We start from the raw sequence: 60,948 nt of genomic DNA on the forward strand, positions 1-60,948 counted from the left end.
ACCTTTTGCTCTTGGATGATCCTATAAGGCAGTGGCTCTCAACCTATTTCATTGTGGGCCACATATGCAGCTCTCTCCCTGTTATGTGGGCCGCATCTACACAATATATATACTACCTGTATGGCCCGGAGGAAGTCAATGGGTAGCCATGTGCTGTTTGGGCCACGGGTTGAGAACCACTGCTGTAAGGTGTCGAGGATCTCTTACCTGCAATGGGAGTTTTAGGATCGTTAGGATCTCACAGGAGGGCCTGGTGCTTGGAACGACAGTGTCTCTATTTGGATCCTGTCTTATTCCCAGCGAAGCGATGGGAATCGGCAACTGCTCTTGTTTATCCATCTGCCCTCTAGGGTGCACAGCACCAGTAGCTCTTATAGCACCCCTAGCCATGTCTGAATAAAACCGCTTCTAGTTGTAGTTGTCTTTTACTCCCCTGTCTCAGTCTAGCCGGAGCATTCTCCTCCGTCATAGTCACAGCTTCAGCTTCATAGTAGTCAAATGGTGCCTTCCTTCTTTCTGTTGATTCAACGGGTAACAGGCATCGAAGCGCTGATACGAATAAGCATGGAGAGGTTTTTTGGGGTTTTTTTTTAAATAGAAAATACTTAAGGTGGGATTTCGCCAAAGCACCTGCCCCTGACCTCGCTTGCACCTCGTTGAAGTCCTTGGGAGCAGAGTTAGGCCGGGGTTGGATGCCTCTGACGGTCCTACTTATGCTTCTTGAGCTTTGATGCCTCAAGTGAAAGACCACGACTGTATCTTTAGTTGACGTATATCAGGAGGAGTGTTCCCGTAATGCAGAGAGACCCTAAGCGAGGTCAAGGCCCCGTTGTACAGGCACCTTCTTGGGACCCAGCGCCAAAGAGTTTACAAACTATGTAGACAAGACAGGCAAAGGGTGGGAGGAAAAACCGGCATAGAGAGGGGAAGTAACTTGTCTCAAATCACACAGTAGGCGCAGTGATGAACACGTCTCTTCCGTTACGGGTGAACAAAGTTGCAAGAAATGGTTAGTGTCTATTTGAGTGTTAACTCAGAGTGGAGAAGAAACAAACAAGTGACACTTTCTGTGGGTAATAAAGTGTGGGGAAGTCTAGTTGAAACACAAGCTACCGTCTAATCACAGTAATACCAACTCCAGTCACTAACGACTGGGAAAGTGCAGGGTCTATGGCGGGTTGATTGCCTGTGTGACAAGAATTGCTGTGCGTCTAGTCCCCAGGGGACAACTGTCCCTGTCACCAAATCCCCACCTCCCTCATCTGAAAAACTGCACCCCTTGTTGACACTTAATTGGCCCCCTTGCAGGCAGAGTGGCCAAGGATAGACTAGGCCATGGAGATGGCAATCCACTCTCTGCTCTGGGATAGGGCTGAGATGCATTCATAGTGGGAGGAGGTTGGCACTGCCCATATCACTCCCCTAAGAAATGCCAGACTGGGTCAGTCCCGAGGCCTCTTTTGTCCACTCTCTCCCTCCCCCCACATGAAGGTCTCGCTCATCCTGATCTCTAAAATTTAGATTGGTTTAAGCTCTGAAGCCTGAGTTTCAATATCCCTTCCAAAAAATTCTTGTCATCAGCGATAACTCTGGGTGTTCTTACTCTCTGTATAAATGCCCCACCCCTCTTTGAATCTTGTTCAGTTCTTGGCCGCGTCGACGGCCGCTGGCAGTGAATTCGGCAGTCTCATGACAATTAGAAAAATATTTATTTTTATCAGCTTTGAATTTCCCATTTTTAAATTCCATTGGACATCCCCTTGCTCTTGTGTTGAGAGGCAGGGGAAACAGTCGACCTCCTCTGGACCATTCAGTATTTATATACTTTTATCGTGTCCCTTCTTCCAAGGTTACAGTCCCAGTCTTTCAAGTCTCTTCAAAGGAGAGCTTTTTGCATAGTCTTGGCTCATTTTCATCACTCTTCTCTGAATCCTCTCTAGTTCTGCAATATCCTCGTGCGATGGGGTGACCAGTACTGCACGCAGGATCTGGCCAGTGATTTATAGAAAACATAATAGCTCTGTATTATTCACCCCATTTCTTATACATCCTACCATCTTGTTAGCTTTTTGGACCGCAGACATACATTGAACAGAGGGTCTTTGTTGAACTATCTACAGTAGCACCCAGGCAAACTGTATTGATCACCCAGTGGTCAATACAACTACTAGAATTTCAGTCTCTAATACTGTCAAGGTCCGTTCTTTTCCAAATATTAGGACCCAGATCCTCAAAGGTTCTTAAGCACCTAAATCCCTTGGAAATCTATGGACGTTAGGAGCCTAAATACTTTTGAGGATCTGGGCCTGAATTAACTTTTTTTAAATTGCATGGTATCAAACAGGTGACTCAAAGACTGCAAACCAACCCAAGCAAAGATAACGAATTCCCCTCTTGTTGTGTGTTGTATAGTGTCTAGCATCATGGGGTCTGAGGAGCTACTGCAGTGAAATACTAAATAATAAAATCAGTTGCAGAATGTGTGTTCAAACTTAAGGCCAGATTCCCTCTCCAGAGTAATGGAGTCACTCCGCTCATTTCTCGGGAGTGGCTGGATTTGCCCCAATGTAACAGATTGCTGAATCAGGGCCAAAGTTCTGCAGAGAAGACCCTAAGCTAGGTCAAAGCCACTTGAGCATCTGCCTTGAAATCAATGGGACGTGCGTGCATACTTAAATGTTTTGCTCAATCAGGGTTTTAGCCCGTAATTCTAACTACACTTTTTATGACAGAAATATACTGTGCTCGGCAGGAGAGAAGGTAACAGGTCCGTAGAATAAGGAATTAAAAAAAAAAAATCTTAAAATGATCTGTCTGGAGTAAAAAGTGACTTTTTAAGGTCCTAAATCTCCAAGCACAGGATGTGTTGAACATAAAGGACAGTGGGAGCTGTGGGGTGCCAAAGATGATTGAGCAAAGAGTTGGGGCGCAGGGGCTGGAAGAGTCAGTTTTGCATTATTGTATTTTTAAAATGTATCCAGGAGTTCTGGGAGCAAAAAGTAGCTGTTCCTCTTTCTGAAGGCAGGTATAAATCTGTTTGAATGAATAAAGCTGGGGTCTTGTCGAGGCTCTTGGCCTTTTGGGCTTGTCTTGGTCCCGCAAACACTTTTAAGCGTGCGTGTAACTTGGCTTGTATGAGTAGTCCCATAAATGTGTGTAGGCTCAGTTCCATAGGCCCCAGCCCTGCAACTGCGTCATCCATGCGGAACTCTGCACCTGGACAGAGCCCTGTTGACTCCAAAGTGTGTCCACATGAGCACGGGGATTCGCTTTAGTGCATCTGATTGTTGCAGGCGTGGGGCCTAAATGTGACAGAGGAGAGAAGCAGCACAGGAGTGTTTTAAAGTCCTGTACGTCAAATACAACTTCACTTCTCCATCCTTCTATCCAATACCCCTTTATCACAGGTAGGGTCAGGTCATCCGACATTTGGTGAATGCATCCAAGATCTTGTTATCCAAATGAATTCAGTGTTCTCCATGGTGCTAGGATAACCCAGGTTGTGCTTTAGTGCAGTGGTTCTCAACCAGGGGTACACGTACCCCTGGGATACGCAGAGGACTTCCCGGGGGTACAGCAGCTCATCTAGATATTTGCCTAATTTTACCACAAGCTACATAAAAAGCACTAGCAAAGTCAGCACAAATGAAAATTTCATACGGACAATGACTTGTTTATACTGCTCTATATACTGTGCACTGAAATGTAAGTACAATTATTTATGTTCTGATTGATTTATTTTATAATTGTATGTTAAAAATGAGAAAGTCAGCAAATTTTCAGTAATAGTGCGCTGTGACACTTGTATTTTGATGTCTGATTTTATAAGCAAATAGTTTTTAAGTGAGATGAAACTTGGGGGGTCCGTAAGACCAGTCAGATTCCAGAAAAGGATACGGTTGTCTGGAAAAGTTGAGAGCCACTGCTTTGTGTTACTATGGCTGCATGGAGAATTTGTGTTGTCCGCTTAAAAGTGTGATCGCCCTCTTTTGGAAGTCCATACACAGAAGAAAACGTTGGGTGTTTTGGGTTGTGTTCTTTCAGCTTCTCGCTTGTAAAAGTTGGCTAACGGTTTCTGTTTTTCTGTAGACTGGTTTGTGCTTTTGTATGAAATCTTTACTGCTCGTTTCATCACCTGCCTAAACCAGAGAGTCTGAACGAGGGAGCTTTCAAAAGATCTCGTTAATGGTTGAGAGAGAAATTATGGTCCAATGGTTAGGGCACCGGCCTAGGACTTGGAACGCCAGGAGTCAATCCGTGGGCCACCACAGACTTCCTGTGTGACCCTGGGCAAGTCACTCTAGGTATGTCTAGTCTGCAAAACAACATGTGTTCTTAACTTGTGTTAGCCAGCTTGGGTTAAAATAGTACTAAAGACACAGCAATTTGCATTCTACCCCACCTGTTCTCTAGGCTTTACCTTGGGTGGCTAACCTGAGTTAAAAGCAGAGTTGCCGTATCTTCACTGCTACTTTAACCAGCGTTCAGAACTCATCTTTTTTTTTCTGCTGTGTAGACTTACCCTTAAGTCTCTCTGGCCAAAACCACAAAGGTATTTAGGCTTCTGGAAATTAGGAGCCTAAATACCCTTGCAGATCTGGGCCTCAGTTCCCCATCTGTACAATGAGGTAATAGCATTTCCCAGGCGTGTTGTAAGGATAAATACAGTAAAGATTGTGAAGTGCTCAGATGCTACGGTGCTGGAGGCCAGATAAGGACCATTATAACTGCTGAATAGTTTATAAAAGGTTAATCAATTACTGTTATTTTAATAAATAGTTTGTTACTGAGTCCAGCAGGTCAGTAACTTGGTTAGAGCCTGTTTTTGTATTTTATGGCAGGGGCAGTTGGAACCTGGATTAGATTTGCACAAAAGTAAAAAGAGGCTTTAAATTATGCATAACAAAACTGTAGGCCCTGATCCTGCCGTGGGTTCAGCATGGGTGGACCTACATGTTGCTCATGGCAGGATCAGGCTAGGAGAGGTGATCTAGTGTTAATTCATTGAAGATCTTATTTATTCTTGGAGCCTCCCTCTGCTGCTACCCAAACCCCCCCTTGCTTTTATTGGCTACAGGATTTTCTTCAAGCTGACATCCTTTCTATTAATGATGCCTTTGAACTGTTGGGAAAATGGTAAGTATTTTCCACAAACATTCTTTGAAAGAAACAAACAAACAAAAATTGTGTGTGTGGGTGTTTGGGGGATTTTTTTTTTGGTGGTGACATATTTTATGGGTAGAACTTTTTTTAACAATACACCAAAACATTGTCATTTTTTTCAAAACCAAGAAGTGTTTTGACTCCTAGTTTTGCCCTGGATGGAACACCAGAGAACTTTGAACCCAACGAAAACGTCACACACAAAAAGGCCATTTTTTGCTGCTAAAAGTTTCAATGGGAAATTGCCAGTCAGCGCTAATATGCCACAGAGAAATGTAGAACCGCGGTTAGTTTTTAATGTCACTTGATATGTATGCAATCTTATATAAGAAATCTGGACAAAACTGAAGGATTTGGGTGCACAGTGGGATGAATCCTTTTGGCGGCATTGAGAATGTCAGCCTTGACGCTTGAAGGGTTGCTGTGAGTTTGTAATCTAACCAATCTAAAAGTAATAGTTAGGAGTAATTTCCGGTACACAGTGATGCCAACTGAAAATTGTTACCATTTTTTGTGATATTTGGTGTCCTTTCTTAATGCCTCAGCTCCTGGATTCACGTGATTGTGTCAGAATCTCAGCTTTGGTTTGAAAAAGAAGAAAAGTGTCCAACCTGCATGTTCATGGAGAAAGGCTTGAAAACATGGCTCCTACAGATTCAAAAACCAGAAGGTGAATTAAAAGAACCTCCAAATGTGTTGTTTGAAAATCCCATGACTTCTATAAGCCAATATTGTGGTGTTTGGGGAAGGGGGAAACGGAATCACAGTTTTTTAATTCTTAGGGTGGACTGTGCTGGTAGGGAACCTCCCACCCTATTTTCCCTGCCAGTTTTTGTGATTTAATAACCACAATCCCTCCCCCCTTTTCTCTCTTTCTCTCTCTGACATTGCTGTGGAAGATCCACAAACCGAGGAAATGGCCTAGACAAATGCTGTCATGTCTTCTCAAGAGAGCTGCTGAAGACGCAAGAACTGCAGGGAAGGGGAGATTCTTTAAAACATTGGGGGAGATGGTTTATTTCTGTATCTGGTTATTCAGGATGATATGGGGCTGTGCTATCTTCCTGTGCTTGGTTGTATTTTTCAGTGTGTGTCAGAATAGAGCACAGCAGAATAGATTTCAGACTGTTCCAAAACAGAGGCTTCTGATTCCTGATTTACACATCTAAAGAATAAATGCAGAAAGGAAACTCGGCTGGGTGAGGGATTTTCCCCCTCCCTCTAATCTTTCCACTTTATGGCATTAATCTTTATGGTTCCAACAGCGGCAGGTAAATATATTTTCCAAAATGATTTTTTTGTTAAAGTTGATCGTGTCCTTTGACCGGTTTGTTTTTGTTTTTTTGCAGAGAGCAGAGAGGGATTGATGGTTTGTTCAGTGTTTCTGAAGTCCCAGGGCAGCGATGAACCTTCGCCCGTGAAGCCACCCGCTGGGGCTGGCCGAGTATGTTGCATGAATGGGAGCAGCCGGGTTGTTTTCAATTTTGTAAAGCTACTTCCCTCCCCCCAGCCACAATCTTGGCTGCCCCCTGGGCCAATGCAGGTTATGCTGGGGGGGGGGAGGAAATGCTATGCAAGTGACTCGGGGGAGGGGGTTTGGAGCCTTTCCCCTCTGCACGGCCGCTGGGAAGCGCCAGGCGGGGGGAGCGGCCGGGAGCTGGGGTCTCGGCGCTGCAGGACGGATGCATCTTGCAGCAGGGGGTCCTTGGCACGGCCCAGACACTGGAGCAGCCGGGCCGGGCCATGCCCGCCCTGGGAACGGCCCTTGGCAGCGCTTGTGTTGCAGGAGGGACAACTCGGCAAGCTCCGGTGCGAAGTTATTGGCCGCCCGGGAGCAGCCAATCGCCCGCCCGGCCCAGTCTGCACGAGAGGCGGGATTTCCTCGCCAGCCGGCCGGGAAGTTGCAGGCCGCCGGGGGTTTGCAGGATGCACGGCCGGGGGGGGGCGATGAGGCTGCTCGCGGCCGGGGGCAGGATCCTGGCTGGGAAGGGCCCCCCCGCCCGGAGCCGCAGCTTGCACGAGGTCTGTCCGGCTTTGCATTTCGCCCGCCCCCGCTGCGCCCTGAGCCGGGGGGGGGAGCAGCGCCCGCAGGGGAACCGGCTCGGGCTTCAAAGTCCAGCTGTGGGGCAGCCGGGGAACCCCCCGCCGCAGGGAGGTCCCGGGGCTGGGCCGGGCGGGCTGGGTTCTCTTGCTGCGGTGACCCCCTGCGGGGGGTGCCGGGAACTGGGGCTGCTCTGTAGGATCAGGGATAGTGGGTGTGACGGGGGCACCAAGAGGTTGGGGTGGCCCTCTTGGTGCTTGGAGCTGTACAGCTGGGAAAGGGACCCAGCCGTCCTGACTCCGCCCCTTCCAGCGCTACTCACTGGATCTGGTTTCCCTGCCAGGGCCGGGAAGAGAACCCAGGAGTCCTGATTCCCACGCCCCGTCCTCCACTCACTAGACTGCGCTTCCCCTCACCAACGTCCTCCATTCCCTTTGCGGTTCTTTTCCAGGCCGGAGCCCTCTTACCCGCCCTGTCGGAGCGGCTGTGTCTGTACCAGAAGCTGAAGGCTGCCCACGACGAGCGATGCGCGGACCAGGCGCGGAAGGCGAGCAGGCCGATCCGGATCTCCCTGCCCGATGGGCAGCAGGTGGAAGGAGAGCCCCTAAGAACCACCCCGTACCATGTGGCCTCACAAATCGGGTACTGGGCCCCGCTGCGTGTTTCCTCCTTCTGAACAATCGTCTGCTTCCAAAACCCTTTCAACCCCTGGGTTCGCGCTGGGGGCAGGGAACTGAGAACTCGAGCCCCGTAGGTCTGCGGATTTGCAGTTGCTGGGGATGCAGGGAGGGGGCGGGAAGCTGGGGATGAGCTACTGAGTCGATTGCCGCTAGGGATCTGGTTTGGCTGCGCTCAGCCAGACTCTGTTTAATGGGATCTGACTCCCTATTTGAAATATCCCCCTTCCCCCCCCCCCCCCCCCCCCCAGATTGTTACTGTAACCCACAGCTGCTCGCTGTGGCTGTCTGTCCCTGTCTGGTGATGGCTGGGGAGCCTGCAACGCCTTGGCTAACAGAGGTCCCAGATTCAGTCCCCTGCTGCCCGTGACCTGCCTGGAGCACAGCACAAGTGGTGGCTCATGGGGGGCCTTCCCCCAGCTGGGGCAATGGGGCAGCCTCTGCCTGCATCCCAGCAGCCCCCACTCTGTGTGGGCAGAGCTGCTGTGCTGAGGGCTGGTGGCAGGGCGAGAAACGATTATCCCGCTGTAGCTAGCCGGTCTCCAGGTTGCAGAGCTGGTGCTCACCGGCTCCTGGCTGGCAGCCTCTGCAGAGAGGGTCCAGGTGCGAATGGGTCTTGGAGACAGGATCTCTCTAGCGTAGGGGGAGAGCTCCTCATGCAGTTAGGGAGACCTGACTCCTGGGCCCCTTCCCGCTGCACTAAATGCCCCGTCTTGACTGGCCGGTCGCTCACGTGCCCTGTCCTGACGTGTGTTCCGTCACATCTCTCCCTCCCAGCCGGGGCCTGGCCGAGGGCGCGGTGGCCGCCAGGGTGAACGGGGCTCTGTACGACCTGGACCGCCCTCTGGAGAGCAACGCTGCCTTGGAATTCTTGGGCTTTGATTCTCCAGAGGGGCAGGTGGTGAGTATATCTGGTGTTGCGCTGATCAGCTGTGGGGAAGGAGACCCCGGCCGGTAAGGGGGAAGGGAGTGTGGACAGGGGCTAATCTGGGCCATTTCTGTGGCATCCTCAGTCCCCATTCCAATGCTCTGTTCACTAGACCACATTGCTCCCCGGGCACCCCCGAAAGACGGGCTCCCTCTATGAACAAGCAGGCGCCCCACGTGCGAGAGGCTGCAAGGTGTCTGTGTTAATCGGAGTCATCGTTGGAGCTGGGATCCCAACAGGCCGGAGCCGTGTGGGGCATGGAGGGCCGTCCGCATGACCCCAGTCCTCTTCCCTCCTCAGGTTTTCTGGCACTCCAGCGCCCACATCCTGGGAGCGGCCTTGGAGCGATTCTACGGAGGCCTGCTATGTCACGGGCCCAGCACGGAGAACGGCTTCTTTCACGACATGTACCTGGCGGGCCGGTAAGAGGGGCCGGGGTTGCCTAGCTGGGCACCCCAGTGGAAGGTCTGATGGGATCACGGCAAGCGATGCCCAGCCAAGGGGAGCCCCCAAACAGCAGCTGCTTAGTAGCAATGGTTCTTTCTCAGCAGAACCAGGCTGGAGATGGCATCTTGGGGACTGAGGTGCGTGTAAAAACGCCACTGCTTCATGGCAGTGGGGCCGGGGTGGCAGGGCAGATTGTGCAGGTGTAGGGACCTAGGACTGGGGGGTCCGGAGCACCCTGGATCCTTGTTGCTTGACTTCAGTGGAAGCTGAGGGCGCTCAGCACCAGGCTTACGGTGCAAAGCAGCACGGGTGTGTCTGCACACCTCGGTCGGGAGGCTCAGCAAACCGTCTTCAGAATCTCGCAGCACACCGTAAACGTCCCAGGAGCAACCGAATCCTCTTTCTAGCTGCCTGGCTGGTGGGTCTTGCTCACGTGCTCAGGGTCGCACTGATTGTCGGATTTGGGGTCGGGAAGGAATTTCCTGCTCAGGTCAGATTGGCAGGGACAGCGGGGATTTTTTGCCTGCTGAGATCATCTGGGTATATCTCACCTCATCCATCCATCCATCCAGCCTTTGGCACTGGTGCATCTCAGCCCCTTCTGTTCTCTTCCTCGGGCCCACGGTAGAGTCTCCTGCTGACGGAAATGCTTTAGCTGGGCTCAGGACAGGGGCATGTGAGTGAATTCTCTGGCTTTGTGCTGTGCAGGAGATCAGAGTAGGCGCTCTGAGTCTCCCCGTCTGGCTTTAAACTCAATGAAACTGAGTTGCAGTTGTCAGGTGGGCTTGGTCCACTAGGTGGCAGCCTGGGTTAAACTAGCATGAGCTAAACTGAAGCGGGACACACCAATTAGTTGCTTCACGGCAGCATCATCCCTGCCTCTGCTTGCCTGGAGCCTCCTGGCCGCGTGGGGAATGGTTGCAGACATGGGGCTGACGACACGTTGCTAAGATCCCTCGCTCAGCCTGGCCAGCTGCTGGGATCTGCAGTCCCTGCTCAATTCTTCTGGAACCAGGGGGGGGCTTTAAAAATGTCTCGCTCTTTCCGCAGAACCATCCAGGGCAGCGAGCTCCCCGCCTTGGAGGAGGCGTGCCAGGCCATCGTCCGAGAGAAGCATCCCTTCGAGAGGCTGGAAGTGTCCCGAGAGGACCTGGTGGAGCTATTTAAGGTGAGCCCTGGCATGCGGACAGATGTTCGTAGATTTCATTGCTGTCGGCAACCACCCTCCCTCCCAGGCCTCTGGATCCGCTCCAGGGCAGAAATCACAGTGACACAGACACACGTGGCCAAGAACTACTGCACAAATGGCATCACTTACTAGGTCCTGCAGTAGTCCCAGCCCCCCCCCGTGAGACGTGATGGGACTGGACAAACCCCTGGTGGGCGCATCGTCCAACATGAGCCTTCCTTAGTCCCTTGGTGTCTGTCCACTCCGTAGGCCAGATTCAGAGCTGGGCTACACACAGGGTGGCTTGGTTGGTTCCCAGAACTGCCATCTGAGCCGGCCAGCAGCTAATAACTCTTCCTACTGCCTGCCCTCCCTCGGCTCAGGGCAGGTCTATCACCCTCCCCGGATGTTCTCAGTCCATCCCTCCCAGCCCACTTGTAAGCGCTGGGGTTACCTGTACGTCTAGCCTGTCTGGGCCCCCTGACTGTGGGGGGTGACCACTTCACTGGCTTCACTATGCTTGTCCTCACCCCCGGGAGGCAGGGCAGCTCTATCCCCATTTTACTGGCGGGGAAACAGGCATGGAGACGAAGCTATTTTTACGGGTGTTTGGGCACCTGACTCCTATTGATTTCAGTGGCAGATAGGAGCCCAAATACCTTTCAAATCTGGCTCTCCGTGACTTGCCTGAGGTCACCCAGGGAATCTGGCACAGCAGAAGATTGAACCCAGCGTGCCGGGGTTCTAGGCTGGTGCCCTAACCACTGGGCCATCCTGCCTCTGTCACTCTTGTGTCTAGCCCGCGGGGGGTGCATGGCACTCTGCAGAGCAAGTGACGAGACGGTCTCTGTCCTGAAGCGCTTGCTGGTTGCCCTGATGGGCCAGGCAGGATGCTGGGGGGAGACGGCGGGAGGGATCTGCCTGCTAGAATTGTGGGCTCCTGTAAGAAGCATTTAGATTGGAAGCTCTTCGGCAGAGGGGCTGTCTGGTACTCTTTGTACAGCACCTGGCGTGAGAGGGCCCTGTTTGTCTTTGGCCCTGGGGCACTGTCATAGCAAAGGAGTAACAATAGTGCAGAGCAGATCTGCTGGGCTGTATCGTTATCTCTGGCCCTACGGTCTCCTGTTTCCATTTCCCCAGTACAACAGGTTTAAGCTGCAAGTGATCGAGGAGAAGGTGAAAGCACCGACTGCTGCAGTGTACAGGTGAGCAGGGTGTCTGCAGTCTGTGTGACCGCCCGGGGGCACCCAGCCGTGCCGGGCGGGGTGAGCTCTGTGACCCAGGTTCCTCCAGCCTCGTGGCCCTGGGGTGAAAGTGCCTTGTGGAGGGTAGTGCGTGAAACTGTTTTTACCTCGTTACTGTTGTTTTTGAATGAGGCGAGTTCTGCGCCGCAACTTCCACCGAGGCGATCCCCAGGGTGGGTTGCTTTTTTTAAGGTTCACGTACTGCCCTTTGCCATCAATTGAGGGGGCGTTTAAAGGATGCCCCGCGGCCGCCCAACTCCACTGAGCCTTTTCTTTTTAGCCCCCTCTGCTCTCTTATGCCAGCCTGGCCTGTGATTCGCCTGTCATTTGCTCCTGGCTCCCATGTCTGTGCTCTGAACCCCTGTTTCCTTTCCTTTACCCAGGTGTGGGGCGTTAATTGACCTTTGCCGAGGTCCCCATGTCAGGCACACGGGGAAGATTCGAGCGCTGAAGATCCTGAAGGTCAGTGTTAATCTCAGCCAAGCTCAGCTGCTGGCTCTGTTCCTGGCTCTGCCACAGGGCAAGCAGCATGAATTTAGGGGAGTCAGTGCCTCAGTTTCCCCCAGCTGTAAAAATCCCAGCAGGGGGTGAAGCGCTTTGATGTCAAATGCCCAAAATGGTCATGTTTTGCACTGAACACAGGCTGTGTTTTTTGTCAGAGGATCTTCAAGTGCTTTTTAAGGCATGAGTACCATCCCTGTTTTACCAGTGGGGAAACTGAGGCACAGAGCAGGCGTGTGGCTGCCCAAGGTTTCAGGTTCTGTTCCTGACTCTGGCTCCTGGTGTTTTATACCCAGCCCATCAACACAGCACCTAACCCAGGAGTCCTGACTCCCAGCCCTCACCACTAGACCATGCTGCTCTCAGAGCAGCGTATGCTTTTGCCTTTCTGGAGCAATTGGAAGGGTAGGCAGCAGAGCTGCCTGCTGATCCCAGATTACTCTGTCCCAGCCAGCGGCCTGCGACGTGCTCCGGCGCGCTCAGCGCCTTTTCTTCTTTCAGCACTTTCCTGTGGCGTTAACTCTCTTTCCCACTCTTCGACAGAGCTCCTCTGCCTTCTGGAAAGGGGACCCCGCCCTGGAGTCCCTGCAGCGGGTGCACGGGATCTCCTTCCCCAGCGCCAGACAGCTGGAGGAGTGGGAGCAGCTCCAGGAGGAGGCAGCTAGCCGGGACCACCGGAGGATTGGCAAGGTAGGAGCCGGCGTGATTGCCCTGGGGCAGGCCCCTGTCGGGTCGTTGCAGCAACACCTGTGTCTGTCCAGCCCCACCCGCCGGCAGAACTCTCCCTGATTCTGAACGGGGAAGGGCCAAAGGGCATGTCAGTGTTGGAGCTGAAGGCTTGAGCCATCAGCACTTGTCCTGCCTGCATGTGCCCTGCAAGACCCAGCTCCCTTCGGAGCTCGAGTCCGACCAAGCCAATGTCCTTCCGGTGCCGAGCCGGGTCCCTCCTGCCTCAACGAAGCCCAGGTCTCTGTCTGCATCTAGTGGCTGGTTCCCGCTGCAGGTTGGTGAGTCCTTAGGCTCCTGCTTTTAGATCTGGGGAGGGCCCTGGGTTCAATCCCTTGTGGACCCCTAGTATCCTGCCCCCCGAAGAACGGCACCCATAGGACTGTCTCTTTTTCCCTCCCCAGGAGCAGGAATTGTTTTTCTTCCATGAGCTGAGTCCCGGGAGCTGCTTTTTCCTGCCCAGAGGGGCTCACGTCTACAACACCCTGATAGACTTCATCAAGGTACGGGCGGCCATCCTGTCGGGCTTCGCTTGGTCCTGCCTCAGTGCCGGGGGCTGGACTCGATGGCTTCTCGGGGTCCCTTCCAGCTGTACTTAGCTAGCTGGGTGTGGTTGGTCCCCAATTCACAGTCACACTTTATTTTAGAGGCGTCTGTCTCTGTGTCCCAGGTACACAGGGGGTTCCATTCCCTGCTCCCATCTTACAGCTGGAAAATAACATCAGGGCCTATCTATCGTAGGTCCTTATCTAGCCCCACCGTGGCAGTATCTGAACCCTGTAGATTGGTTAATGTATTTATCCTCGCCCTTCCCTGTGAGGCAGGGCAGTGCTATTATCCCATTGTACAGGTGGGGAAACTGAGGTGCAGAGCGGCTAAGTGCCTTGCCTAAGGTCACACAGGGAGTCGGTGGCAGAGCAGGAATTGAAATCAGGTCTTCCATGTCCTAGGCTGGTGCCGTAACCTCTGGGCCACCCTCCCTCTGCTCCCCTATGTAGTCACAAAGAAAAAGGGTGGGGGTACATGACTCCCCTGAAAGCTATAAGCAGACCCTGCTCCTGGTGGAGAACCTGTGGGATAGAAATAGGTGCATAGACGTCTCCCTGCAAGGCTGTCCGCAAGAGGCAGCGCAACGTAGCCCCTGGCCCGGGGCTGTAAGCAAAAGCGAAGAACTCTTGGGTGACTGTGAGTGCTCGTCCGTGTAGGACCCACCTCCGCACGCACCTGCCCCGGGGGATTCAGGTCTGGCTCCTTTTGGCTGGGAGAATCTGTTGGGGGCCGGGTCTGCGCCCGAGTGTCCTTGCGTCTCCAACCCAAGCATAAAGTGTCGAGGGGGCCAACACCCCTCACTGCCCGTTCCTGAGAGCGGGCCCTCAATTCGTCCGTCTTCAGCATCGTCTCTTCAGTGCTGACTTCCTGCTATTGGCCGTAGGGAAGATGCCTCCCCTGGGAGCAGGGCTGTCGGGTACCAGTCAGAGTGCAGCCTCGGGGCACACGCCAGCTGGCATGGCTTCTCTCCGGGCAACTGTTCCTACTCCTCCGGCTCGGGGGCAGTAGGGAGGTGTCCCTGGTTCGTTCCCTGGCGCCCATGGGTTCAGGCTGCATCCGACCTGAGAGGGAGTCGAGGACTGAGTTTTATTACCCCGGATCTAGACGCATGGGGCAGGAGGGTGCTGCTGCCAGGGGAACGGACTGGGGTGACTCTCCAGCGGAATCGAGCAGAGGGCTGTCCCTTCCCATCCTCTTCCTCCCCCAGTGGGACTGTGGTACTGGTACCCTCTACCTTGACCCCAGATCAGTGCCGGAGCCAGGTTCCTCAGCCGGGGGGGCAGGCAATGGGTCATTGGTGGGGGGCTGGAGAGCAAGGTTGCCACGCACTCACCCTGCACCAGTGGCTCTTGTCCCATGGGGCTGCCCACTCTGGGCATTGCAGATGGGGTGGCAGTGCCATCCGGGTTTGCCCCCGCCGCCCCTCCGTCATGGGCCTGCGAGGAGGGAGCCCAGCCCTGCGGGACAAGCGTCGCCGCTGCCAGGGTGGGTTTGCCCTCCAGCCCTGTGTGAATGTTTGTCAGACGCCTTCTTTTGTCCATGGCACGACAGGCTTGAAAAGAAGCCGCATGTACACCTAAAGGCCACTGGGGGGGGCTGTTGGCCCCCTTGCCCTGCTATTAGCCCCGCCACTGCCCCAGGTGACTGTGAGATGCTCCAGGACTTGTTGTGCAGAAGAGGTGACAGGCTGGAGATCCTAGGGAAAAGCACACAAGCTCCTGCACGTCCTGCATGTCTCAGGCCTAGGATGTTTCACGATATCGATCAACGAGGGACAGCCAGAGCCAGCTAAATCGCTCTGGCAGACATCTGCCTTCCTGGCACCACATCAAAGAGAGCAGATTGTCGCTACCACCTGCCTTACCAGGGTTTCGGGCTGGTTTCATGCCCTCCCTAGGCTGGGGTGGCTGGCAGTCTGTGCCGTGGATGAGCGGTGGAGACAAAGCCCACAGAAAGCAACAGCGAAAGACGAGGGACCCAATAAATTGGATTTATTTGGAGGGGGAGGAATTATTCTACATCAGGTCTCCAAAGGGGAATCGGCAACTGCCCAGTGAGAGGTGACTCTGAAAATTGGGAATCCGGATCTAAGTCTGCAGACAAGCTCCGCCAAGATAACAGGGAGGAGACAAAGTCGCCGATCGCCAAAGGTCGGTTTGCACGTCAGGCCGTTCGATGAACACGTCTATACGCAGTTCCCGGCTTCGGGTTTCTCGCTGTGCTGGAGAATTGTTTGTTTGGGCCGAGGGCCAAGTTCTCAGAGGAGTCCGGACTCCCTCTCCTATGTGTGGACTCTCCTCTGAATCACCCAGTCTTTCTCTCTCCTCTGCAGTGGGTTTCCTGTTTCTTGGAAGATAGGTGGGCTTGACCACGCCTCCGCCGAGGCAGTCCAGGGGGAAGCAAATTCATAAGATCAACCAAAATTCCTAAGTTGCAAAGAGACAGATTCCCCAAATCATCACCCCCCGTAGATCCCTCTGTTTGGGAATTGGAGCACGGGCACGAGGGACCGCTGGGTCCTGGAAATCATAGAAGGGGCCGTTCAATTCAGTTCCAGATTCTCCTTCCTTTCGCCTCTCGCGGGAGGCTGCTTCTATTGGGTGTGGCCTCCTGTGTAGCTCCATGGGCCAGACTTCCTCTTCATTGCGTGCCAGGGTGGTTGAAATCTGTGTCGACCAGGCAGGCGTCCCTCCCCAGCAAGAAGTCCTATCGTTAAGCTGGTGGAGAAACCCTCTGACAGTCCCGGGGAGCACCCAACCCCACTCTGTGTGTGACAGCCCCCCCGCCCCCCGTGGGTTGGGAGCCCATCTGGCCGCCCTTCAAACACGAGGCGTGCGGACGACTTCACCCAAAAGTCCCGGAGCGACGAGCCGGGCGTGCTCAGCGTTTCTCCGGCTCCTGGAAGGGCTGGTCCGTCAAACCATGATGCGTAACTCGACAGCGCTGACTTTACATCAATGAACAAGGGGGGGGGGGCAAAATCCACCCCTGCGAGGGAGCAGGATCGCCCGGCGCACAGTCAGATCAGCTCAGCGGACCCTGAGGGGTCAGCAAAGGCGCCGTAATCCAAAACCCATTTCTCAGGTGGGGTCATCGAGCCACAGGCCTCTTTGCCACCAGCGGAAACTGGAAGTGTCTGAAGTTCTGCTCCAGAGGGGGGCAGAGTCGGGGGTCCCATCTGAGGCGTTCCTGACACCACGGTCCCTGGGTCTGATGTACGCTTACTGTCCCATTGCGCCAATCCGCAGGGATCTCGGGATACTCGTGGTGGCTCCAACATGGCCGAGACAGTTCAGGTTCTCAGATCCTAAGGAATCTCTCTCTCCAGTACGGTTGCCTCTCCAGCCATGTATGCAGTCTCAAAGACACAGCTCTTCGCTTTGGATCCACGTTCCCTGCACTGCGCGGCCTGGGTACTGGCGGCTCCAATGCAGAGAACTTCCTCACCTGAAGGAAAAAATGCCCTAACTCACAGGAGAAGAGGACTCTCTGCGGTACACTTCCTGTGCCAAGCAGAAGAGATTCGCTGTCTGGGCTCTAGACCGCCAGTTACGTCCATCTCCGGCTCAGCCCAGCACGTCTGGTGTCTATCTTCTATCACTAAAGAGCAGACCGGGGGCATGGCTACGCTGCAGTGGCAAGATGTGGTTCCCAGGACAGGTGGACAACTCGAGCTGAGCTAGTGCCAGTCCGTCTACCTGCCCTGGGAATCACAGCTGCAGTGCAGACCTATCCCGAGGGTTCACCGAACAGCTATCTCTGTCCCCGTCCTTCGGATCTAAACACTGCCTGGGCAGAGTTCCTGGGCTCCCCTTCCAAGCCGTTAGCTCCATGTTCCCTGTTTCATCATTCCATCTAAACCACCTTTTGGTAGCAATAACCTTGGCCCAGAAGGGCAGGAGAGATTCAAGCATGGATGGCGGGGTCCCTGCATACGATTTATCATAGACAGGGTGTCCTTGAAATCTTTTACTGACGGCAATAGCTGACTTTCCTTTAAAGCAGGTAATCCGGCTATTGGGCGGCTTTTTCCCAAAACCACATTGAAGCTAAGCCCAGGCTAAGCTCCCACAGCCGAGTTGTTCTCAGGGCGCTCGAGCACTAAGTCATTTAGGCGACCCTCTAGACCAGTGGCTCTGAACCATTCCAGACCACTGGGCTCCTTTCAGGAGTCTGATTTGTCTTGCAGACCCCCAGTTTCACCTCCCTTAAAAACTACTTGCTTATAAAGTCAGGCATAAAAATACAGAAGTGTCCCAGCGCACTGGTACTGAAGAAATGCTGCCGGTCTCATTTTTACCATACAATTATAAAATAAACCAGTTGGAATACAAATATTGTACTTCCAGTGCAGTGTGTGGTAGATAAAGCAGTGTACACAAGTCACTGTATGAAATTGTTGTTTGTACTGTTTGTAGCTTATGGGGACAGGGTGGAAGGTCAGGCCATTTCCACACGGAGACTTTCTAACCGGATCTTCGCTTGTATTGACCTGTGCTACGCGTTATCCGACACAGACCCTCCCGTGAGAGTGACGGCTCACTCGACGGGAGTACAAAAAACTTCTGGTGCTGCTTTGGGAAATATTCCTATCCTGGATAGAAGCTGAGCAGCCATCTGGACTTCAGTGCTTATGCTGACGTGGCGTCACTCTGGAGGGGAAGCATCAAGATGTGATGCTAACTTTGCTTGGGATGTCTTCTCGCCACTGAGTGGGTGGGTGTGAGTGTGTGGGTTCCTGGGATCTAGGATGCTGGCTGTGAGTCAGCAACGAGAGAGAGAGAGAGAGAGTGTGTGTGTGTGTGTGTGTGTGGCTGCAACAATTGTTGTGTGTGTGTGTGTGGCTGCAACAATTCATACCTTCTGGTAACTCTGTAGAGATGTGTTGTTCACGATCCTTCCCCATTCCTATGGAGTCTGGTGCCAGCTGGATTCCGTATTAGCCACGGAACTAAGGGGTAGTTGGGATCACCCTCTATATCCTTACTTGGAAGCATGAGGACATTTATGGTACGGGCACAGCCCCCAGCCGACGCTGCTGGCCGAAAGAATCTGAACTGGAGTATGCTGGATGTAGTGCACCAGGAGTGGAATGTGTGCCCCTATATATATATCTAGACCACACGTCTGGAAGAATCACAGTTGCTGTAAAGTGAGTAATCAAGTCATCTAATCCCACTACTGCCACCATCATTCTCTGTGGCCCTTAGGCAACTCATTTCTACCTCTCTGCCTTAGTTTCTCCCATGAAAGGAGGATGGGGCTGTGGGCGAGGGCCATGCTCTGAAGGTGTAAAGCCCTGTGTTGTTACTAAGAAGCATTCTCGCTGGAAAGGGCCCAGCGTCTCTCAGGTCCATGCTTCTGTGAGGAGGCCGCATCTGGGTTTTCTGCCCCCACAGAGCGAGTATCGGAAACGTGGGTTCTCGGAGGTGGTCACCCCTAATATCTACAACGCCAGGCTGTGGGAGCTCTCCGGCCACTGGCAACACTACAGTGAGAACATGTTCTGCTTCCCTGTCGAGAACGAGACCTTTGCCCTCAAGCCAATGAATTGCCCCGGTCACTGGTGAGCGAGGGATCCCGGGCTGCTGCAGGTTGACTGTTTGACTAGGGGATCTGGGATAGAGGCTGGAGGGAGTGGGGTCTAGTGGGTAGAGCGGGGGGAGGGCAGAGGCTGAGGGTCCCGAGGTCCCGGGTCTTCTGCCAGAGGAGCCGCAGCAGGGGCTGGAACGAAGGTAGCCCATCAGCTCCCTTCCCCCCTGGGGACCCTTCCTGGCAGCGGGATCCTGAGTGTGTCTCGCAGAGGGCGGGGCAATGTGGACTGGCTGCTGCAGGGCTGATTCCCCATCCCTCTCCATTCTGCCCCATCAGCCTGATGTTCGCTCACCGGCCCCGCTCCTGGCGGGAGCTGCCCCTCCGCCTGGCTGACTTTGGGGTGCTGCACCGGAACGAGTCCTCCAGGACCCTGACCGGCCTGACACGCGTGCGGCGGTTCCAGCAGGACGACGCTCACATCTTCTGCACCCTGGCTCAGGTGAGCGCGTGGAGCCGGGTGCCCCGAGGGGGTGGGGGTAACTAACTACCAAGCTGTCTCTCCCTAAACGCCCCCACGGGGCATCCTGGGATCACCCTCTCCTTGGGGACGGGCGCTGTCCTCCATCCCGTCCCCCAAGGCTCCTTCTGCGTTGTGTTCCTTTCCCAGCTGGAAGGCGAGATCGGCGGCTGCCTGGATTTCCTGCAAGCCGTGTACTCTGTGTTTGGCTTCTCCTTCCGCTTCTACCTCTCCACCCGCCCGGAAGGGTTCCTCGGGGATGCTCGTTTGTGGGAGCAGGCTGAGCAGGTGGGGAGCGCGCCCCCTTTCCCGCGAATGCTGCGTTGGTGCTGCACGGCCCCCAGCGCCTCCCGCCCCCTGAGACGTGGGTGTCCCACACTGCGTGGGGTCAATCACTGTCAGCCCCTTGGATGGGGGCGCTCCCCGGGGAGAATCCGGAGTGATGGTGCTGATTCAGGGGGCTGTGCTGCGTGTGCGGTGCCTCTTTCTGCTGGTATTTGGCACACGGGGCCTGGCCGCTTGTGATCCTTGAAGACCCTGGGTCTGCTTTTTCAGAACTTGGGGGTTTTAGAACCCACGGGTCCTGGTGACATTTCAGCCTGCGTTCTGGCGCTCTGAGCTGAAGGCTGAGCAGAAGGGCGGTCTTGGGGTTGAGGCCCCGGACTGGGGTTCGGGAGATCTGGGTTCAGTTCCCAGCACTGCCACTGACCTTCCCTTGTGCCCTTGGGCAAGTCACTTCATCTCTCTGAGCCTCAGTTCCCCCCCGGTGACTGTAAAATGGGGATAACAGCACTTCCTTTGTCTGCCTTGGCTGTTTACGTTTTAAATAGAGACTGTCTCTCGCTCTGGGGTTGGCGCCGTGCCTGGTGCGGTGAGGGCCGTGAGCTTGGCCTGGGCCTGTACAGCGCCCGGCACGGCGTGAGCCCTGATTTCAGCTGTGCTCTCCAGACACTGCTGTAATACATCCCTCTGCCCATTCATTTGGCCATGGTGTTTGCCTCCCTTCCCCGTGTTGCTGGTGCGCAGGGGTTGTTGCATGGCTTGCTTGCCCTGACGGGTGGCGAGAGGCTGAGCTGGTTGGGTAGGAGTGATTTGACGGCTCCGTGGCACAGAGCAGTTACTTGGACAGGGTGGAGGTGTTGCCTGGATTTCAGATTCTGCAGCCCCTTGTGATTCCATCACATGCCACGCCTCTGGGTGCAGCGGCATCGAATGGACCCGTTTCTATAGCATCATCTGCTGAGACATGGTCCATTTACTCTGTGCCGCATGAGGAACGTCTTTGCTCATGGCTGGGTAAATGCTGGCGGCCTCTTGTCTCCTGCAGTGACTTTTTAAATATTGACTCTCCGCTACATCTTGAATCAGCCCTGTGACGAGCTGGGCTGTGATCCTGGAGCGACCCAGGGCAGAGGCAGCCACTCACCTAACCCCTTTGTCTTCCAGCAACTGGAGAAAAGCCTCAATGATTTTGGGCAGCCTTGGGAACTCAGTCCAGGCGACGGGGCCTTCTATGGGCCAAAGGTGAGTGAGGGTCGATCTACTGCCGGTGGCTGGAGCCGGGACTCCTGGGTTCCGAGCCTGCCACCGACTTGCTTTGCCTTCTTGGGCGAGTCATGTCCCTGATTTCTGCCTCAGTTTCCCCATTTATAGCATGAGCGTAATGATTCGCAGATGTGAAGGCCGGAAGGGACCATTTTGATTCTCCAGTCTGACTTCCTGCCTAGCACAAGCCAGGGAACTCACCCAGCGATTCCTGCATCCAACTCAACGCCATGGGTGTTTGCGCTAGAACATGTCTGGAGTCAGTATCATTGAGGGAAGCCTTACCCTGCTTCGTGAGCACAGAGATCTTGGGATGGGAAAGCACTGGGACTAGCTCGGCACAATTGTTTTAAGCGGTGACGCAAGCGTCTTAAAACAGATGGGCTGTGGTTTTGATTCGTTTACAAAACAGCTCAATCAGCAGTGGCTAATGCAGGGCCCGGAACTGAACTCTGTCTAGGTTATGCCCCTTCCTCCACACGTTCTAAAGGATCAGCAAACTGAGATTTAATCAAGGGTGACTAAGGGCTCGATCCTGCAAACGCTTACACACAGGAGTAGCTTTACTCATGAGATTGATGTGATTAACTTGACCATTCATGTGAGCTGTCCAGGTAACTCGTCTGTGCAGGAATCTGCAGGATCGGGCCCTCAGGCTGGGTCTTCTACACCTATGGAATATGCACGGAGCTGCAGGATTAGGCCCCTGGGGTGACTTCTGCCCCAGCCGTGATTTCCAAGATGCAAACACAGTGGCTTTTGGACTCTCCCCTCTCCATTAAATAGACCCTGGTCTCTGTCCCCTTGGGCTCAGCTCATTGCTATACAAGACTCCTCCATGACTCTTTACAAACGTGGCTCTCTCATGTCCAGTGTAGCTGTGTCCAGCTGTTTAAATGGCTTGAGGCTGGGATTGCGGAACTACCAAAAAGCACAGCTGGGGGGGCGGGGGATCCTTTTTGGAAACTGCAGCCTGTGCAGCAATGCCGAGGGACATATTAGAAGGTGTTTAACGGGTTATTAGAACTGTAAACTCATGGCTGTTTGTTGGGAACGTGTCTCTCTTTCCGGGAACATTCATGTGAAAATGATGACTCTTGGCAAAGCCAGGCCTGCGTCTTTGTTTGCTAGAACAATCAGCCGTGTGCTACATGGGATTTACTGACCAGCTGGGCTCAGATTGTAGCCTACAGTTGTCCAGACTCATCCCAGCTGGGCAAGAAACACTCACCCCAGACCTTGCTGCTGCTGGTAGAGTCATAAAGAGCATGGAGGGGATAAAGTTCAATGACCTTTTCCCCCTATTGATAAGCTGAGTTGTATTGCATGGAGACGGGGTTCGGTTATGGTGCCGCCTCCACCATTCAAGGTGCCACAATGAACCAAACCTCCGGGTCTGTCGGGAAACGGGTGACTCCCATGTGTCCACGCTCTATTTCAGATCGACATTCAGATCCGGGACGCCCTGGGCCGATGCCACCAATGTGCAACCATCCAGCTGGACTTCCAGATGCCCATTAGGTTCAACCTGACATACATCAGGTATGGCGAGATCCGTGTGATGTTTTACGGGGGACTCTGGGCTTGGCTATCCAAACAGTTCGCAGCAAGCTGGGGTGTAAACCTGCCCTGGGCTAGCCTGCCGCTCGCTAGCCGTCTGTGTGGACGGTGCTGCTGCACACTAGAAAGTTTCCTGGTGCGCTTGGACATACCCTTCTTTGAAATGGGGTAGTAGCCAAAGCACACTCGGCAGGGACTGAAACCCAACATCCTGACCGCTCCTGGCCAGTAAGGGAGGCGCAGGGAGTAGCTTTTGAAAGAGTTGGGGTCTTGATGTAGCCTAGTGTGTTACAGCTCTCCCTTGGTGACCGATCCCCAGAGGATACGAGTCTGTTACAGCCCTCGCCGGGGCACCCAAGAACATAAGAATGGCCACCCTGGGTCAGACCAATGGTCCGTCTAGCCCAGTGTCCTGTCTTCCAACAGTGGCCAGTGCCAGGTGCTTCAGAGGGAGTGAACAGAACAGGGCAGTCGGCGAGTGATCCGTCCCGTGGCCCAGTCCCAGCTTCTGGCAGTCGGAGGTTTATGGACACCCAGATCATGGGGTTGCGTCTCTGACCATTTTGGCTGACAGCCGTTGCTGGACCTGTCCTCCAGGAGCTTATCTCACTCTTCTTTCAACCCAGTTATACTTTTGGCCATCACAGCATCCCCTGGCAATGATTCCCCAGGTTGACTGTGCGTTGTGTGAAGAAGTAGTTCCTTCTGTTTGTTTTAAACCTATTCATTTCATTAGGTGACCCCTGGCTCTTGTGTTATGTGAAGGAGTAAATAACACTTCCTTATTTCCTTTCTCCACACCAGTCATGATTTTATAGATCTCTATCACAGCTCCCCTTAGTCACCTCTTTTCTAAAATGAATAGTCCCAGTCTTGTTAATCTCTTCTTGTATGGAAACTGTTCCATACCCATAACCATTTTAGTTGCCCTTCTCTGTCCTTTTTTAAATTCTAATATATTTTTCTTGAGATGGGGTGACCAGAACGACATGCGGCATTCAAGGTGTGGGCGTCTCATGGATTTATACAGTGGCATTATGATATTTTCTATCTTATTATCTGTCCATTTCCTAATGGTTCCTAACATTCTGTTCACTTTCTTGACTGCCGCTGCACGCTGAGCAGATGTTTGCAAAGAATTATTCGCAGTGACTCCCAAGATCTCTTTCTGGGGCGGTCACAGCTACTTTAGACTCCATCATTTTGTGTGGATAGTTGGGATTATGTTGTCTAATGTGCGTTATTTTGCATTTATCAACACTGAATTTCATCTGCCATTTTGTCACCCAGTTTAGTGAGATCCCTTTGTAACTCTGCAGTCAGCTTTGGACCTAACTATCTTAAGTAATTTTGTATCATCTGCAAACTTTGCTGCCTCACTGTTTACACTTTGCTCCAAATCATTTATGAATATGTTGAACAGCGCTGGTCCCAGTACAGATCCTTGGGGGACCCGGCTATTTACCCATTTCCACTGTGAAAACTGACCGTTTATTTCTACCCTTTGTTTCGTGTCTTTTAACCAGTTACTGAGCCAGGAGAGGCCCTTCCCTTTTCTCCCATGACAGCTTACTTTGCTTAAGAGCCTTTGGTGAGGGACCTTGTCAAAGGCTTTTTGAACATTTGGCGGTCCCAGTTCAATCCCTGGTGTGTCAGCTAAGATGGGGGCCATCATGTTAGCAAAACCCTCCGTGAACTCTGCATTTCCCAGGAGCCCAAGTAAACAGGGAAGATGATAGGTGTTAGGTACCCAGGCTCCCTGAGTCCCCTTCAAAGAGTCCAGCCCGAGAGTTTTAATAACCAGTAGTGGGCCCTAGTCCTGGCCAAATCTTGCCAATAGAAGATACGTTCTGAGTCCCCCCTGCATTTTCATCTGGTTACGTTGTTCTTAGAAGCAGAGGCCTGGAAGGCACCTCCTGGGTCATTGAGTCCAGTCCTCTGCTGTTGCAGGCAACCCCCTCCTATCAGCCCATTCATGAGCAGATCAAGCTCTGGTTTCCATCTAGTTTAGCCTTTTGCCCCCTCCAGTCCCCGCTTCTTCTGGGAGGCTGGTCCAGTCCCTCCCTTCTCTGAAGGTATAAAACCTTCCATTTGTTTCCAGCCTCAGTTTATTCATGGCAGTTTTGTCCCCCATCATTCTACACTTCCCCGTCCTAGCACTCGGTTGCCATGTGCAGTTCAACAGCTGTCGTGTTCCGCCCCAGAGATGGCCGCATTTCAGTGGTGAATGAAGTGATCTTTGTATATAACACCCTAGGTATGTCAAGCCAAGTGGATACGGTGCTGTGGTATCCTTGGGGTGAAAAAAACCCTATAAATATCGGTTATTTCTCTTCCTGCAAATCCAGGCCCCTCCAAGTGGAAGAGGGGAACGTATCAGGGGGAGTTAGCCGCAGAGATGGGAAAGCAGGGTATGGCATTTTTGTAAACACACACCTTGCTCCTATCAACTTCCCCAGGAGCAAAGCTCAGCCAGCCCTGGGAAGTTAGGATATTCCCACTGCAGAAATCTTGAGCCCTTAATTAAAGATCTCCGGGTACATTTTGCAAGAGCTGAAGTGTTACTCCTGGGCTTTTGGCCACGTAGCAGAAAAGCTGACGCATTAGACCTACTCCAGGACCCTGCTTGTCACTTTAGCTGGAAGTTAATTCACTTCCTCTTTCCGAATATGAGCAAAACGATACTTGGCAAATTGTGGTGTAACTGTTTGCTGTAGAGGTGGCTGCATTTCCCTTGTGGGCAAGCGGGTGATCTCCCTTGAGGTAAGAAGCTGACATTTCCATGCCCTTTGGAGTGTTTAGAGCAGGGGTGTCACACATCCGGCCCACGGGCCGGATACAGCCACCAACCTTTTTTGGTCCAGCCTCTGGTGGCAGCGCGTGCTGCTGCGAGATTTCGGGGCGTCATCCTCTCTGGCGGCAGCGCATGTGGCCGCAAGGTATCGTGGTGGCGCGCGCTGCTGCCAGGGAGTACGACGCCATGAGATCTCGCTGCGTCGCGCGCTGCCACGAGGTCTGTGCGCTCTGGCGTGGAGCGCTGTGTGGCCGAGACGCGGCGCGTGGAGCGCTGTGTGGCCGAGACGCGGCGCGTGGAGCGCTGTGTGGCCTGCGGCGCTCCAAAAGTGCCCTAGTGTTTCGATTTATGGTATGTACGGCCCACTTGAAGTACATCTAATTCAGATCTGGCCTGCCATAGCAAATGAGTTTGACACGCCTGGTTTAGAGGCACAGCTCCTGCTAACGTCAAAGGGAAGTACGCCTCTAAAAGCCCCAGGAGCGGTGTCAGGGGGAAAAATAACTTTATCCGGCATCTGCCAAGGCCTTTGGCGTCTATAGCAGAAGAGCCACTCTGCAGGCTGTTGCTATAGCAACTTTGAGTGTCTCGGTCAAATGTAAACGCACTTGCGGGCAGAGGAGTCAGTCCTAGAACTCCCTCCCTTCCCCCCCCCCTTTTTCTGTGTCACATCGGGCCCTGGGCAGGAGCGTGGGGAGGGGGGCCCTCTCATCGCTGGCTTCCTTCAGTGCCCGTTGACCCCTTCCCATGATCCTTTTCACCCACAGCAAAGATGGCAGCACGTCCGAGAGGCCGGTGATGATCCACCGGGCGGTGCTGGGCTCCGTGGAGAGGATGCTGGCCGTCCTGGCGGAGAACTACTGCCGGAAATGGTGAGGGCAGTCGGGCTGGCTCCTAACCCTGCGCTGGGATTCTCTTGCCCTGCGGTTCCTTTCCAGGTGCTTGCTGCCACTGTCCGGGACAGATCTGCCGGGCGGTGGGGGCGTTTACCGTTAAAAGATTGCAGCGAGGAGTCAGGAATATCCAGGTGCCCGGTGCTCACCCTCTGGGATGCAGCGTGGTCTTGTGCACAAAGCGAGGGGCTGGGGGTCAGGGGTCCGAGGCTCGTGGTTTTAGATGCACTGGTGCCGGCGCATGGGGGCCCGTCCTGGAAGATGGACAAAGCTCCGTGTGAGCAGAAATGCCGGGGGAGGAGGAGGAGGAGAGGGATTTTGTGTAACGAAGCGAAGGGACCTCAGCCCCTCATTCCCTTTGCAGGCCCCTGTGGCTGTCCCCTTTCCAAGTCATGGTGATCCCGGTCGGACCCGACACGGAGGCCTATGCCCATGAGGTGAGTGGCGGGAGACGGGGACCCCACCTGGGCGGTCCATGCCTGGGATCTCTGACGCGGGCCTCTTTGTGCCCCAGGTCCGCGAGACGTTCCACCGGGCGGGGTTCATGGCGGACGTCGATGCCGACTGGGGGACCACGCTGAACCGGAAAATCCGGAAGGCTCAACTGGCTCAGTACAACTTCCAGCTGGGTAAGAGCGAGTGTGAGCGAGGGCTTCCCTGAAATAGCCACGTCCCACCCTTCCCTGGGGAGATGCCCGGCCACAGCCCGCCAGCCATGATTGCGCTTCCCCTGAATGCCCGCTCCCCGAGGCAACAGGTGCCTGTCACAGGAGGGGACGTCTGTCCCTCACCCGTCTAGGTGCACGGCCCTGCCCTTGTAGGGAGCTGTGGGGAAGGGGCAGGCTGTGCTCTGCTCTGCTCCCTTCTGTGACTCCTGAGGGTCGGAGAGCCCTTTCCTGGCGTCCTTTCCTAACCCTCCCAACGTCACTTGGGGGTGAGGGGCCAGAGGCAAAGGCGACTGAGCCAACTTGCCCCTAGTTCAACAGAGGCAACAACTAGTGCAGGTGACATAATAGGATCTACCAGAGACCTTGGACCAGGTATATTACGGTAATACCTAGTAGTCGCGACCCCGAGGCTGCTCTAACTCATGCGCTGCTCCCCGTGACCCTCAGGAAGGAGGACCTAGTTGTAGTCTAGCGCACTCCGGCCACGTTCCCGATCTGCCCCCTATGTCATGGGCTCTGAGCAGGACGGGTGCAGATCCCTTACACCAGCCCCGCACCAAGGTGGATTCTCGGGGGGCTATTTCCACCCTCATTAAGTCCCCCGCACTTGGCTCTGGCCACAGGACGAAGCATTGGGCTCTACGACTGTCCTCTGTGTTTCCATCTGAGGGCCTCAAATCGTTCCACATCGATGAGCGGGACCGGTGCAGCACGGCCCCATCCTATAGGGAGAGGATCGGACTTGCCCAGGGCCACAGCAGGGATGATGGGAGAGTCAGGGTTATGAGGCATCAGCGTCTGGCTCCCTGCCCTGGGCTCTGGCCATTGGCTTGCATGAGTGTGGGGTCCTGAGGGAGGGGAGAGGAGATGACACCCCAAACCCACAGCGACCTCAGTGGGGAGCGACAGTAAAGTGCATCCGGTCCTGTTCCCTCACTCAGACATGAGTGGACAGTGGTCGGAGCCCCAGCGACCTCATCCAGTTCCCTGCAGGCACGCAAAGCTGTCTCCAAAGCGTGTGTAGAAGTGCTTGTGGCAAGGTGTGGGATGCTGGCATGCTTTGCTTGGCACAGCTGGGAGAGTCAGGAGCTGGCCAGACCACCGGCAGGAAACCCATTTCCTACTCTCCGCAGCCTGCCTTTTTTTTCCTTGTATAGCTCCTGTCGTGAGTCAGTGGCAGGCAGGAGAATAGAACCCAGGAATCCTGACTCCCCTATCCTGGACTGTAACGCTGAACAGGAGGGGAATTCACATGGTGAGGGGCTGGAGGGACGGACGTCTTAAGAGACAGTGTCAGGGTGATGATAATCCGTGGCCATCGTCAGCTGGAGTGTGCACAAAGTGCTTTACAAAGGAGGTCGGTTTCATTAGCCCATTTCACAGATGAGGAAACTGAGGCACGGGAGGGGAAGTGACTTGCCCGAGTTCACCCAACAAGCCAGTGGCAAGGCCGGGCTGGAACCCAGCTCTCCTGTGGTCTGTGCTACGCTACAGATGTCTATTGGTATAACTATGTCGCTCAGGGGGGGTGAAAAATCCCCACCCCTGAACAACGTTGTTATCCGACCTATCCCCTGTGTAGAGAGCGCTAGGTCAGTGGGAGACCTGCTGCTGCTGCCATAGCTACCACCTCTCGGGGAGGCGGATTAACAACGCCGATGGAAGAGCTCTGTCCCATCGGCGTCTTTAATGCGCAACAGTGGCGGAGCTGCAGCGATACAGCTGCCCTGAGGCAGCGTTTTAAAACCCTGAGTCCCAGTCCTGTGCTCTGTCCCCTAGGCCTTATCCACTCTATCCGATCCCAAGGATACTTAAGTTTTCATTGTCTGGGCTGTCTAAGGGGTTTGAACACCCAGCCAATGGGAGCTGAGCGTCCAAAGCTCTCCGGTGGCTTTTCAGATCTTCCTCTCCAGCTGGTTCACTCCTGTTGCCCTTCGCTCAGCTGAGACAAGGCAGGCTGACAGGTCAGTTTCGCTGTGGTTTCCGGTCAGTTTCGCTCTGTGACTTGGGCTGCAGAGGCTTGGGGGCAGAGAGAGAGAGGGGGAGTGTTTAAGACCCAGCCCTTTGTTCTGAATTGATCCAGACGCACAGTCCCGGCCACAAAGAACCAAGAAAAATGGGGAACCTTTTGCTTAGTCAGAGCTGGTTGTGCTGCTTGTGACTTGCCGTTCTCGCTGTCCCATTAAAAATAGACTGCTCCGCCTCCGCCTTCCCCACGGTAGTCACTTAGCTAACTCCGTGACGCTCCAAAGGTAGAAACTCCTGAGGCCCGGCTGTCTGATGGGGGCGGCTTGGCCACAGCAGAGCGGGGGGGGGGGGGGAAGGGATTAACGACATGCCACGTTGTCCTTGCCATAGGCATTGTGGCAAGAAGGGAGGGGGCACGGCCAGGATGCACCTAGACCGTGTGGATCTCTGGCTGGGGTCTCGCCCCCTGGGGTGTTAGCAGCTGGAAGGAGGTCGAGCAACCCTGCAGCCGGCCCCAGGGTCAGAGGAGCTCAAAAGTGAGCTTAATTCTGCCTCGGGACTGTGTATGGCTCTGCTAGGACCAGGGATCTGCCAGGAAGGTCAGTGAGGTGGAAAATGGCTGGAAGCTCCCCAGGGCCAGAGCCGTGTCTCTGGTTAGCAAAGGGTCTAGCAGGCTCTTGGGTGCTAACGCTCACCAGTGGAACATTGTTTCTGTCCCTGCCCTCAGGACAATGTGGCCTGGGGCCATGTTACGAAAGCCCTGGCACGTGCTCTGTGGGGAAGGGTCCTGCGCTGGTGGGATCGGCCATCTCTTCCTGTCTCAGAAGCCCGTGATTCAGTCCGTATGTTAGCCTGATGTTTTGGGGAAGTTAGACTGAGGCATGAAGTCAGTGTCTGGGCTCAGTTGAGATTTCAGAGCCCTTTCTGCAATTTGGGGAGCGTGGGAGGAGATCGGGGGTGACTTTTCCCAGCCCTGGATTTGCGGGGGGGGTGACTTGCGTGTACAGTCTGTGGCAGCTGTTCTTTCCTCCTCGTGACTCGGCGCCCAGCTCACGGTCTAAACAAACCCAAACCGCTCCATGTCCCACCTGCTCCAGCCGGGGCCTGGGCTCAGGTTGCATCCAGTCCAGGAACTCCGGCTTCTCCTGGAAACACTGAGCTGGCCTTCCAAACTCGGCAGCTGCGGCCCACCGCAGAGCCTGGCGGGAGGAGATAAGGCCAATTATTGCTCCCTTGTCGCTTCGGCTGCTCTGGGTCCGGAGATGAGCTCCAGGTAGCGCCGGCTCAGCTTGCGGCTTCCTCCGTCTGCCATGTGCTGATTAGGGGCGGTCAAACCAACAAGGATCTTGCATGGCCTCCCGTGAGAAGTGGCCCATCCTAACGCTCCGTGTGCGTCTGCCTGGCTGGAGCTCTGCGGCAAGTGGGACGCCTCCCATTGACCTGCCTGGGGCCTGCAGCTGCTTCCCCCGGGGCTGGATTGGCTCCTGTCTCCTGGAAGCGATACCTTGAATAGACCTGGTGCCTGGGATTCTCCGCCCACCAACGGGGCGCAGCAGGGATCGCAGTGTGGTGATAGCCGTTCCCCCCTCCATACACACACACTGACCTGTCCACGTGCCTCAGCCCTGCCCTGGGGACTCCCCAGGGCGATGGGGGGGGGTCAGTCTCGGCCTCTCTGCTGGGGCTACTGACCCCGGGTGGGGGTGACAGGTGACATAATTGATGGCCATTGAATGCACCTGCCCCCCTTCCTCATACTCATGGGCAGGCTGTAGCACGGCTCTCCATGGGCGCCGTTCCGCACAGCCAGGCACCGGAACAGAGTCAGAGCGGACCGGGTTGCCCATCCCCTAGCAAATGGGGGGGGGGATTTGATAGCGGCCTTTAACTACCTGAAAGGGGGTTCCAGGGAGGATGGGGCTAGGCTGTTCTCGGTGGTGGCAGATGACAGAACAAGGAGCAACGGTCTCAAGTTACGGGGGGAGGTCTAGGTTGGACATTAGGAAAAAGTTTTTCACTAGGAGGGTGGTGAAGCACTGGAATGGGTTACCTAGGGAGGTGGTGGAATCTCCATCCTTAGAGGTTTTTAAGCTGAGGCTTGACAAAGCCCTGCCTGGGATGATATAGCTGAGGTTAGTCCTGCTTTGAGCAGGGGGTTGGACTAGATGACCTCCTGAGGTCCCTTCCAACTCTAATATTCTATGAAATGGCCCCAACCGCTGGCCCCATTTCTCCTCCTTTGTTTGCCGTCTGCCTTGGCTCAGCCTCTCCCCGTCTCTCTCTTGCAGTGGTGGGCAGGAAGGAGCTGTCCAGCCGCACGGTGAATGTCCGCACCCGCGACTCCAGGCAGCATGGCGAGCGTGGCCTGCAGGAGGCGCTGCTTCGGCTGCAGGAGCTGCGGGATGCCCGGCTCAGGAATGCTGAGGAGCTGTTCTGAGCCCAGCCCTGCTGGGCATGTCGTAGGCTCGCCTCGCCAGGGGAGCAGGCGGCGATGAGTGGCCGTGTGTCCAAGTTAACACCTGGCCTGCCTGCTCTGTCACCACCAGCCTGGTCTGTCGGATTGTGCTGGGCTTGACAATGGGCGTCCGGCCTCTGGGGAAGATCCCTGGCCCGTGCCTCTGGTTCGGTGTCACTCCTGGCACAGGGAGGCTGAGCCAGCTGCTGTCCAGATGTTCGCCACCCTACGGCATTCCCAAACATCTGCATGCAGCGGTCTCCTCATCGGACGTTCTGCTTCCCAGCAGAGTCTGTGCCCTGCTTGACACAGACCCTGTGTGCCCCAGTGTGCACCGAAATCTACCGGAGCTCTGCCCACATCCAAGACCCGGGCCAGGAGCCGCTTTAGGAGCGCTGGGTTTCTGAGAGCGCCCCCAGGCGAAAGGGGAAGAGGAAACACACGTCGAGGCTGGAGCGTGGCAGGGGCTGGACCACCCCGGCTGGAGGAAGACGGTTGGTGAAACATGCAGGCCCAGCCTGCTGGCTCTGGTCCCTCTGGCTGATTAAAATGTTTCTTCAAGTCCAGACAGCGTGTCCCTGGTGATGCCTGCCGGGGCTGATCCTGCCCTGCTCTCTAGGCCTGGCCTGGGCACAGTGCGGAGATGCTGGGGAACGGTGCCCCACGGGGCTTGGTGCAGCAGCTGCTGGCTGGCTTTCCCGGCAGTGGAAGCGCTAAAGTCCCTGCTACGCGAGAGCGGGAGCAGCTGTGGTAGCTGGGGTGCAGCTGTCCTTTCCTTTTCATCTGAGGCTCTCCAAGCACCTCGCGGGCAATTAGTTGGAGCCTCTCTGCCCCCCCTGAGGTAGGGCCCCGTCAGCATCTCTGTGTACCCGGGGAGGTAGCGCTGTCTAGTGGGAGGTGCTCTAACAGCGCAGGATGAAACCGTTGTGGGGGGCAGAGAACCCCACACCTGCTGCCAGGGGGTTTCTGCTCCTTCCTCTGCAGCATCTGGCGCTGGCCACCATCAGAGACAGGACGCTTGGTAGGTGAGCATCGAGGCTGAGCGGGCCTGGCGCTCTGTATGCTCCGTTGAGCTGGGGGTCAGGACACCTGGGTTCTCTTCCCGGCTTTGTGGCTGGGTGACTGGGCAAGTTGCTTCTCTTCTCTCTGCCTACCTTCCCTGCCACGTGTCCGAGCCAGGGCTCTCTCACAAAGTATATGGGCAGCACCTCGTGCAATGGGGACTCGAGCAATAACAGATGGGGAAACTGAGGCGCAGAGTTAAATGGCCCCCACAGTGCCCATTTGACCTCACTGGGGATGATGGGTACTCAGCCCTGCTTCAAACAAGGCCACGGGTGCCTGTGCCAAGTCATTCCAAGCAAGCTGGGAGCAGGATCCCAGCCCCTGCGCTAACCACTGGGCCGTGCTCCCTGCCTTGCACCCCTTTGGAACGTGGGGTTGTGCAGGGCTGGGGAGAGAAACGAGCTCTCCTGCACATGCCACGCTTCAAAGGCTGGATTGTGCAACCCTGAGTCGGGGTGAGCACTTCCTCACTCGACTGGCCTCGGTAGCGGCTCCCTGGCATGAGTAACGGTTGCACAACGTTGCCCATGGTAGGGCGCTGCCCTTCCCCTGTCTGTGGCGGCTGGTGGTATGCTCAAGTGCTTGCAAATGTGCATGAGATTTGCTCAACTGAGCCCCAAATGACGTCTGATCTCAGAGCCAGCAAACAATGGGGCCTTCCCAAGAGCCAGCAGAGGCAGGGCATCTCAATGGGTAATGCGGCCAGGAGGCGGCCTTAGCTCTCCGGGCTGAATGGTGCATGAGCGTCTTGAGCTAAACAGGGTTAGGGGGTGGCAGGACTTGGAGGGGAGGCTTCTAAGGAAATCATGGGGCAAGGACTGTCCCTTTGTAATATTTGTACAGCACCTGGCACCGTGGGTTTGGAGGCCCTACAGTAATACAAATAAATAATCATGGTAACACATCGTTCGTCCCAACAGGATCTTTAAGTCACTTCACAAACCATATAGACATTTGAATGCAGCCAGCTCTGGGGTGGAATGCGGGATGCTATCTTCAACTTGCAGCACAAGGGAAGACAAGGAGGGGCAGGTAATATCCTTTACTGGACCAGCTTCTGTCGGTGAGAGACAGAGCTCTTCTGCAGGTCTGGGGAAGGAACTCCCAGTGGCAGAGCAAAATACAAGATCAAGCAGCTGGTTTAACATAAGTAGTTGGCACATATTCCAAGGGAAGACAGAGTGGCCTGTTAACACCTCGTAGCCACAGGACAAAAAAGAGGCTTAGTGGGTTATTGATCGTTGTAATAAACCATAAATCCAGTGTCTGTAAGTGACTAGCAAAATGATGAATTTAAGCTCCCAGCTTCCTCTCTCGACGGTGTGGTGCCGGTTTCCTTTGAGGATCAGGACTGATGGGTCAGATACAGTGATCATTCTGTGTCAAGGGTTCACCCACAGGTGACAGGGTGTTTTTGTCTTTTATTATTTTCCCGTGTGAGTTCAGCCAAGAGCGTAGGGATTGTCTGGTTAAACCCACGTCATTAGTGGGGTGTTTAGTGTGCTGGATGAGGTGCACCACATGCTGTGATAGGCATGGGTGGGACCCATGGCTCTCAAAAGATGTGTGTGGTGGGGGGTGTTTATCCTTGTAGCAGTGGAGATATGTCTGCAGGTTTTGTGTCTGTTGTTTTAGCACCAGCAGTGATCACTCTGTATCTGAACTCTCGGTCCTCGTCCTCAAAGGAAACCTGTTTCCTCCAGGAGATCAGACTAGAGGATCACAGTGGTCCCTTCTGGCCTTGGAATCGATGAAATCCATCTCTCCTAGGTCCTAGGCTACCCGCTCACTAGGCCATCCTGCTTGCCAGGGGGCGGCTGTGGTTGGTTTTTTAAAAGACCATACTAAGGCGTCTGTCTCCAGTGTGGCATTCGTTCACCCCACGCACTGGTTTGTTGCGACAGGGGCTGACACATATTTCGACACACTTTGTAGAAACAAAAGAACCCGTTGGATCGTTTTCGAAATCCGGAGCTGCAGTCCTTGATGAGTGAGTCTCCTTAGTAACAGTGCTGGCCATTGTTGCTCCTGTTTTCCTGTAAACCTATACCTGCCTGAGGCGCCACATTCTAAAGGGGTGTGAAACTGCTTCTTGGTAAAGCTTAGAACATCCGATAAGTTGCTGAGTAACTTGCCGGGCCTGCCCTGACTCAATCAAAGCCCCTGTTTGAAAGTCCTCTGAGCAACCTGAGCTTATCTTGTCCCTGTGTTGAACTGAGGTTGGTGAATTGCCTGCCACAAGACGCTGACGTGCGGCCTGTCGATACCGCTTGGAAACTTGACAGGTGGGGAGAACGGCGGTGCTGAGAAACTGGTGTTCTGAAAGATACCAGGGCGCTTTCTAAAGCTGAGAGGCCCCCCCACACTCAAATGCAGCCACTTCTAGGGCAGAACGTGGTAGCTGTTTAACGGTAGGCAGCAACGCTGCGCCTCACTTGGACGGAAAGTGGAGGACCCCGATTGAAAATGGAGGGTGTCAGAGTGTAGGCAGCAGGGTTTGAATTGGGCTGTCTTACAAAGGGAATTTTTAATAAGCTGGTGAGGTCAGCAACGAGGTTCTGGGCCTGGGTTTCATTTACACCACTCTGGCAGTGTACACCGGCCTTCATCGCTTTGAGAATCAGTCTGAATTCCATGCTGCCATTTAAACTGAAGCCGGTGGTCTGTCTGTTTTAGGCACATGCTGGCCCCGTCGCTAGCAGCGGAGTGCCATCACTAATGTATTTATCCTCACAGCCACCGGGGAGGCAGGGCAGTGCAGTTATCCCCCTTGTGCAGGTAGGAAACTGAGGCAGGGAGAGACTAAGTGACTTGTCCAAAGTCACAGAGGGAGAGGGAATTGAGCAGAGCAGAGAATTAAACGTGGGTCACTCATGTTTTCGGCTAGTGCCCTAAGCACTGCCCGTCCTTTGTCCCTTTACTGCCTGTGCCAAACTGTAGCATTGCTGTGTGCTGGAAAGCAGTTGTCCCATCCCTCCCCAGCGCTGGCTGCATTTCAGGGGAGGATGGAGCTGTGGAAATGACTGGCTCCCATCCTGCAGTCGCTCTGAAGGTGGAGAAGTTGGGCCGGCTTGCAGCGCCGGTTGAATTTGGCTCTGGGCTCCTTGTTGCTCTGCTTCTTCCTGGCAGGGAGTGAAGAGTCTGTGCTGCTGTGCCCGTTCCACTGCAACCCGTGGCGGGAGCATGGCGCCGGGGTCTGGGCTGGGTAGGTGGGTTGTGTGTTTAAAGCCATTCGAAACCGCCCCATGAGCTCTGGCTGAGTCATTGTACAACCCTTGCTCAGCTGTGCCCTCTTTCACCTGCTCTCTCAGCTGTGGGGGTGCTGCTCATGCCACCTCACTGCTTCGCCCTGGCAGAAGAGGCTCCGTGGACGAGCCTCTGTCCAGGCAGCGGGTACAGCAGAGCGACAGTGCCTGCTTTGCCCATCTGGTTAGATGAGTCCGTGTCGTTTCTCTCCCCCCCTCCCCATTTTGCAGATGGGCACAGAGCCGGGGCAGCCACTGGCCTCCAGTTCCCATGAAGCCTGGACTACCTGGCTTCGAGGGCCCAGCTGCCCTGCCCTGCTGGTAGAGGGAAGAGGTGGCTACACAGACAGCGGGAGGTGCTACACGCTGGACCGGTACCTACCCCCATCTTCCCAATAGACCACTGAATCCCTGAAGCACTTCTCCATCTGGTTTGCAAACTGCTTTACCCGGCCGGGGCTCTCCTCTGCCCTCCGTGATCGGTACAGTCCATCTGCCCTGGTGAGCACCAAGGTGTAAACAGATAACCAGAGCTGACCGACTTCTCATTGGGAGAATGTGACGTTTATGCACGTCTCCTTTAGCGTCTCCGTGCCCCCTGCAGACCCACCAGGTCCCTGCCTGTCTGGGGCCATCACAAGGGGGAGCCAAGACACTTTTTTTTTTTTGGCCAACTAAACTGATTAGGGCCACGGGCTCATTGATGGAAGGGCGGCTCGCTGGGGCCTCTGGCAAACGCAGCCAGCTGGAGCTAAGTGCTGTGGTTAGGGAACAGGGAGGCCCAGAGAGAGGAAACAACTTGTCCCAGGGTACAGTGAGTCAGAGCCCCGCTCTCCTAGGTTTCAGCCCAGTGCCTTCACCACCCCCTTCCTGGCAGAGCAGCGCGTTTCAGGTGGGACTGGTCTCGCTTGTCTAGGGAGAAAAGCCCCCAGCCCCTGTCCCTAATCCTCGCAACCATCCAGGCTTCCTCATTCTCTGTGGTCGCCTCGCTGCCAAGCCGGGCTGACTCTGCGTGCAGGAATGACAAGAGGGGAAAACAGTTCTGGAGCCAAGGCTGCGGGCTGGGCGTAACCTCACTTTCCACTGCGGTTCCCAGCTGGACGGCTTGCCCGGTGGGATGAGCGGGGAGCACTGGCAGAGCAGCCCCACCGCCTCCTTCCCGTCAATTGCCCTGAGCGCCGTGGGTCTGGGCCAAATCCCTCTGCTACTCAGTCCCGATCGTTTCTCCTAGCCGCCGCCTCTGAAATCACCCACCCCGCTTTCGAAGGGCCTGCTTGGGTGGGACAGGAGTGACAGGCAGCGCAATGACGAGCGGTCGGAGCCCCACTTACACACCCACTCCCCCAGTCTGGAGCGGGAAACTGCGGTCTCAAGAAGAGGAAGTGATCGGCCCAAACTCCAGTGGTGGAGCAGGAAATACAACCTGCGTCCTCCCCCCCTGCACTCATCCTGGACACAGCCCCGTGCTTTCCCACCTGCGGTCTGCCCATGACCGCAGCAGCCTCGGTGAGGGCTGAGGGGGCGGCTTGGCTCACCGCTGCCGCTGTAATGGGATTATAAAACCCAGCCCGTACTTTCCCAGGATAGGCAACTTTTCTTCCTAGTTGGAAATGTGTGACTCACGAGGGCCCTGCACCTTGCTGTTCTCCCCTCCTGCCCCCCCCCCCCGAGAGCAAGGGGGTGCTTTGCCCAGGTGTACCGACTGCAGGAGGTGCACACCCATAGGGAACCGAGCCCCGAGAACCAGGCCCAAGGGTTCTAGCTGTTAAGTCCGGCTCCGTGGCCGTGACGAGTAGCGGTTCCAGGGTCCGCAGCCCTGGCCTGCTCTGATCCCCCGAATCTCCTGTGCTGGCTGGCGCAGAACATTTCCTGCGTTCAGGGCTGCATGGGCCCGCGGCGTGAGAGGGCCCCAAGCCGAGTGCTGTGACCTGGCGCCTGGGGTTCCTGTGTCGCTCTGGTTCGGCCCATCTAAGGGAGCGGGTGGACCGACCACACCTGAGTGGTGCTGAGTCCTGTTTCAGCCTCGCGAAGGGCTGAGAGGTACACAGAGCCTTCTGCCCGGTGTGGCCAGAGAACAACTCCTCCTCCAGGCAGATCTTTGCAGGAGGAACCCAGAGTCCGGGTGTTGATCTGTGGGGCAGGGACCGTCTGTCCTTTTGAGTCTGGTGGTCCAGTGCCTAGCGCTAGGGTGGGGCGTGGCCCATGCCTGGGATGCCTCAGCAGTGGTGGAGCTGATAGAGGAGTGAGGGAGACAACTGGGCCTCTCCGGTGGCCTGTACAGTGGCTCTCAGCCCTTCCAGCTGACCGGACCGCTTTCAGGAGTCTGATTTGTCTTGCAGACCCCCAAGTTTCACCTCTCTTAAAAACTCCTGGCTTACAAAGTCAGGCATAGAAACACAGAAGCGTCCCAGCGCACTGGTACTGAAAAGCTGCTGACTGTCTCATTGTTACCGTATAATGATCAAATAAACCAATTCGAATATAAATAGGGCACTTCCGGTGCGGTGGGTAGAACACGGAGCAGTAGAAACGAGTCGTTGCCTGTATGAAATTGTGGTTTGCACTGACTTCACTGGTGTGTTTTACGGAGCCGGTTGTAAAACAAGGCAAATATCTAGATGAGATGATGCACCCCCTGGAAGACCTCTGCGTACCCCCGGGGGTATGTGTCCCCCTGGTTGGGAACCACTGGCCTGTAGGTATGTGTGTGACCCCTTTTCATATGGGGCTGGAGAGGAAGGCCGCCCTGCACTCTCCCGCCTGCGCTGGCCCCTGTGCTCCAGGCCGCGAGGCCGTTCACGCAGATTTGTCATGACGGGGGGCGGGTGGCCAGACCTGAGCGGCACTGCGACCCTGGCACCGGGTAGGAGCTGGACGGGAACTGCCGCTGCCAGGGGAGTGCAGGGCAGGCTCGCTCACTCTCCATCCTTGCTGCACTCCCCAGGGCCCCCCCACACGCAGCCCCCACCTCCTGGGGGGCCTGCTGTGCGTGCTCTGTGCCCCGCTCCTCCCCCCCCCCACCCCGGCTATTGCAAACTCTACCACTGCTGCAGGGCACTACGTTAATACACCGAATAAACCCCCGGTGGAGGCAAAGGAAACGCGGAGGCTCTCCACGGCCTGCAGGGGCGCGTGACTCTGGATTCACATCAGCGTCTAGGCTCTGTGCCCTCTGCACAGTTACCTGCCTCTGAAGGTAACGGGGGAATGTCCTGTCAAGTTGATGACAAGCAGTGGGCTAGTGATCTCCGGAAACATTCACTCCTTAAAGGCAAGAGTTTCATTGTGATTGGTCATTAGCGCTTGGCCACCCATGGGGTTAATCCAGATTAGCGACTGTGCTTTAATTTCACATCCTCCCTTAATCTGAATTAACTGTCAAGCGTAGACAAGGTCCTGGGATCCTGGCACAGAGCAAGAGACGCGCCCTCACAATCGAATGAGGCCAGGGGGACAAAGGAAGTGACTTGTCGAAGGTCGCCCCGCAGGTGAGTGGCAGAGTCTTCTGTGTCCTTCTCCAGGGCTGTAACCGCTGGCCACCCCTGGTCCTCTCTGGCGTGAGTGCGTGAGATTTTAAGGGCCCAGTCCCACAAGCCCATCTCGCAGGGTTGCTCGGGGCACTCAAGTTTGACGGGATCAACTTCTACGTCCTCTTCTCGCCAGAGATGCCAGCTGCTTCTCCCAGGCCCTGACTCAACCTGCCTCACTTGTGCAGCCGTCACTTGCACCGGTGCACAGTTAGCAGCAAAGCTCCCCCCAGCATGAGAAGAAAACACGGGGGAAATCCCGGCCCCCTTGGTGCCAGTGACTCCCCTTGACTTCAAAGGAGCCAGGATTTCACCTTTGACTTTGATCACGTTTTGTGCCCTGTTGTCCCAGGTCTCTGTGACTGCCGCAGGAGTTGTCAGGCTCTGAGAATCCAGCCTGCCGCTGCCCTGTGCTTGGCTGAGTTCCACGCTGTGAGATTTCACTCCCCTCCCACACGGGTCCGAAATGCCTGAACAAGCCTTGGAACCAAGCACCTCTCTTCTGGGCGCTTCATTTTGTCAGGAAGTTCTCGTTTGGCTTCGGAAAGACAAAAAGGTATCGCACTGCGGCTAGCATTACAGCAACCTTTTTATAGCGCTCTCCATGTGCCGTTAGTAATTCCGTAGCATCCTTCATCCAAGGAGCTCAAAGCACCTTTACAATATGTCTTTATATAGCTGCAGCCTGGCCTAGGATGGGATAAATCACTGGACGGGAACTCAGGAGATCTGGGTTTTATTCCCAGCTCTGACAATGGCCTGCTGGGTGACCGTCACTTCCCTGCTGTGTGCCTCAGTTTCCCCATCTGTGAACAGGGGCTAATGATACTGACCTCCTTTGTAAAGCGCTTTAAGATCCGCTGACGTAAGAGCTAGATATTATTATTATTATTAAAGTGAGTGTGACTGTAACCCACTTTCAACTCCCTTTGCACGGCTGCAGAAGTGTAAAGGCGAGTTAGGTTATTTCTGCTCTGGGAACAGGTGTAAAGCGCTTTGAGATCTACTGGTGAAAAGCCCAAGGTAAGAACCAGACGTGATTATTTTATTAATGATGCCCAGTCAGTTTAATTGCACGCGCTGCAAACAATCGAGTTAGGCAAGTCAGTGTCATCATCGCTGGTTTGCCACTGGGGAAACTGAGGCCGGGAACTGAGGAAGTGACTCACGCCTGGATCCCATGCCGGGAGGCAGCGGAAGAGCTAGCTTGGAAATGAGCCCACTGTCCCATGTTACTATGATTCAGGTGTGAGCGCCTGGCAGCGCAGCTGCTGGTGACTAGGTTCAGCAGAGCACACGTGTGCGGGGAGGTTTGAATCTGGGGCCACCTGCAGGGGTTCCCTCAAAATGTGGTACAGAGTGTACGGGGCTGGAGTGGGAGTCTGAACATCTGGATTTGCCCCCCCCTCCCCCACTTGCTGTGTGACCTTGGATGAGTCCCCAGGCCCGCTCTGTGCCTCAGTTTCCCCCAGCTGTTAAACAGCAATAGCCATGATAAACAGAGGTGAGCTGCACTTGCTGTGACGAAGTAAGTGGCAGAGAGGAGTCTGGGATATTCTGAGGAGCTCGGGGTCAGACCTTGGGCTGGGGACCTGGGTTCTGTTCCCGGCTCTGCCACTGACTTGCTGAATGACCTTGAAAGCGTCTCTTCCCTGGTTTGTGCCTCAGTTTCCCCATCTGTAGCATGGAGGGTGATGATCGTGGTGTGTCATGCATAACAGCCCCAGTCGTGCACCAGGACTCCGTTATGGTGCTAGTCACTGTACAGACACAGTACCACGCGGGGATCATTTAATTCCTGTGTCATAAGGCCCTGTCTCTTCCTGGGTGGACGTACAGCGCCTAGCACATTGGGGCCTCCTGGCGCGGACCATGGGAGAGCTAACCTGATTCCTTTCCCTTTGCTGTGCCCTGCAGGCCAGCAATGCTGGAGTCGTCAGCTGCGGCTGGGCCACCTTGGTTTCTCTGTGCTCAGTTGGTCTAGCAGGGGGTTAGCTGCATTTAGCCTTTCAGAAACGCCTACGAGCCAGGCCGGCCCAGCCGGGAGCAATTTATTTACAGAATTCCTGAGGCAGGGGCAGGAAACGGGAAGGTCGTGGAGCTGCTGCCCGGGTTGAGGTGCTCAGACGTATTTAGCCAGTGACAATGCAAACCGCAGAACGAGAGGGGGGAACCTGGCCCCTGAGCTGGGGGGTTCAGGTCACGATTTCCATGACACTGGGGGGGCCAGTTTGAGACCCGTTAAAAGGGCTGGATGGTCCGAGGTGCTGAGCACTGCTTGCCCGCACTGACTTCACTGGGACCTCAGCACCCGGAGTGGGGGCAGGGTGCTGGCTAGGGTGCTAGCCTTGGAACCCTGGTCACTGAGGCCAGACCCTGCTCTGCCACAGACTCCCTCTGTGACCTTGGGCAAGTCCCTTAGATGGTCTGTGCCTCAGTTTCCCCATCTGTACCACAGGGATAATAGCCCTGCCCCAAAGGGAGCGTGTGAGGATGAAGCCATGAAAGAGGGTGAGCGCTCTGTCACTGCAGTGTGGGGGGGCCAGATAAGTATCTGAGAGAGAGAGAGCACCATGGCAAAAGGAGGCTCAGGGTCAAATTGACCAAGGTATTTAGACACCCAGAAGAATTTACACACACCCCTAATTCACGTTTCATAAACCCGGCCTATTATTATCTATACCAGTCCACGCTCGGGTGCCTTTGTGGAAGGGATGTTTCATCCAAAAACAAGTGACTGGGCCCATTACAGAGGGCACTGGGTGAATTCTCTAGCTTCTGCTCTGTAGGGGTCTGTCTAATGGGCCCTTCTGGCCTTAAACTCTATGAAAACCATTGTAAATTGCTGCAGCTCTCAGTTGAAGGCTGTAAACTCTTTGGAGCAGGGACTGTTCTGTGTCTGTACAGCACCTAGCACCGTGGGGTCCTGGGCCATCACTGGGGCTGGCAGGTGTTAAAAGGTGATACTATCCAAGGAATGAGTATCATAGGACTTGGCTGAATTCAATTCTCTATATATGATTTCCATGCTTAATATCAAGGTTTATTTTTAGGTCTTTTTTTTTTTAGGTGTTTTTATCAGTTTAAATTTTCCCAGTTGCAGGAAATGTCTATTGGGGAGTGGTGTCCGGCTGTTATTTAATGACCGTAGCCATTGAGCTTCAAAAAGTGAATGCTTTATAAACTATTAACACAGTTTGCCAACACCACCGGTCCAAATATACAACGTAAATATCCTTCAATCAATAAATGGTACCTGCCTTTCCCATTCATCCATGGGCCCATTTGCAACAAGCCTAACGCAAAAATCGAAACCACTGGGGTTTAACTAGTCAGTTCTCAGCCAGGCAACGGAAGAAAAATGCAATTGCTCGTTAGGGATGGAAACCTGTTTGCATTGGCGGGGTGCGTGCACAGTGAAATCGATCTTTATCAACATTTACTGTAAAAAAATCAAATCCTGCAGAGCCTAAGTGTGATTATGTAGGGCACCCTTGTGCCCATGGAGTTTGCCTGTCAGTGTGTTGCAACATGGTTTATACACGGGGATCATATATGAGCTAAGCATGCCACGTGCAGAGGTGGGATATGAAGCGTGGCAGTCATTTAGGCTTCTGCTCTTTTGATCTGGGCTGATTGGCCTCTTGTTTGCTTGTTGCCTTGTAAAATGATCTTGGCTGGAAAAACTTCTGTTTTGGGTTAGGCTTGGGTTACTATTTGGTGACTGAGGAAGCTGCGTACACTGCAGGGCGTGACTGCTGACGTCCAGCCGGTGACTCAGCTTCGCTGAGCTCCCTCCGCCTGACAGTATATTAAAGGCTCTGAAGGGGAGGAAATGAACATCAGCACCAGAGAGAAACCTCAGGTGCACAAATCCCCAGCGCTGCGCTGAGAGGGACGTGTCCTGACGGAGCCACCTCGATCCTGCAGGCTCTTCGCGATGAAGGCTGTCGTGTCACTGCTCGTCCCTTTGCTGTGTCTGGCCAGAGCTGCTCCGAAAGGTGAGAAACCGGCCCCCTGGTTCCCCTGGGAGTGGAGCCGGGCAGTTTTGCTTACACCCTGCCCGGCTCCGTTTGTTTTTAGTGGGGAGGGTGCTGGCTTGTGAATAAATCAGACAATGCCGCTGTGGCAGTCACTTTGCAAACCTGGTCTGGGGCTTGGTGCATGGGCGTGGAGAGACGTGGAACCTGTTCCTGATCTCGGACAAATCACATTGCCTCTGTCTCTCTCTCCCAGCCTTTCGGCCTCATTTAGCTGCACTGTGAGCTCGTCAGGGCAGGGACTGCCTCTCGCTGTGCCTGGGCAGCACCTGACATAACACGGCCCCAATCCTGATTGGAGCTGAAGGTGGCAGAGATAATATCCTGCATGTCCCCTTTGCAATAAGGGTCTCCAGGGTAACTGCCTCTGCTTTGGGAGCAGATTCCTCAGTTCCTGACGTCCACGCAATACGCTTCCCATTTCTTGTCCGCTGGTTGGTTCCCAAGTTACCTGACTGCAGTTACAAACCTGTCACCCGTTTGCTCGGGGACTAGGACGGAGCGTCCTCCAAGGGATGGTAGCACAGAAAATGGGGGGCCGGCCAGTCGCTGCTGCTCCTTCTGTGCCTTGAGTTATGGTCTGATTTTGGGGGTGGAGAATGGCTGGCTGGGGGATGCTTTACGGCAACGTCACCTGTTTGAATCCAGCCCAGGCTGGTAGGGGTTGGGCCCCGTTCCCATTGGGAGGGTCCCAGCCCAGTTCCTGAGACGGTTTAAACCAACCCTTCATTGGGAACCTCAGCAGCCTGCCTGGGCCCTATAGAGTGAACGTCCCCCTGCCCCACAGAGAGGAGGCCCCTCCAGGCCAGGGGCCAGGCACGCGGTAGGGGCCGCATGGAGGACGGGAGGCTTGCTCTGTGGTTAGTCCGCAGCCTCTCGGTCCCCAGCCCCTTCCTAGAAATTCACGTGCAGAGAGAGGAAGAAGAATCCTGGGCTTCTTATTCCAGGGCAACCAGCCAGGCTGGCCCACATAGGGGGCTGGTAGCTCCATGCAGGATGGGAGCATTGGTTCCCTGGTGACGCTGCTCCTGTCTCCATGGAGACGTCGCCTAGCAACACCAGAGAAGCAGCTGAAATAGCAGGAATCTCTTTGAGCTGAATTGTCTCCCAGCAGAGCACTGGGAGGGGGCCCCAGCGGCCTCCTCAGTCTGGGGTTCCCTTTTAGCCACAGTCTGTACTCAGGGGTGGCAACAAAAGCGACAAGATTTTTTTGGGGGGGCCTCAAAATGAGACACCCCCCCCAAAGTGTCAGGTTTTCTGAGGGTTCTTCTGTCTTCTCCCCCACCTCCCCATCATCTTCTTGCAAACCATTCGAGGCTCTCAGGGGAGCCCAATGCTCCTTTCTGGCCTAGGAATCTGTGCTCGGCACAGCGCAGCTCTGGCATCTGAAGCGTGGTCGGCTGGCTCCGGAAGAGGGAGGGAGCAAGGTCCCAGATGGGCTGGGAGAGCGCGGCCGAGGGAGACCCAGCTCGAGGAGACAGACCTGCCCTCTCTCCGGGTGAGCCGGCGCGCTGAAAAGACAGCGTAGCACGGGCCTGGCGTCGCAGAAGGGGTCACGCCAGCGCTCTGTTTTCAGCACTCGAGGCTGATCAGAGCTGGGGGGGGGGGGGGGCATGTCTCCTCGAGCTGGGAATCGCCCCCCCACCCGCGCTGGAAGTGGAGATGTGCTCTGATCAGGAAGGGCCGCGCCGCCAGCGTCCATAAAATGAGGCCTTTGCTCTCGGAGTAAGAGGTGGAAGGGCTCCTGAACGCCGCTGCCAGGTTTGCTCAGGTTAAATAAGCGTTTAATGGTTTTCCAGCCCAGTCCATCGCCGGGGTTTGCGGAGATTCGCAGAGCCCTTGACACACAGCTAGGACACAGAGCCAGGGTCCCCCCGATCTTCACAGACAGGTGCCTGAAGGGAAGTTTGGGGGGGTGAAAGGGCTGTGCTGGCGACCTCCAGACACCGAGTGCCCAGGAAAGGACCGGTTGTGTCAGCCAGCTTCCTGGCTGCTCCGGTTGTGATCCCGACTGGCCAAGCTCCGGTGCAAACCCAGTCCCGTAATTCGGGGCCTTGGCTCTCTTGAAGATTGACCAAGTTATTTAGGTGCCTAAAGATGCAGATGGGAGCCTTGTAAGATTTATAAAAGTACCCCTGCTGTGGTGCCCAACTCCCTTTGACGGTGAAGGGGAGTTAGACACCTAACTCATTCAAGAGCTGTTGTAAATTCCACTAGGTGCTCGACACCTTTGTAAAGTTGGCTTCTGGTTCCTTTCTTGCCACGCTGCTCTCTTTCTCTCTGAGATAGTTATCGGGCCCCATCGCTGAGTGCTTCGCCGTCTTTAATGGATGCATCCTCATACGTCCCTGTGGGGTGGGGCTGGGCTATTACCCTCATTGAACAGGTGGAGAAACTGAGGCATGGAGCGACTAAGTGACTTGCCCAGGGTCACAGGGAGGCTGTGGCAGAGCAGGGAGTGGAACGCTGGTTTCGGAAGTCCAAGGTTAGAGCCAACTCCCCCTTTCCAGGCGCCGAGGTCCCAGTGAAGTCAGTGGGAGCTACCGGTGCTCAGCACCTTGCCCAGTCTGGGCCCTTTAACGGATCTGAAACAAGTCCCCTCCCGTGGTATGGAAATCGCAATCTGAAAACGCCAGTCGAGGGCCTGGGTTCCCCCCCCCCCTTGTTCTGCGGTTTGCATTATCGCTTGCTAAATATATCTGAGCTCTTTACCTCAGGCAGCAGCTCCACGACCTTCCCGGGCTTCCTGCCCCTGCCTCAGGAATTTCATAAATAAATTACTCTTGGCTGGGCTAGGCTGGCTCATAGGCGTCTTCAGAAAGTCTGTGCAGATAACCCCCAGCTGGACAAACTGATTACAGAGAAACCCAGGCGGCTCAGCCACAGCTAAAGATTCCAGCATGGCTGGCTTGCAGGGCATAGTAAAAGGAAAGGAATCCGGCTAGCTCTCCCATGATTCACGTCTGGAGGTCCCAGTGTGCTAGGCGCTGTACGTCCACCCAGGAAGAGACAGGACCATATGGCACATGAACAGAATGATGCCTGTGTGGTTCTGTGTACAGAGCCTAACATAACGAGGCCCTGCTCCGTGGCGCTACTGCAGTAGAAATAAATAGTCCTCAGGATCATTGTCTCCCATGTTATAGATGGGGGAAACTGAGGCACGGACTAGGGAAGTGGCTCTCCCAGGGTCACGCAGCGAGGTGGTGACAGACCCAGGAATAGAACCCAGGAATCCAGGCTCTAATGACAGTCACAGTTAGAAGAGAGGGAATTGTCATGCCATGGTTGAGTGCCCAGTCAATCCCGATAGCAAAGGGCTAAACTATGGGTGATTTTAAAAAAAAAAATCTCATGCTTCAGGGTGTAAAATGATGACAGCTGCGGTCAGGAAGGCAACCCCCTGCTCTGTATAGGCAGCAGGCACAGCAGGACCTAGGCACTGTGGTAGCTGCTAATGGCCCCTGCCAGGGACAGGCTCCTGGGCTGGGTACACCATGTCCCCTATGGTTACGGTCTGCATCAGGCTGATCAATAACTAAATCCATAGCTTCCAGGCATACTTTATGCAGTCAGACACTAGACGTACCCATCTCTCTAGGTTCTTGTTTGGTGCCCATCATTGTGGCGTTGGTTCGCCTGGTCAGCAGAATCCTGAGTTAGGAATCAGCAAGTGGGGTTTGTTTCCCCCGCATCCCTTGCCCCAGAAAAATTTCATAATTTGTGGTCGCAAAGGGAAGGGTTAAATGCATGAGACCTTGGCCAGTGCGTGACTGTGGGGCATCTTGGCGTGTGTGTGTAATAGAAATAGAAGAAATAGGAAAAAATTCAGGCTGACTAGACTTTTCCTAGCAGATCTCCAGCTGGGGAAGCCCCACTGCTTGGGTTATTTAGAACTGGACAGGACTGAGCCCCAGACTCAATATAGACTCAATCCTGCATTGGATACTATATTAATAACATTACAGTAGCTGAGATCAGTGTCCCATTGTGCCGGGCACTGCACGGACAGTCCCTGTCCTGACGAGTTCACAGTCCAACTAGACAAAGGGTGGGAGAAAGGAAGGATTATTCTGCCCATTTTACAGATAATAATATTAATCCCTACCGCTTACATGGCATTTTTCATCAGCAGATCTCAAAGTGCTTTACCAAGAAGGTCAGGATCATCACCCCATTTTCCATATGGGGAAACTGAGGCACAGGGCGGGGAAATGGATAGGTTACCTGGTAGGCCAGTGTCAGAGCCAAGACTGTAGATCTCTTGACTCCTAGTCCCACGCTCTAGCCACTATGCCATGCTTCCTCCCTAATGAGGAGAAACTATGGCATACAACAATCACATGATTTGCTCAAGGTCACACAGAAAGTCAGTGGCAGAGCCAAGAATTGACTCCAGCTTGCCTGAGTCCCCATCCAGTGCTCTAACCACAAGGCTTTTTCCGTCACTAACGGCTGTGAATATCCCTGGCTTCCCCCGTGTTAATCTCTCCCCTCCACGCAGCGCAGCTCGGCTCTGTTCACAATCTCTGGTTCAGACGGGCTCGCGTGTTTATCTTTCTTTGCCGGTTGCCATTTCTGCTTGTCTCAGTAGAAGATTCCATCTCGTTAATTGCGGTTTGGCTGTCCCGAGGAGGATATGCCCCGAAGCTTTTTATTCAATAACGGTTTCTTACACAACAGGCCCTTTGGCACATTTGCTTTTGGAAAAATCCTGGCAGGATCTTTTGCCTTCCTAGTTGTTTTTCAGCTTGTGGTCTGCAGACCCTGGCTATCTCTAGCCGTTCCAAAGAGGTCCGCACCTCCATTTGACATTTTTTAGGGGTCCACAAATGAAAAAAGGTTGAAAACCACCAGCCTAGTTTATTTTCTTGCATCTCAGGCTCTGATCCTGTGATCTTGGACTTTGAGCGTTTTGCTTCAGCGTAGCCTGTAGGATTGGACCTAAGTTCAGAAAATTCATAGATTCCAGGGCTATTTGTGATCATCTCATCTGACCTCCTGCGTAACATAGGCCAGATAATTTCATTCCGTTACCCCTCGGTTGATCCCAGTAGCTTGTATTTGACTAAAAGCATCTTCCAGAAGTCTGGGTTTGGATCAGTATATCCATTGGCTCTATTGAAACTCTCGTTGTTTTCTGATCTCTGCACCACCTTGGATTTAAAAACATGCATCTGCTTTTCTAGGGGGCGTGTAGCGCTGCAGAGACAGCTCTCTCTGGCAGCTTCTGGTTCAGTCCCCTGTCACGATTGACATGGAGGTTGTTGCACAAGCCCTTATGCCCACACTTAAATTCAATCTCACTGAGTTCCTCGCTCCACTCAGCTTGATGGGATGAGTCAGGGTGTATGCAGGATCGGGGCCAAAATACTTCATCCTTAGGGAAGGGGCATGACCATGGAGGAAAAGCACTAGACTTGCAATTCCCCTCCCATCAAACTGCAACACCCGGCCAACTCTAGTGATGTGCCGGTCTTCTGTTTATGTGTCTCCCTTGTCTTCTGTGAAGCCCATTTTCTCAGGACGTGGCTGATTCTGGCGATAAACTCCTGGGGAGAGGGAAAATCTAGGCCTCCTGTTTCTTTGAGGCAAAGGGGTGGGGTGGGAAGCAAACGGTTCGGTGTAAATGTTCACACGGAGCCGGGAACTCCTGGATTCTGACTGGTAGGGCCTGGGGGCAAACCTCTTCATCCCTGCCTGACTCATTTCCCGTCACCCCCGTGGACCAGGAGGATACACACTGTTTGTTGTTCCCAGCACAGGTGGGAGGAGAATTAGGCAATATTTGCTCGTAGTGGTAATAGCTGTCTAAGTGCAGAGCATCACTCTGGAACCGCAGACCTCCCCAGGGGAGGGTGGGCATAGCAAGGCAAAGCTGGTCAGACCAGTTGGGTAGCAGAGACGGGCATGCCTGGATCTGTTATGACAGTAACGCCTGCAGGCCCCGATTCGGTTGGGGCCCTCTGGGCACTGCAGGGACCCAGCGTGAGAAGTTGACAAGCTAAGTAGGCACAACAGAGCTGGTACATGACTTGCCTAAAATTGGGGTCCAGCCTCAACGCAGGGGCTGGACTTGATCACTTTTCAAGGTCCCTTCCAGCCCTGCGTTCATATGATTCAGTGCAGCAGGCGAATGGTACAGCCAGGATCTAGAACCCAGCTCTCTAGATTGTCAGGCCACATAGCCATCAGGCAACACTGCCGGCAGTCTTTGGGCTCCTCATTAGCTCTAGATCTGCTCTGTTATTAATGGAGTGAAAATATGTGCATGGTTAAGTACGTGAGGCCTCTGTAGGGGAACAGGGGGGTGTGTCTCACTGGATCAGAGCCCAGGTCCATCAAATCCAGTTTAAAACGAACAAAAGGAAGTGTTTCTTCACACAACGCACAGTCAACCTGTGGAACTCCTTGCCAGAGGATGTTGTGACGGCCAAGAGTATAACAGGGTTCCAAAAATATCTAGATAGGTCCATGGAAGGCTGACTTGGCTGTTTTTGGGCATTTGATTTTCGGATGAAAACCTGCCATTGCCTGCGGCAGGCAAACACTTTCAGTGAAAAATGTCATTTGGTCAGAAAGCCAATTCTCCCTCCAACAAAAAATTGTCAGCCCTCCCTCCCCCAGTCACTCTCCCCTCTGGTCCCTTCTCTCACCTTCTACGTCCATATTCGTTGCTGCATTCTTTTCTTTTCTTTTCTTTTCTTTTGGGTATTATCTGGCTTAGAGATGTTCGCTTTGCTCATCTCCCAGGCCTAACCCTTGCTACCTGGGTATGACACCTGCCAGAGACTCGTTAGTTGCGGGGAAACTAGCCATGAAAGGAATATTGGCCCTGGGATTTTCCCCTCCTGGGCTGATAGGAGGTAGGTGCCCCTGATTGATCAGTGTCTTTCAAAGTGGGATATTGAGCCCAGCCCCTTCTAGTCTGACCCCAAAAGCAGGCCCCAAACATTGTACCCCCCGGCACCTTGCAAATGAAAAGTTGCTTTAGAAACAGGCTTAAAAGAAAAGCAGAAGCAGTGCAGGAAAAAAGCAGCCTTGAGGTCAAAGCACGGGAGCAGCAGCTGCGAGTCTTAGTGTCTATTCCACTGAGCGGCTTCACCCCACTGTGCCTCAGTTTCCCCTGTCTGTGTAATGGGATGATGTGAAGCAGCAGGCCCTTCACCGTCAGAAGGAGATTGCCAGCCCCAAGCCTTTAAAAATCACGTCAGTCCTCACCAAAACTCAGTAGGACCAGTGGGTGTGAAACGACGCCAGGGAACACCACATGGCACTGGCGTGAATGGCAGGGCAACGGGGAACCAGGCCTCTGGATTCTACCCCTGTGGGGGGAGCTTCCCTATTGCCCCGAGGGATCTAAATCCTGGTGCTTCAGCTAACCTCTCACTCTTGGGGCCAGCAGGGGACTTCCCATGGGAAGACGCAATCCCATTGCTGCCTCTTGCAGGGTGTCTTGCACTTTCTGCAGCCGCTGGCAGAGAGCGCAGCCGGCCTCTGCTCCTTGCCTGCCTGGGGGGGCCTCACTTGCATTGGAAGCCGCATCTCTCATCTAATCAGTTCCCTGCTCCTGCAGAGGCCTCAGGCCTTGGGGTGACCTCGGTCTGGCCTGTTCTCTGCCTGCGGCACACGGCACTGAAAGGCTTTCGTCTGGCGGGAGTCGCTGGGTTCGGGGGAGGGGATGCCGGGAAAAGGGGCTGCGCCGTGGTGCAGAGGAAGCCAGATGCGGTGCCTGGATGGTTCTGTGCAGTCCCTGTGGCTGGGCTGCCCCTTGCTTCCCCTTCTCCTTCCTCCCACTGCCGCGGCGTGATCCTGATTCCTGAGCAAAGCTGAGCTGTCCCCGCAGGCGGCCGTTCCGCCCACGCTCTGCCCACCCTGGCAGGGACTGGTAATGCACGAGCCGCCCAATGGCACAACCTAGGCAGCTGGACGCTGCGGACGCCGATGTTCCTCAATCCCAAACTGCAGGGCCCCTCCACTTCTGCTCTTGCAGCCCTGCGCTCCCTGCGCGTGGCTGGGCCGCTGCTCTTCAATCCCGACCCACAGCCCCCTGCTAGCCCAGCCCGCGCTGCTCAGGGGTGCAGAGGCTGGGTGTGTGTGGGGATTGCCTGTGAGTAATGCAGACCTGCTTAAGGTTTCCCATAGCTAGGTTGATCTCATCCGTCGTCTGACTATGCTGATTCCCAGGTGCTTTCCCAGTAATGGGGATTAACAGGAGTTACGTGGGGATGGGCCCGGGGCTGGGGGAGGGCTGGCGTAGCACACCGCCTCTGGCTCTGAGGTCCCCCCGGGTCCAGTGGTGCCAGTTCTGGCGATTTGATCACAAGTGCCAGGATCCCAGGTCTGCTTTGTTCTGTTGCTGGTGCTTGTCTTATACCGTGGTAACGGGGAGCAGAGCCCATGACACTCTTCAGTGTGTTTATCCTCCTGCCTCCCCACCTGTGGGGCACCGCTATTAACCCCTTTGTGTAGATGGGGAAACTGAGGCACAGAACAGCTAAGTGACTTGGCCAAGGTGACCCAGGATGTCTGTGGCAGAGCAGGGAATTGCTCTTGGGTCTCCTGAGTCCCCCAGTAGAGCCCTAACCACTAGGCCTCCCTTTCTCTCTGCTGAAGCCCTAAACGTACAATGGGGGGTAATAGCCCTGCCCTGTCTCGCAGGGCGGTTGTGAGGTTAAATACGTTAAAGGCTGCAAAGTGCTCTGGGCCCTACTGAGGAAAAGGGCCATAGAACTGCTAGGGATGACTGTCACTTGAACAAAAGTCAGCTTCGAGCGCCCTTGGGTGCAGAGCAATGCTGGAGCGCAGGACCCCCGAGGGCTCCGTCCCCCGGTCACCAAGGAAGTGACACTCCTTTCCCCCGATGGGATCCTGTGATTTCTGAACCAGACGCCTGATCTCCTTGGCCGCTCGGGCGTGGCCTGGCAGTGCTGGGTCCGGTCAAGCTCACCGCGTTGTTTGTTCCTTTCCCAGATGGCCAGGAGGAGCTGCCCTTTGGAACAGCCAAGGATCTGGTCCAGAGAGAATTGACCCCGGAGCTCTGGGTCTCGGAGGTTGAGCAAGGTGAGTGGGGGGGGAGGGCGCTGGCTCTGGGTGACACCAGGCGCCAGCTGGGAAGTCCCTGCAGGAGGGGAGGGGCGGAAGGTGCAAGCACCATGCAGAGCTGGAGGGTGTGTGGGGGGGGGCACAGCAGCGGAGTGGCTGCCCAGAGAAGGGGCCATGAGAGAGGAGGGGGTGGGAGCAGTAAGAGGCAGGGGGCAGCTGGAGGGGGGTGGGACCCAGAGAGAATGGGAGCCCCAGGCCTGGGCGAATGTCTGGGCCACACACACGTGACCTGAGGCCCTGGCGCTGTCCAAAGGGGAAGGGTAGGGGCAGTGGGTCCAGTTTGGGTCCAATCAGAACCAGCCCAAGCGCTGGCTCCGGTGCTGGCCTGGCCTGTGATGAGTGCATGCTTCTTCGGGGCCAGAGCTGTGCTCCCGGGATAGAGACGTAACCACCTCCCATCCCATCGCACCCCTGAGTTCCTGGCCACCCTCGCTGACGTGCAGCCCCCTCCGCTGTCTGCCCGCAGGAGCCTGCCCCCGTTTGAAACCACAGGGTGGGATTCAGGCAGGCTGAAGGGTTTGGCCAGGAGCCCAGGGTGGCCCCAGCACGCAGGAGCCCGTGAGGCCAGGGGATCAGTACGCGTTTGCCTCCTCCCAGCTTGAATGGGACAGGCTGACGGGACCCCCGTGGGGGCCGGGCCGTGCCGAGATTGCAGGCTTGTGAACTCTCTCCCCCTCCACCCTAGGGCCCGTCAACCCCGCGCTGTTCCCCAGTGAGCCTCAGGCCAGGGTGACCATGGGGCGCTCCGGCTCCAGTGTCACCAGCTGCGGCGACGGCCCCTCCTGCGGCGCTCAGCTCTGGGGTCACAAGCTGGACGACTTCCCGCCGGGGCGCCCCAGCCCCAGCAACATCGCCAACATCTGCCACGAGGAGAGGAAGAAGGCGTCTTACGGGCCCTGGAACCTGCCCCAGACGGGCTTCTCCCACCTCAAGCGCCAGGGCGACGCCATCAACTCCCTGGAAGCCGGTCTGGAACGGTGCTGCCAGCAGGCCGAGAGGCTGGGCTGTGCAGAGGGCGTGGTGAGTCCCTGCGCGCGGCTTGCGCTGCCCGGCTGCCCCCCAGAGCTGCGGTGTTAGAGCAGCGCCCTGCTGCGATCCCGCCGTGCTGGGCGCTGTACGTCCTCCACCTGCCCGGGAGAGACGTCCCTGCCCCGCAGAGCTCACAGGCCAAAACAGACGAAGGGCAGGAGGGGAAACTGAGGCCCGGGGGGGTGGGAGTGACTTGGCCAAGGTCAGTGGCAGAGTAAACCTGGGTTTCCTGAGTCCCAGGCTGTTGCCCTAACCACAAGACCGTGCTGCCTCTTGCTCAAGGAGGGATGTTGTTAGGGGATCGCTAGGATAGAGAAAAGGCTTTGGGGTGGCCCAGGACACGGTCCCAGGAGCCCTATGGGGGGGCATCTCTCCCACCGGGAGACCTATAGTCATTCACGGGGCCGTGGATAGGGCCTGGAAAGCGAAGCCATGATGGGCACAGCACAGGCACTGTGGGGTTCCCACTTGCCCTGGAGGGACCCATCGCTGTGCCGGGGAGCTCCGTCTCCAGGGGCCATTCAGCCCTTGCCCTCTGGCCCAAGGCTGCCCAGCGAGGGGTCAGTTGTGTCAGCTGGGAGCCAGACAGAGACCCAGCAAACTCATCTCAGCAGCTGCCCGCCGAGGGGTTGTGGCTGCTCCCAGTAAGCCAGCGACCCGGGAGGGCAAAGGGCTCCGAGCCCTCTTTGCCCAGAGCTGAGATGGGACATGGCACGTTCTGGGCTCTGGATGGGACGTCCTGGAGGGGATCTCTCTCCCCCCCTGACCGTCTCTCTCCCCGCAGTGGAAGGAAGCCCTGGAGCAGTTCTGCAACGATGAGTTCTCGGTGAAGACCAAACACTACCACTGCTGCAAGCGGGCCGGCGCCAACCGGGAGCTGTGCTTCGCCAACGAGGCCCCTCGCCCCAGCTACGACCTCGAGGCTGGCAGCACCGCGGCCCCCAACCCCTGCCCGTCGGCCGACCCCGCCAAGTGCACGCCCCCCCAGCCCCGCCCCCGCCTATGGCCCCAGCTGCCCGAGATCTCCTTCCCGCCCGGCGAGCCCACCCAGAGCAACATCAAGAACATCTGCCGGCTGCGCAAGTTCCGGCCCGTCTACCTGCCCAGCGCCATCCCGGCCACGGCCTTCGGCTGGTTCCAGCGCCAGGCCCGCGCCATCAACCGCATGGAGAACGACGTCAAGAAGTGCTGCAAGAGCGAGAGCGTCAGCTGTGCTCACGCCACGGTGAGGGGGGGCTCGGGGGCAATCCCCAGGGGCTATCAGTGGGCGGGGGGGGGAGGAATTTCCCCCCTCCGCAGTCGATTGGCTCTGCCTGGCCCCGTTTCTCTTCTGGCAGCCACGGTTGGGGAGATGCTGCCCCTCCCCGGCTCTCTCTGTGCTGGGCACAGATCGGGTGAGGGAGCTAAACCAACGGGATCCCGGGGGCTTTCCGGGCACCAGGGGGATTGGGGTATTTTGGTTGCACCTGGCGGCCCCAGAGCCAGTCCCCGCCCCCAAAAGCTCACCCCGTGGCTGGACGAAAGCAGGGTTGTCATCTCAGTGCCGGGTAGGGGGAAGTGACTTGCCCTGGCTGACCCATCGGGGCAGTGGGAAAAGTGGGAAGAGAACCCAGGTGTCCTGAGCCCCCCCGCCGCAGCCTTGGCCGCCAGTCCCGCCTCTGGCCCTCGCTGCGTCTTTCCCTTTGCACATGGCCTCTCCTGCTCTCTCTCTAGTGGGAGAAGGTCCTGGCGCAGTTCTGCAAGCAGGAGCTGTCCGTGAAGACCAAACCCCACCAGTGCTGCAAGGAGACTGAAGGCAAGGCCAGGACCAGCTGTTTCTCCAGCCAGGCCCCGCACCCGGCCTACGACAAGGAGATCCAGGCCGTCAGCCTGGACGAGGTGACCCCGGCGCTCCTGGACACGCTGTGCGGGGAAATCAGGCTCTTCAGCAAACAGTGAGTCTGACCCGCTCGGCCAGGGACCCGCAGACGCTAGCGGAGCCTCCCGGGGAACTAGCTTCCCCCTCCGTAACGTGGGGAGGTTGAGGCACAAGAGACCTCCCCAAGCTCGCAAAGGGAATCAGCAGCAGAGCAGAGAACCCAGGAGTCTTCCTGACCTCCTGGTTCCTGAACTCTCTTCCCAGAGCCGGGAACAGAACCCAGGAGTCCTGACTCCCTGCCCTCCCCACCAGACCCCGCTTCCTCCCAGCACTGGGCAGAGAGCCCTGCAGTCCTGATTCCCAGCCCCCTGCTCTAGCCGCTAGTCCCCACTCCCTCGGCCTCACTGTGGGTGTTGCCATTTGCATGGCACTGGCCTACGGGAAGATAAAGGGGTCTGGGGGAAGGATGCGAGCCGGAGCATTGATCCTATCCAAGCCGCCCTGCTGCCTGTGCCCGCTCTGGGGCTGCACAGAACTCGGCCTGGGCTAATCCCAGCCGCGGAAAAGCAGAGGCTAATTTCTGGATTAGCGGTTGGGTTAGCGAGGCTGGGGCGCCACCTTCTGGCTATGGGGAGAGGTGCAAATTCACTCCCCTTCCGCCCCCCCCCCTCGGGGGGGGGGGGTTGTTTCCCAGCCACGGTTTGCTCTAATTACAGGCTGCTCGTTTTCGATCAAACTTCGTCCCAGGCGAGCAGGCCAGGCAATAATTATTTGGCCAAAGTAGAATCCCACCCGTCGCCCCTCGCCCCATGCGCCCCCCATCACGTGCGTCATGCTCCAGCGTCATGCCTGGAGTGTCATGTGCAGGGACAGAGCCCAGGGTGCGTCCTGCTGGCCCCGTCTGGAGGAACCTTATTATCACTCCTGCTGGGTCTTTGTCCGGTGTCCAAGGAATGGACCAGACCCCCCGCTGATGTAGATCAGCGCATCCCTATTGACTCCAGTAGAGTGAGGCCCATTTACACCACCTATTTTGCTTTCTTGATTGAACGTCCTGAAGAGGACACAGGCCAGGAAGATCCCACTTGCCATCCAAGCCAGGTGGCTCTAAAGAAGAGCAGTGATCTGGTGGCCAACGCACAGGCCAGGGAGCCAAGAGACCTGGGACCTGACTCTCCATTGCATTTACACCAGTATAAAATGCTGGTCCGGTTTGGTAGCATGTTACATGCTCTTCACAGTCCCTTTGCAGGGGTGTAAATGATGACCCCAGGTGCAGGGTGATGGAGAATCTATTCTGGTCTCTGCCACAGGCATCCCTCTGTGACCCTTGGCAAATCACTTAAACTTTCTGGACCAGATCTTCAGATGGGGGTAAACTTGAAGCTTGTGGAGAGTCGCTGAAATCTCCCCAGGCACTTTACAGGCCATGTATGCTGGGTTCACACACCCGCCACTGAAATGCAGCCACCTCTGGGGAGGAATGCGGCAGCTGTTGAACAGCCCACAGCAACATGACACTGCGGTTTGCGACAGGAAGGGCATAAGAATGAAGCATCTGGTTTACTCCACTGGGGGAGTTTAGGGAGGCAGGACGTCATTTAGCGAGTTAGAATTTAAAGCGGGTGCTGGGGCCGGCGCCCCAACTGGATTCTCCATGGCTGCAAAAGTTCAGGGCTGTAGCACGTCTGGCAGTGCAGCACCCTCTAGAGCACGACGCTGGGTATATTCCGGCACTAGCCAAACAGGCTGCTGATTAGCCCAAGCCCTGAGCTCCGGCCAGTGTCCTGCTTTACTTGGGTTTAAACTGCTCTCTCCCTCTTACTAGGAAACCCATCCCAGGCTTGATCCAGAGCATGACGGAGCCTTGCTGCAGCCTGAAGGGTGAGGAGAGGACCCAGTGCGCAGAGGGAGAGGTGAGTGCGAGGGAGGGGGGCTGCCGATCAGATAGACCCTGCTCTGAGCCAAGAGCTCGCCATGTGGTGAGCCCTGGGTGAGCGTTGCTGCCGTGGGCGGAGGATGGTGGCTGGTGAGGCTCGTCTCTGACTCCGGAGACCTGGGTGCAATGCCTGCATGGCCAGATTCCCTGCGTGACTTTGCATCCGCCCCTTTATTTAGTCTCTCTGAGCCTCATCTGTACGACAGGGATGGGGTGAGACTCTGCCGCACGGCGGGGCTGGGGGGAGAAGCACCATGGAGTGCTCAGAGACCAGGGTGCTGGGAGCCAGGCAGGGACCTCTGCTAGAACCCGGGTTAGTGATGGGAGAATCGTAGCCTTTGTCCACACACGCACGCTGGCAAGAGCTTAATTTGGTATCAGTTGTCAGCACTCCACTTAGACTGGCTGGGGGCTGCTCTCCCTGGGGTGCTCATGGCATAGCTACGTCTCTGAGGGGTGTGAAAAATCCACCCCAGTGAGAGACGTGGCTGTACGGGCCCAACCCTGATGCAAGACGGAGCCTGGGGGGGGAGGTGGGTTAATCCCCGGCTGGGCGGCGGTGGCACTTTACCTGTAGACAGACCCTGAGGCTTTGCGTGGCTTGTGCTCTGGGACCTAGGCGTGAAACCTTCCTGCCTCAATGGCTCCTTAGCCCCAGGTCTGCTGGCCAAATTCTCCCCCCTTGTCATTCCAGCTAAGCCAAAATACGCTGCTCGGGCAGTGAGATAAAGGGCAGCCGGGTCCAGAGCAGCCCGGCAGTGCGCTTTTAGAAGTACAACACGGGTTGGCTTAAAAGACCTGCACCTTCCCAGCCCCTTGTGAGATCTAGCGCTCTGGGCTGGTGCATGAATCCCTTCAGCAAAGCCCTGGGGACCTGCAGGAGCTCATGGTACCCGGCAGCCTTTCCTCCGGCCGGTGCCCCCTGCACGCTAGCCCTGAGTGCTAAGGCCAGAGCAGGGCAGCATCGCTTGGCCCTGGACTCGTATAGGCTTGGCTGGAGCCCCAGCCTGGCGGAGCAGCGCAGCTGCCTTTTCTCTCCAGATGGTGACATCTGGCTTGGAAATCCAGGCTTCTCTCCTCCTGCACGGCACCCGGGCCCCCGACTTTCTGGGAACGTCGCTTTGCTTTCCTCGGTCTGCCAATGGGCTCTGGTGGGACTGGGGGGGAGGGGAGGAGAGGGAGGCAGGAGATGAGCTGCCCTCCCCCCCCCCAACTAGCTGGGGGCTTTTCTGTGCAAAGATTAGCCACTGCTTTTGTTTTGTTTTGTTTTGGAAGGGGGGTGGTGGTGAAGGGATGTAGTGTGCTGCGAATGTTCCTCTTGGGTGGGGGTGCAGGGAGAATGGTGTGTCAGAGCTCTGGACATGCCCATAAAGTGGGGGAGGTTAGCCCCATAGTACAGATGTGGGAAACTGAGGCACGCGGCAGGGAAAATGGCCTGGACAAGCTCATGCAGAGAGACACTGGTGCTGTCAGAAGTAGAACCCAGAAGTAGAACCCTGTGGGTGGGTGACTGCCATGTGTCCCCGACCTCAGCTCTAACCACCCCTGCACGTTGCTCCCCCCAGAAATCCCGTTTCATTGCCGCCCTGTGCACCACCCAGAAGGACTCGTGGAAGGACAAGGATCAGTGCTGCTCCCAGGCGGAGGAGGAGGACAGAATGAACTGCTTCAACGCCAGCTACCTGGACAACATCTCCCTGGCCAGCACGGGCACGGGGCAGGTCCCCAGCGGGACGGATCCGACAGCGTAAAGACAGAAAGAACCAGAACTCTTTCCCTTGTGTTCTCGTGTATCAATGAACCCCTTTCTCCTCCGCGCTCCCCCCTTTCCCCCCCACAGCTGTTTCCAACTCGGAGCTAGGAGGCAGCTGGACGTCACTTTCCCGGCCTGTCGATCTTCGCTCTCTAAGAACTTCAGCCCTTTCTGCCAGCACTTGGCTCCCTTCTGGACTGTGTTTGAGCCCTGATCCCCTGGGCCCGGGCTACAGCTGGGTTCTCTGATCTCCCGGCCAGCCAGCCCTAAGCTTCCTTTTCCGTCCTCCAATCCCCAGCCCCTGGGGTGGCAGTAACAGATGAGCCCAGGCTCTTGGGTCCCAGCCCCCCACCCCAGCCCTGTATCCTGCCTGACCCCTGTTTCCCCGCTGCAGCCCTGTCTTCTGCAACGCAGGCGCGAAAGGCGCTTACCGCGAGTTGATCCCTTCGCAGAAATGGGAGAGCGAGGAGGGTTTGAGACGGGAGCTGAATGAGGGCGCGTTTGGCCTGCCCTACCAGCCAGCACCCCCGGCTGGCCGGCCCGGAGCTTTCGGGCGGCGCGATGCAGCCATCCCACTGGTGGGCGGGCGGCTAGTGGGGAGCGTGATACAGAGCCGCAGGCGCCAGCCCTGGCTGATTCCGAGGAAGGCATCCAAGGGGAGCCGCCCAGTTTATGCGGAGTCAGCATGGCCCAGCCAGTTGGTCTCCTGGGGTTGGGGGTACGGGCCAAAGTGGGGCAGAGACAGGCAGCTGGGGAGCGACGGATGGGACTAAATGCCTGAGCTGCTTCTCCCCTGAGCTATGTGGATAGTGCAAACCCCCCCTCGGGCAGCCGACCCCATGGCTGCTGCCCCAGGGGCAGCGAAGCTGGGAGAGTCACTTTGCCCTTGGTCAAACTCGCCAGTCCTTGGGAGTGGCATTCTCCTGGGGGGGGGGACGGGGGGGAGAAAACCCTTCAGCCCCCCCTCTGTGCAGCAGGGACTCCTGTTCAGTATTCTCTGCTAGTGCCCGAGCTGGCTTTGGGGGTACGCCACACAGCGGGTTCCTGATCTCCTGCTCCCGGGGTTGCGTCCCCTTGCACTAGGCAATCTGTGCACACCTTCGCCTGGAGGCTGTACCGGTGACAGGCTCTAGGGAGATTCCTAATAAACCTTTTTTGATGAACAACCTGGGCTCCTTCCTGTCTGTTCCCAGCCGCCCTCCAGCCCCTGCAGTGTACCTGATGGCAGGGCTGCTGCCCCGGCAGAGCTCACACCTGAACCTGAAGTTCTCCTGGGTGGTTTTGCACCGTGCAGCAGGGGCCCTGTAGTCCGGGAGGGAGACACCTCTCCACGAGACACCTCTCTCTGCTGTGGGCATGCCACCAGCCACGTGGGTGATGCCCGGGGCTTGCAGTGGGGCGGTCCCGCGTTCTAATCCTGCGTCGGCTGCGCTGACGTGGTTCAGCTTCTAAAGGAACGTGACGTCATGTTTGGCTTTTGCGGACGTCACTCACTCAAGGGCCCCCTTTCTCCATCCATCGCCCCTGCTGCCAAGGTGTGCTCCTGTGTGTGTCTGCTTCAAGGGTGAGCGACTGACAGCTGGGAATTGGTCTGGTTTCTCTAAAGCCCCGTTTGATGTGGTCTTTCTTGGCGGGGCAGTGGGGGGAGGGGGTGCGTGAGAACCAGAATTCCTGCTGCCAGGGGTACAGCTGATGTGGGTGGCGGGCGATGGGGACAGATACCACGGTGATGGGCAGGATGTAACTACGGGCAGGGCTAGAGAGATGATGTTCTTTGTATTACTCTGGTGCGTAAAGTCCCAGCTGAGAGCAGGGCCCAGGGGGGCGGGTGCCGCCCGGAGGCAGAGAGAGTCTAAATAGACCCAGGGCAGAAGAGAAAAGCGGGGGAGGGACTTGCCCACGTCAGCTAGTGGGTCAGTGGCAGAGCTGCGATGAGAACCCCGGGGTCCCAGGCCGGTGCCTCCCCCCCCCCACTGGGCAATGCGCTGCAAGGGGCAGAACGCCCGGT

At 55.7% G+C, this 60,948-nt stretch overlaps 2 protein-coding genes across 3 annotated transcripts; both read left to right on the top strand.

Annotated features, from left to right (window-relative positions):
- The first annotated feature begins 5,087 nt into the window (after positions 1-5,087).
- On the top strand, positions 5,088-32,247 carry TARS2 (threonyl-tRNA synthetase 2, mitochondrial). Of its 2 annotated transcripts, XM_067569513.1 has the most exons (20): positions 5,088-5,136; positions 5,709-5,833; positions 6,063-6,607; positions 7,656-7,846; positions 8,659-8,782; positions 9,110-9,231; positions 10,307-10,424; positions 11,565-11,629; positions 12,052-12,130; positions 12,713-12,859; positions 13,300-13,398; positions 18,844-19,010; positions 19,316-19,478; positions 19,647-19,784; positions 20,943-21,020; positions 22,483-22,583; positions 26,163-26,267; positions 26,653-26,725; positions 26,803-26,917; positions 31,213-32,247. In XM_067569513.1, the coding sequence occupies exons 3-20, from the start codon at positions 6,530-6,532 to the stop codon at positions 31,359-31,361; spliced, it is 2,112 nt and encodes a 703-aa protein (XP_067425614.1). In that variant the 5' UTR covers positions 5,088-5,136; positions 5,709-5,833; positions 6,063-6,529; the 3' UTR covers positions 31,362-32,247. The 2 variants fall into 2 exon arrangements, with proteins under 2 accessions (XP_067425614.1, XP_067425613.1); XM_067569512.1 differs by lacking the exons at positions 5,088-5,136; positions 5,709-5,833; positions 6,063-6,607 and adding an exon at positions 7,061-7,185.
- Positions 32,248-43,048: 10,801 nt separating this feature from the next.
- Positions 43,049-60,106, top strand: ECM1 (extracellular matrix protein 1). Its single transcript, XM_067569385.1, has 7 exons — positions 43,049-43,217; positions 52,230-52,319; positions 53,047-53,381; positions 54,175-54,615; positions 55,104-55,324; positions 57,077-57,164; positions 58,753-60,106. The coding sequence occupies exons 1-7, from the start codon at positions 43,157-43,159 to the stop codon at positions 58,936-58,938; spliced, it is 1,422 nt and encodes a 473-aa protein (XP_067425486.1). The 5' UTR covers positions 43,049-43,156; the 3' UTR covers positions 58,939-60,106.
- The last annotated feature ends 842 nt before the right edge of the window (positions 60,107-60,948 follow it).

Source organism: Emydura macquarii, unplaced genomic scaffold (assembly GCF_026122565.2).
Source record: "Emydura macquarii macquarii isolate MOO-44397 ecotype Brisbane River unplaced genomic scaffold, CSIRO-AGI_Emac_v2 contig_2924, whole genome shotgun sequence".
Lineage (NCBI taxonomy): Eukaryota > Metazoa > Chordata > Testudines > Chelidae > Emydura > Emydura macquarii.

Coding starts and splice junctions, on each gene's coding strand:
- TARS2 (XM_067569512.1), top strand. CDS start 7,090: ATGCACGGCCGGGGGGGGGCGATGAGGCTGCTCGCGGCCGGGGGCAGG. Junction 9,232..10,306: donor GACATGTACCTGGCGGGCCG/GTAAGAGGGGCC, acceptor CTCTTTCCGCAG/AACCATCCAGGGCAGCGAGC. Junction 11,630..12,051: donor CCGACTGCTGCAGTGTACAG/GTGAGCAGGGTG, acceptor TCCTTTACCCAG/GTGTGGGGCGTTAATTGACC.
- ECM1 (XM_067569385.1), top strand. CDS start 43,157: ATGAAGGCTGTCGTGTCACTGCTCGTCCCTTTGCTGTGTCTGGCCAGA. Junction 54,616..55,103: donor TCAGCTGTGCTCACGCCACG/GTGAGGGGGGGC, acceptor CTCTCTCTCTAG/TGGGAGAAGGTCCTGGCGCA. Junction 57,165..58,752: donor CCCAGTGCGCAGAGGGAGAG/GTGAGTGCGAGG, acceptor TGCTCCCCCCAG/AAATCCCGTTTCATTGCCGC.